Genomic DNA, 71,686 nt, shown 5'->3' with positions numbered 1-71,686 from the left:
AGTTCCCGTCTCTTCTTTCTCCTGGTTAATTTTAGGTCAGTTTTGTTTAGAATGTTGAATCTTTGATTGATCTCAAGCGATGCTTAAAGACCAGCCCAAGAAGGATTTGAATTGGGTCTAGTTGGGTCATTTGGACCCGGGTTCTGCTAGGCTGGGAGGGTAAATAATCAGGGCTCGAGGGGTAGTTTAGGAAATGGGGAAGGGGGAATCTTTGGTAACTGTTTTAGAAGCTTCTAGTAGGGGTCTTCCGGGGAATTTTCAGATTTAACTTTGTAAGCAAGTCATAAAATTAGGGACCTAAGGGGTAAAATAAAATCTGAAAGGTTGCCCTATTTTCTTGCCTATAAAGACACCCTTTTCTTGCCTGAGAAGGCAGACCTAATTGATAGAGAATTCCAGAAAAACAAACGGCTGAGACATTTTTGAAAAAAGGAAACATACACTGTTCTATTGCTTTGGATCTTAAAGTTTGCATTCCCTGAATCAATTTCTGCTTTGCTTTGGGTGTAAAATGAATTGAGTTCGAATTTTTTAAATCTGGTTTGGACTTCTGCTGGGGTTAGAGTGTGTTTTTGAGTGCTGATTCTTCGATTTGAGTCTGCTGCTGTTGTTTTCTTTAAATTCCCTCTCAGCTCTGTTTTCTTTTGTTGATCATTCAGGTACACTATCAAAACTTGCCATGGAACTGAGTATTGACTAGCATGTATGAAGATTTGGAAATTCAAGTTGAAATTTGAATAAGACATCTTAAATTCCTGATGTAGTTACTGTTAGTTATCACCATTATGTATGATTAGGTGCTTCATTTCGTTAAGTTTGATTTCTGGTTTGTGCTAAGTGCTGGTTCATAACTTAGTGTGATTTAGTTGCTAGATTTAATGTATAATCTTAGAATATTAGGTATTGTAATATTGTTTGAACTCTAGTTGCACGAATGGACGGGTAAACATGCTATAAGGATAGACCGCTAGGGTATATTAATTGGCTTTTCTGTAACTTGAAATTAGTGAATGACTGGTTGAATCAGAATTACGTAGGTGTGTGACTGCATAAAGATTAGAATTTCCTCTTGCTACATCAATTTCAATACTTCTAGCTTGGTACCAGTTGATGGGTAATTTGAGTGGGCATAGTGATTTGGATCTAGATTGGGCTCACAAGGACTCGATCCTGAGCCAGTGTTTCATTTGCCATGCTTTCCAAAATAGGTCTCTTTTGGTGTTTCTTCTAAGCCACTTTTAAAATCGGTAGCTCAGCATTTGCAACAACGTGATGGGCTTTCCTTAAGGGCCCAACATCTGAAACAAAACAGACGCCCATTTATTGATTCCGTGATTAAGTGTAAACTTTGGCATAAAAGGCCTCTGAATTCTTTAAATCTAATAAATTATCCCGACTCTTTTGAGGTGAGCCATATTAGTGACACAAGTAATTTGTGGCCCTCCAAATATAATTATGTAGGAACCCTTTTAAAAATGGAATTGAGGTGTGCCGCGCTAAATAAAATCTCAAATGCGTGGCCCTCACTTAATTGTTTATTTTGATATCCCTAGAATTCGAGGCGTGCCATTTAGCAAATTTCCATGGCACTCGCAAAGTTAAAAACGCGTAGCTGCTTTAAGCGCGTCATTAAATAACATTACCTTCCTAAACTCGGGTGCGCATTTATGTGACCCAAATCCAAATCTCAACGATGTTAAAATATGTCAAAGACCACGGGAGCATTTATGTGACATGGTTTGAGACGTGTTTTAATAGCGTTGCAATTTTCTCTAAAAAATGAATAAAAGCGGTTAAAGTTAAAAATGCACATAGGTTTGAAACTTGTTTTAAAATCAGATAATTAAGCTGGATATAACAGTTGAGCGATCGTGCTAGAACCACGGAACTCGAGAATGCCTAACACCTTCTCTCGGGTTAACAGAATTCCTTACCCGGATTTCTAGTTCGCAGACTGTAATACAGATCAATATTTTCCTCTATTCGAGATTTGAAACCGGTGACTTGGGACCTCAATTAATAAATAAATAATCCTGTTTCGATTGTCACTTTAAGTTGGAAAAAACTCCCTTATACACCCTTCCCGGGGGGTGTAGGTAAAAAGGAGGTGTGACAACTGTTACTCATTTTTGGCGTTCCATGGCCAAAATATTGGAATTTCGCCCAATTCTCAAATTTTCTTGTGCTATAGACCACGCCTCCTTCATGGGACTAGGTGACCGGGCCTGCATCGCATAAAATTTACCGGCCCAACTACCTAAGGAACAATAATCACCTCCTCACTATGACTATTACTCATTTTTTGGCGTTGTAAAGCTATAAAACTAGAATTCTGCGAATTCTTTGGGCGACCGGACCCGTATCGCCTAAAATTTTACGAACCCATCAAAAACAACATAAGGAATAATATGCACCGCCTCGCCATGACCGTTACTCTTTTTTGGCGTTTTAGGGCCATAAAATTAGAAATTCGTCCGATTCCCAGATTTTCGTGTGATATAGCACACGACTTCTGAATGGGCCAGGACGTTCGGACTCTGATAGCCTAAACAATTTAGTCAGCCCAACAAAATGACCTAAGGAACAATAATCACTGTCTCGTCATGACCATTATTCTTTTTTGGCTTTTTAGGGTCAAAACCTGAAATTACGCCCAATTCAATGATTTTCGTATGCTATAGCCCACGCCTCTTGCATAGGCTCGAGCGATCACACCTTAATCGCCTAAAGCCCACACCTTCTGCACAGTCCTGGGCGCCGGACCAGAATCACCTAAAAGTTTGTAGGCCCATCAAAAACGACCTAAGGAACAATAGTCATTGCCTTGCCATGACCGTTACTCGTTTTTTTGGGGCATTTTAGGGCAACAAAACTTGAATTCCGCTCAATTTTCAGATTTTTCTGTGTTATAGCCCACACCTCATGCACGGGACAGGGCGCTCGAACTCGGATTTCCAAATATTTTACGGGCTCATATAAATGACCTAAGGAACAATAGTCACCGCCTTGACGTGATCGTTACTCATTTTTTAGTGTTTTAGGCTATAAAGCTAAAATTTCGCCCAATTCCCAAATTTTCGTGTGTTATGCCCACAACTCCTCAATAGGCCTGGGCGCTCGAATCCAGATAGCCTAAAAAAAATTCAATCCATAAAAATGACCTAAGGAATAATAATCATTGCCTCGCCATGACTTTACTCGTTTTTTGGCGTTTTAGGACCATAAAATTGGAAATCCATCTAATTCCCAAATTTTTGTGTGCTATAACACACGCCTCCTGTATGGACCCGGACGCTGAACCCAGATAGCCTAAAATTTTGTCGGCCCATAATAAATGACCTAAGGAACAATAGTCACCGCCTCGCCATGACTGTTACTCGTTTTTTGGCATTTTAGGACCATAAAATTAGAAATCTGTCTAATTCCTAGATTTTCCATGAGCCCAGACGCCAGACCCGGATAGCCTAAGATATTGTCAGCCCATAAAAAATGACCTAAGGAATAACAGCTACCGCATTGCCATGACCGTTACGCGTATTTTGGCGTTTTAGGGCCATAAAAATTGATTTTCGCCCGATTCCCACATTTCTGTATACTATAGCCCACGCTTCTTATATGGGCCCGAGCGACCAGACCCGAATCGCCTAAAAAAAATTCGATCCATCAAAAATGACCTAAGGAACAATAATCACCGCCTTGCCATGACTTATACTTGTTCTTTGGCATTTTAGGGACATAAGACTAGAATTCCATTCGATTCCCAAATTTTCGTCTGCTGTAGCCCAAGTCTCCTCCGTGGGCCCAGGAGACCGAACCCGAATTGCCTAAAATGCAGACGACGCATCAAAAACAACCTAAGGAACAATAGTCATCGTCTCACCATGACTGTTACTCGTTCTTTTGGTATTTTAGGGCCAGTAAACTGAAATTTCACCCGATTCCCATATTTTCGTGTGCTATAGCTCACTCCTCCTACACGGGCCCGACGTCCGGATTCGGATCGCCTAAAATTTTGCCCACCCATAAAAAACAACCTAAGGAACAATAGTTACCGTCTTGCCATGACTGTTACTCGTTTTTTGGCGTTTTAGAGCCATCAAACTAGAATTTCTCCCGATTTCCAGATATTTCGTACATTATAGCCCACGCTTCCTGCATGGACCCGGAAAACTAGATCTGGAATGCCTAAAAAAATTTTGGCCGAACAAAGACGACCTAAGAAACAATAGTCATTGTCTTTCCATGACTGTTACTTGTTTTTTGACGTTTTAAGGCCATAAAATTGGAATTTCGCTCAATTCCAAGATTCTCGTGTGCTATAGCCCACGCCTCCTACTTGGGCCCAAGGGACCGAACCTGGGTCTCCTAAAATTTTGCCGACCCATCATACACTTCAAACAATAATAGTCACTGTCTCACCGCGACCTTTACTCATTTTTAGGGGTTTTATGGCCATAAAGCCGGAATACCGCCCAATTTCTTGATTTTCGTGTGCTATAGCCCACGCCTCCTGCATGGGACCAGGTGCTTGGATCCTTATCCCCTAAAATTTTATCGGCCCATAAAAAATGACTTAAGAAATAATAATCACCGCCTCGCCATGATTGTTACTCATTTTTTAGCATTTTAAGGCAATAAAACTGAAATTCCGCATGATTTTCAGATTTTCGTGTGTTATAGCCCACACCTCCTGCATGGGCCGAAGCGGCCATCATCCAGATTGCCTATAAAAAATGTCCTAAGGAATAATAGTCACCGCCTCGCCATGACCGTTAACCTTTTTTGGCGTTTTAGGGCCATAAAACTAGAATTCTGCCTGATTCTCAAATATTCGTGTGTTATAGCCTACGCCTCTTGCATGGACTCGGGCGCCGGACCCGGATCGCCTAAAATCTAGTCGGACTATCAAAAATGTCATAAGGATAATAATCACCACCTTGCCATGACCGTTACTCGTTTTTGGTGTTTTAGGACCATAAAACTGAAAATCTGCCCGATTTCCAAATTTTTATGTGCTATAGCCCATGCCTCTTTCATGGGCCCGAAGCGACCATACCCTGATCGCCTAAAATTTTGTAGGCCCATCAAAAACGACCTAAGGAACAATAGTCACTGTCTCGCCATAACCGTTATTCGTTTTTTGCCATTTTAGGGCCATAAAACTAAAATTTTGCACCATTCCTAGATTTTTGTGTGCTATAGCGCACGCTTCCGGTATGGGCCCGGACGACCGGACCTGGATCGCCTAAACGACCTATCAAAAACTACCTAAGTGACGTTAGTCACTTTCTCGCCATGACCTTATGCATTTTTTTGGTTTTTGGGGGCATAAAAATGGAATTACGGCTGATTTCTAGATTTTTGTGTGTATAGCCCATGCCTCATGCATGGGCCTGGGCGCCTGGATCCGAATCGCCTAAAATTTTGCCGGCCCATCAAAATGACCTAAGGAACAATAGTCACCGCTTCGCCTTGACCGTTACTCGTTTTTTGGCGTTTTAGGGCCATAAAAATTGGAATTCCAACTGATTCCCAAATTTTCTGTGTACTATAGCCCACACCTCCTGCGTGGGCCCGCGTGACCGGACCTGAATCGCCTAAAATTTTGCTGGCCCATCAAAAACGGCCTAAGGAACAATAATCACTGTCTCGTCATGACCGTTACTCGTTTTTTAGTATTTTAGAACCATAAATCTAGAATTCCGCCTAATTTTCAAATTTTCGTGTGCTATATAGGTCACGCCTCCTACATAGACCCGGGCGACCGGATTTGAATCCCCTAAAATTTTGTCAGCCCATCAAAAACAACCTAAGGAACAATAGTTATTGCCTCTCCATGACCATTACTCGTGTTTTGGCATTTTAGGGCCATAAAAACTAGAATTCCGCCCGATTCTCACATTTTCGTATGTTGTAGCCCATGCCTTCCTGCATGGGCCCGGGTGCCTGAACCTGAATTGCCTAAAATTTTGTTGGCCTATCAAAAATGATCTACGGAACAATAGTCACCGCCTCGCCTTGATCGTTACTTTTTTTTGGTGTTTTGGGCTATAAAACAGGAATTCTGCCCGATTCCTGGATTTTCGTGTGTTATAGTCCACGCCTCCTGCATGGGCACCTAGACCCAGATTGCCTAAAATTTTAATGGTCCATCAAAAATGATGTAATGAATAATAATCATTGCTTCACCATGACCGTTCCTCGTTTTTTGGTGTTTTAGAGCCATAAATTAGAAATTTAAGACGATTCCCGAATTTTCGAGTGCTACAGTCTCCCCATATTCATGAATTCGAGCAACCGACCCCGAATCTCCTAAAATTGTTCGGCCCATAAAAAACGATCTAATGATCAATAATCATCGTTTCGCCATGATTGTTCCTTGTTTATTGGCGTTTTAAGACCATAAAACAGGAATTGAAGACGATTCCTAGATTTTCGTGTGCTATAGTCAACGCCATCGCACGAATTCAAGCGACTAACACTGAATCTCCTAAAAATTTTGCGGGTCCATAAAAAACGATCTAATGAACAATAGTCATCGCTTCGCCATGATCGTTCCTTGTTTATTGGCATTTTAGGGCCATAAAAATAAAATTGAGGATGAATCCCAGATTTTCGTGGGTGCTATAGTCAACACCATCTGCATGAATTTGGGCAACCGGCTTCGAATCTCCTAAAAAATTTTGGGCCCATAAAAAATGACCTAATGGACAATAGTCATCGCTCCACCACGATCATTCCTCGTTTTTTGGAGTTTTAGGGCCATAAAATATGAATTGAGTACGATTCCCAGATTTTTGTGTGCTATAATAATAATCCACACTATTTGCATGAATTCAGGCAATCGGCCCCGAAGTTTACCATTTTTCAGGCCAATCTGGAGTCATCAAAATTTTTTTACAAAATCAACATGTACTAACACACACAATAAGTGGATATAATCACAAATCGGAATTGCATAACCTCGAAATGCCATAAAATGAACTAAAATGCAAAAAAGCGACACTAATCATGGCGAAGGGATGAGTATTAGAGCCCGTTTGGATTGGCTTTAAAAAAGTGGCTTTTAAGTATAAATGCTTAAAAGCACTTTTAAGTGCTGGAGCTTGTTTTATAAATAAGCAGTTAAGTGTTTGGATAAAAGTGCTGAAACTTAAAAAAAGTTGTTGAAGTGTTTGGTAAATAAGTGCTGGTAAGCAGTTCTTTCTGTTAAAATGACTGAAATATCCTTAAAGTTGTAACACTATAAGAAAATGATTACGATAATATTTTATTCTAAATTAATACATATGCAAAAAAATTATAATTTAGTTCAATTTCAATTTAAACTGATTGCCTAAATATAAGTTATTTATTTAAATAACATGCAATAATCTATTATTTCACCAAAAAATATTTTTTCGGCTCATAGCTTCAAATTCTTTGTTAACATGTAGACTCATTGAAAATTTTGATTTAGAATAGAGTTTCACCAACTTAAAAAAATGAGGGATTCAACAACAATCTTTTTAAAGAAAATGTTATGGAACCAAAAAGAAACTAAAACAAAACAATGTATATAAAATATTAAATGTATCAAACATTTACAAAGCTACAGTTGGCTTTACGTTTACAACTTCAAACAAAGAAAAAAACATTATTTTTCACTCTCATGAATCCAAAACCAAAAGAGTTCGGCAATGATGGAATTTGAAAGGCACAAGTTGGAAATGGCAAAGGAAAGAAGAAAAAGAAAAGATTATGGAATTTGGAAGGCAAAGATTGAAAATGGCGGAGGAAAGGAGAAAAAGAAAAGATTGGGGTATTTTGGAAATTATACATAAATATCAGGGATAACAATGTAAAATATCTGGTCAAAGAAGAATGGCTTTTAAGCTAGAAAAAAAAGGTTGGGATTACCCAACTTATCACTTTTGGCTTAATTTGCACCTTTTGGCTTAAAAGCATTTGACCTTTAAGCAAATTTTAAGTTTGTCAAACACCTCAATAAGCTAAAAAATGACTTAAAAGCTGGTCTGGTTTGACCAGCTTTTAAACTCATCCAAACATGCTCTTAGTCACTAGGCCGTTTCCTATAGACCTACGAAATTTCAGACCAATCAGACAAAATCAACACTTCTCTTTACTGGACGGACTGGGGACTAATTTTTGTTGTTTAGTTCTGTTGTCTGATATTTCTTTCTGAAAAGAGACCAAAAAGAAAAAAAATGAATTTTTTTTTTATATTAAATTACTCTAAAATTTACAAGAAACTTACATTATTGATACAACCAGTCACTGAAGGCAACTAGTCAAATGACAACAATACATTTGATATTTCTAAAATAGACAGGAAATGTATTAACTAACAATAAATAGCTTAATGGAAATCACTGTAACATAAATCCAACCTGAACTTAGGTTACCACCATACCAAAAGCAAGTAAAAAGATCAAAACAATATTCCATTAAAATGTTAATTGCATAAAACTTTATTAGCCAATGGAGTCTATGCTCCAAAACATCAGTTTCTCAGTCAAACAACTATATGTACACTAAGAATAAAAGAATCTTAAAAAGATAAAAAGGGCAGCCCGATGCACTAAGCTCCCATTATGCGTGGGGTCCGAGAAAGGCCCGACCATAAGGGTCTATTGTATGTAGCCTTAAAATATAATGGTTGAAAAATGGGGGAGACGAAAATGAAGAAGATGCTCGTCATGGATCAAATTGGATTAATAGCTTTGTGCTGATCTATGAACGAGCCTGGTTAATGATCTCTCGCATATTAATAAAAAATATTATTACTTATAATATTAACTATTGATTAACTTAAAATGCTTTCTTTTGTTTTCTTGTTTCCATTAAACTGGACTTTCTCCCAACTTGTCTCTGTTCTCTAATTTTTCCTTGCCAAGAATCATCAGCTTTTATAGTAATGTCCTCTGTCATCAAGTTTTGTTGATAGTATCTAATTCCCACATATAACATGAACACTGCACAAATAAATTATAAATCTATCAGTATATGTAATAAGGTTTCTAATCCAAAAGGTAACCCGGTGCACTAAGCTCCCGTTATGCGCGGGGTCCGGGAAAGGGCCGGACCACAAGGGTCTATTGTATGCAGCTTTACCCTGCATTTCTGCAAGAGGCTGTTTCCTCGGCTCGAACCCGTAACCTCCTGGTCACATGGCAGCAACTTTACCAGTTACCCCAAGGCTCCCCTTCGTAATAAGGTTTTTCATTTTTACCAAAACATCATTCACTTAAACATATTTTAATTTGATTTTTTTTTCTTTCATGTGTAAAAATTGAATGTATATTTGTTACCTGCCCATGTTCTGGCAATGATTGAAGAGAAATTCCAAACTATTGTGAAGATTGCAAATCCAACAGCTTTTTTGTGAGTACAAGATTCCCAAGCATCTCTAATGTATCTTATCAAAAATGTACCTTCATATAAAATTTTGCATCGCCAATGAGATTCCAAATGCAGGATTTAAGTTATATGCACTGACAATATAAGAAGTATCAGTACAGTTTATTAACTATACTCGTTGTGACATGTCTCTAACCATTTTTATATCTAATATTTCTTAATCTTCAAAATAAGTGGAATGTTTAAGAAGTTAAAACAAATGAAGGAAAAGAAAATAAAAATAAAAATAAAAGAAAGAGAGATTAACTCGATTTTACCATAAGAGGTTAACTGTGTGGAATAAGAAGAGCAAGTTTTTGGTATGACCATAACTCCAAAAAAGCCTGCAAAACAGGAAATAAACAATAGTGAGCAAGCTATGGTTAGAGTAAATTGGAAAAAAAGAAAAATAAAAGTGTGGTAGTTTCAATTCCAGAAAAGAATCCTTCTTTTTTTCAATTTTGGCATTTTGTTGGAAGATTGATAAGGGACTATAGTAGGGTGTGCGCCAGACCGCCGATGAATAATAGGTACCCACACCCCGGCAGAGTTAGTGAGCCGTGTAATAGGCGATCATTTCTCGATGTTCAGAGGGCACTTGAGTCAGCCGCCTGCGCCTGACAGCGTCTTGACCCCCATCAAATTTTTGGGCCAATTCCCACTTCGTACTACCAAAAAATGAGATTCTTGCCTATTCTAGGAAGAATTACTAAAAGGAAGCTAAAACTTCAAAGTTCCATTTCCTTTCTGGTAACTTTCTTCTCTACTGAAAAAAGAAGTAAAAAGGATCAAACTTGCCTTTGTGCAGTTCAAAATTGAGCAAACTTTTGGTTTAATATTAATCTCGTCATTAGAAAAAAGTTTCATTTTTTGTCTTGAACCCTTAATAGAGCTCCAACATGAGGATAATTTCAAAAGTTGAGAGATATTGTTTGATTTTCTTTTTTTTTGCGAAGAATGTGGACACGTAGAGTCCATCAATTTCGTGTTATAATTTTGTTAATAGCAAGGATAAATATAACACGATTTGCTAACATAAGAGTCCCGGACCAAAAGTGTAAAGGATGGCAAAATTGGGCAATTCCGGATAGTACAATGACAAACTCGAACCTTTTCCCAAGAAAAAAATCAAAACAAGTAATACTTTTTTGACTGAGCATAAACATTCAAAAGAAGTCATTTTTAAGTAATGCAGATGGAACACTTATAGAAAAACTTACCCAATTTGGACAGTTTCCAAATGGTTATGGAGCTGCCATACCGAGCCAAAAGAAACAGCAGAACTGCCATCTACCAGAGGCAAAAATTTGTCAAATTTCCACAACTTTCACAAGATTGGTAAATATATGAATTCAGATCTAAAAAACTATAAGAAGATAATGAAATCCAATGGAAATGTTTGAACTCTTTACCTTCATTGTAGTTGCAGGATCACCGGAAAAAAGGGCTCTGATTTTCAAAAGAAACTCATTTATGAAAGGAAGTATCAACTTCAGTGCCCACACTGCTTCTTCTTCCCCTACTATATACTCGCTTGATTCACCAATATCATTCGCTCTCCTATTTACCCAAAAAAAAAAGATAAATAAAATCAAATAAAATGTTAGTCAAAGCTTTATCGGATAATCTCAAGATATGATACGATGAGCTTAAGTTATGTGCATTGACAGTGTAACTCTTTATACCATCAGGTTGAGCTGATATATAACCGAATTAAATTACACGGATAGTATAAAAATTCTTTATACTGACAGTATATATTAAATTCGTTTTACATTATATTACCTGTGAATGAGCGATCTAAAGAGAAAGATTGCAGCAAGATAGACCAGACCTAAGTAGGAAAGCACAGCAATGAAGCTGTAAAAAAAAGCCATAATTAAGAATACTTTACTTAACTTTTGCCGATTAAAATGATTCAAGAATAAACGAATAAAGATCTGATTTTTTTTTGAAGGAACTAATTACCTGATATTAAGATCTTGAGTATATGAAGATGAAATAATAACAAAGGTTCCAATTCCAAAGACTAATGTAGATTTTGATACATTTCTCCACATCACTAAATCAACTGCAGAAAATTTTAAGAGAAAATCAGAGCCAATAGTCGCAGGGTAAATATATGGGTAAAAATTAACCATGCACCCGGTATTTACACCAATAAATGCATGACATGTGTTTTGTATTAAACTGTTAAAGTGAGACACATATTACTCACCAAATTAACCATCCTTAAGTTGATACTTACCCGTACGAACTCGATATTTTAAGTTTTTAACCAAACTAAACAATTTATCCTAAGCAAGTAAGACACACATCACTTCATAAATGGGTATTATTTGGTTTATAAATGGCGGGTCGCGGGTTATGGGTTGGTGGGTTTCATGGAGCGGGTCGTCTCTTATGTGCCCAGATTTAAAACAGGCATGGATGGATGCCACGTGGCACCTCCGTCTAACTAAGGGCAGATTTGTTAGGATAGTTGGACGGCACGGACTTTTATGGCCCAATAGTATAACGGGGGACAATTTTAAACAATTTACCATAGTAGAGGGACAGATCAGACCCTTTTCCGTTCTTTAATGCATTCAGATATTTGATATAAACACTGCGTGCAGATAAACTTTTACCATAAATATCACATTGAGTTTCTAAAAAAGATATTAAGAGGCTGAACTTACCAAAGCTTTGTAATTTGCCATTTTGTCTAGGATTTACATCTGAAACTGGAACTGAAAATCCAACAACATTGAAAAATGAATTCAGTATCAAACTTTGAAAATAAAGAGTAAATGAAACAAAACATAAAAGAAAATGCAGTTTACCTGATTTGGTTCTTGTTGGACTTGGATGAATTTTGGCATGAATTGAAGTAGGAGGGAGCTGTTTCCTATTAATTGAAGAAATTGGTATTTGTCTTTTATTATTATACTGAAGTTTCTTCTCTTCAATCACAATCTTTTTAGGTTTCTGTTCTTGTACTCTAATTTCTTTAACATCAACACTTTTCTTTTCAATTTCCTCATCAATTTCTTCCTCTAATACCTCATCCCATTCTTCTTCTTCCTCTTCATTTTCAAGATTCTTATCTACTTTAGTTGCAAATTTGGCCTCAGAAGTTATCTCCCTCGACCTTAACTTCCGAACCTGCCTGTCCAAAATAGCCGACGAAACCTCCTCGTCATAAGTCAAATTCACCACATTGCTTGTGATGAATTTTTCTTCACAATTTTCCTCAGATTTTGTCTTCTTTATCCCAATTAATGGTTTCTTCTCATTTTCCTTAATTGATCCTTCAATATTCTTACTTGACTCCTCAAGATTGGATTTTTTCAAGATTTTTGAATCAAGATTCTTGCTTTCCTCATCAAATTCCTTACTTGATACTAATTTTGCTTTCCCATTAACAGACTCAGACTTTTTCTTGCTCCGAATTGGGATTTTACTCAAATCTTGACACTTTTCATCCAATTTTTTACTCAAATCTTGACACTTTTCATCCAATTTTTTGCTCAAATCAGTTCTTTTACTAGCAATCTGAATTGGGTTTCCTTCAAAATTTTCAGCTTTCCAAGTTTTTCTCTTCCCACTCATAACCCCAACAACACCAAGATTTGATTTTTTTGGCCCCATTTCTAACTTTTTATCCACTTGATTGTTGTTTCCATTAGTAAAGGTGCAATCTTTATCATCATTTTCATCTGGGGTTTCTTCAATATTGTTACTAATGAGTACTTTGATTCCACCTTTTACTTCATCAAGTTTCATTCTATTTTCCCAAACAGAACCTGAGGCCACAACACTACCATTATTTCTTGATGATGTGCTCTTTCTTCTATTGCCAACTTCCATATTTTCTCCTTTTTTTTCAACTTTTTTTTTGGTTCAGTCTAATGATTCAAGATTGTAATCATGAGTATTTTTGGTTGTGGGGCTTACTGTTTATTGAAGGAGTAATAATGGGATTAAAGGCTTTTAGCTGAAGAAATTGTGTTTGGTGGAAAAGGAAAGTTGTGACAACAATGGAATCCTAACATAGAGAGAGGGAGAAGGGACTTTATTTTGCTCCTCTTTTCCTGATGATGTTCTTTAATTACTATTATTTTTTGGTTTATTTTAGAAAGAATTACAAGAAAATACACATAACTTCACACGATAATAAAAAATGATTCATATTTTAAGTTTTAACCCACCTAACCCACATTGTACATATTTTAAAAGCACTAGCAAATTCAAAATCTGTGTTCTTACAACCATTGATTCTAAAAGTTATGGAGTTAAATATGTGTTCTCACACTCATTGCTTTCACCCTCTCTTCTCCTCGCATCTTCTACATATGCTTCAATGGACTGTGTATTTTCTGTTTCTCCTCTTGTGTCACCTGCTTGCATTGTAAGAAAATTGAAGAGTAGACGTCCACCATTGAAGACCATTCAAAACTTTGCTTTTGAAAATGGGTTTTTTTTGAATTTGTTAGTTGTTTGGATTAGGTGTTGTTCCAACTGATTTTAAATATCAAAAAGAGTTCAAATTTTAAATTTGAAGTGATTTGGAGTAGATTTGAGCAAGATTTGAGTTAAATTTGAAAAGACGCAAGGAAGAAGAGTTAGTTTTTTGTATAATTATATATAATCTTGTATAATAGTGTATATGAGCATAGAAACACACCTTATACACTATTATACACTTTATATACATTTATACAAGCCCCTGTATACGAACTTCTTTCACGATTTTCAGTTGCAATTCTTGTTCAAAACCAGTCCAAATCTTCATTAAATGACTTTAAATTTTATATACAACCTCTTTATATTATTTCTAACAAGTCTAAATAACACTCACTCCAAAATTCTCACAAAATCAAATTCGAAATTTAAACCCACATATTTAAGCTTGTTAAAAATCTAATTTTCACCGCCCAAATGAATTTGATTTGTTGAATTAATATTTGAGTCACAATTACTTATTCGAAAATTAATTTAAAAGCTTAATGAATCTTTTTTAAAAATTAAATAGTAATTTTTAGAACCTATTGGAGTTAGATGTTGAATCTTAGCGTATTATTTTTGAGTTAGTTGATTGTAAATTGAAATATGAGCTATAAAATTGAAAAGTAGGGAGCCTAGTTGTTCTAATGTGAAATTTTTCCTTTATTTTATGTATGTATGTATGTATCTTCTTTTATTTTTTTGGTTATTTCTTACCCTGTGTCCAGTATCCGCATTGGAGTCCGATTATATTCGTATTCGGGCTATGTAGGGTTCCATTCAGGGAAAGCGTTCTTACCAAGGATTTCTGAGACATCTGGTTAAGGAAAAAGCAGTCTCATCCGCTGCACCATATCCTTTGATGGTTCTTTACTTTCTTCTGCACAACCTCTCAAGCGGTGAAGGAGTGAGAAAAGGTGAAAATGGTTAAATTGAGGTAATAAATATATCTCGAAATTTCACAAATTGATCAAACATCAAATATTATCTTTTTCAAGTAGAAATAATTCATAGGTATTTTTCCTTTTCATAAAGATCAAATACATTTCAAGAAAATTTGTATCATCAATTTTACGTTCGAGAAATATGATGTTTCAGACCTCGAAACACGGCAAAAAATTCAGTTAAAGGAACAAACAGAATTGCATTAATAAAAATTCATCAATAAATTTTTTTTCTTAAAGGTGATAAATATTGTGAGAAATGATATTTTGGTTTTCAAAATAACTTTCTAGAAAAATAAATTCGTAAAGAATAGGTACACACATTGGATTATGGTCTAAAATACAAGTATTGAACAAATGCTTATTGGTGTAATGGCGTGCATGATTGAATTATCTTGAATAAATATGAGAGGGAGAACATATTATCCTTTTTTTTTTTTATATTCTTCTTTTCTATTTTCCTTTCTTTTCCACCCCCCCCCCCCCCCAAAAAAAACAAACCCCCAAAAAAAACCAAAAAAAAAAAAAAACAATCTTAAAGTTGGCTGTTTTCATGAAAGAATCACATGGTAGTGCAAAAGGACGAAGTAGCTACAGAATCCTATTTTATTGTCATATATATGCCGACCAATCTGACGATATTGTCTATTTCTCCATTAGAACAAAGTGAATAAGACCTATATATATGGGCCAATATATTTGTAAAAATAACACGGTATAGTCAGTTTTCGGATTGGTCATTCAAAAATAGTCAGCGTTTATCAAGTCAATGAAAAATAGTCACTATTTTGTTGTAATAGAGATTGGTCTAGCATAATATACTGGAGTTCGGTGCACCTGTGTATTAACTCCAGCATATTATGTTGGACCGGTATACTTTGCTGGCTCCAGTTTAGTATACTTGAGACTGGAGCACCGGTGCTCCAAACTCCAGTATATTATGCTGGACAGATATATTTGCTGGAACTCCAGTATATTATGCTGGAGTTCTACTGTACTTATGTTGGAACTCTATCATATTATGCTGGAGTTCTAGCATACTTATCCTGGAACTCCAGTATAATATGTTGGAGATCAAGTATACTTATGCTGGAACTCCAGCATAATATACTGGTGTATTTTCTGGGTTTTGAACAGTGTTTTCGCTCATATTTATCTTTACATGAAAAGTGGCTAAATTTCGATTACTTTTGAAACTGGATTATTTTTGAACGATCAGTTGTAAATCTGGCTATTTTTAAATTTCTCCCAATATATTCTCTTGTTCCAAGAAAAAATAGAAAGGGTGCAATGATAATATTTCGATTTAGGACTCTATTAACTCTATTATAATTGGTGTGCCAAACATTTTGCATTTATACAAGTCCCGAAGAAGAGCGCACCCTAAGAGTTGTGATATAAATAGAGCATTACCGATATTTTCACGGTTCGAATTTGTAACATGTAGGTCACAAAAAAATAACATCATCATTACTTTAAGACTTATTTATTTAACTCATATATATATATATATATATATATATATATATATATATATGTGTGTGTGTGTGTGTGTGTGTAATAATAAATTTAAATAGTTACATATTCAAAAAATTCTGATAGAAAGCGTTTTTTTCGTACAACTTCATATTAATCGAAACTCCAAAATGAACCTCGGATATAAAGAGTCGTTCCTAATTGGTAGAATTTATTTTAATCTTTTTATTTTTTTATTTTTTATTTTTTATTTTTTATTTTTTATTTTGTTTTTTTAACCGACATGTGAATCCAACTACCTAAATTAGTCACAGGAATGAGGAAGCTGCTCTTAAATTTCGACAAAAGCTGTCTTCTTCCCTTCCACCGACACTTTCTATTTACATTTATAAATCTCTTCCTATAAAATAAAAAAAATTGCAATATAACTTTTTTTGGGCAAAAATAATATTTCTTCCGTCCACTTTTACTTGTCAACTATTTGATAGTGACTTCTTTCTTTTGGTAGGGCGACGAAAGGCTACTTCAATGACGGAAATAGTCGAAACTCGAAAGGGTTGACTTTAGAGAAGCGTTTGCCGGTAACCAAAGCCTCACTCTGATTATGTCGTGAGGTTGACTGAATCCAATCCATAAACTATGAACTTTGCATTCCCCTTAAAAAATAATAAATGAAATTCATAATTAACCATGATACTCATATTAATTGATGCATATTTTTAATTGAATCGAAAAAATGATTGAAATGAGTAATTAATATTGTGGGTATAACATAGAAAAAAGAATTATCTTCTTTTGATGTGCTAAAAGTGACAAATAAAAATAAAAATCTATTTTTAAAAAATTGTACAAGTAAAAGTGAACGGAGAAATTATACTATTTTATATTAATGTTGTAATTCTAGTCGTTTGGACGTCAAAGTGCGTGCTTGCGTAATACCAAACCCAACCCCTTCACCTATTTTTAATAGTTCTCTACTTCATAACTTTTTTGGTGAAAATGACACTAGGTAGCTATTTTTAAAATTTAAAATTTATTTATTATTTACAATATATTTAGAATTAGCCAATTTGTTTAAAGTTTAAACCTTCAGAATATCGTGTTCTAAAGTTCAAAAATTGTGTCTAGAAATTCGAAATTTATGTTCTGAATTTTAAATTAGCAGTTTAGAAATTCAAGACACTTAGTACTGAACTCCAAATTAGCAACTCAAAATTTCGAACGATAAATCTTGAATTTCAAATTAGCAGCTCAAAAATTAGGATATTAATAAGTCTTGAATTTCAAATTAACATCTCAAAAATTTAGGATACAAAAATTCAAGATACTTAATCCTGAAATTCAGGTGAATTAAATAATTTTTAAATACATTATAAATTATGAATATATTTTAAATAACAAGCTTAAAAGTGGTTACCGGCGCCCTTTGCCCTTTTTCCCCAACCCCCACGCACCAATCTTCTCTTTACTTTCTGTCCATAATATATGTTTTATAAGATTTTAAAATCGAATCTTTTCTTTTTTTAAAACCAACATTAACTTTTACCTTTGAACTCACTAGTATTGGAAACAAATAAAATACATTCTTTATCTTAATAATCGTGCACAAACGTCTTGATGACTTCAAAATTGTGAGACAACAGTCCTCCCTCCGGTCCACAATAAATGATTTTTGTCTGTTTTCATACAGATTAATAAATTCATCTTTTAATATTAATTAGCAATAAAATTTATCATATTACTCCCTCTGGTTCACAATAAGTAACCAGTTTACTTTTTCATTTTGGTTCAAAATAAATGTCTAGTTAGGTAAAAAAAAAAATTCAATTTGTTTTTACTATTTTACCCTTATGTGCATATCCCTAAAAAGTTTTCTCACTCCTCACTATAACTATGTAATAAGGGTAGTTTAGTCATACTAGAATTTTTTGTATAGGATAGCATTTTCTTAATGGGCGTGCTAAAAGGAAACTGGTCACTTAATGTGAACCGGAGGGAGTAATCTTTACTATTTCTTCACATAAACACTCCTAACACATACTTCAAGGGCAATGTAGGAACAACAACAACAACCCAGTATAATCTCACTTAGTGGGGTCTGGGGAGGGTAGTGTGTACGCAGACCTTACCCCTACCCTGGGGTAGAGAGGCTGTTTCCAAATAGACCCCCGACATCCTTCCCTCCAAGAACTTCCCACCTTGCTCTTGGGGAGACTCGAACTCACAACCTCTTGGTTGGAAGTGGAGGTTGCTTACCATCAGAGCAACCCCTCTTGTCCAAACAATTGATTTCAACATTATTACTTCATTCTTGAAATCTGGAAAAATCATTTATTTTGGACTACAAAAAAAAGATCAAAAAATTATTTATTCTGGACCGGAAAGAATACTGATAAAATATAAAATATAATTTAGGGTACATTAACCAGTAAACCGACCTGTTTTACTATAACCTCGTGCTTTGCAATAGCTTAAACTCTCGTGAAACGAACGCTAATTTCCCTAAGAATTATATACATTTACCATGCCCATTAAAAGCTTCAAGCTATCTTCTCGAAAATGACACAAAAATAAATAAATAAATAAATATATAAATATATAAATAATAAATATAAGAGAGGTACATAAACTTTCCCTAACCAGTAATATAATCTACTACATGACTTTTGAATTGAGAGGTACTAAGAAGTATTGGGGAGAGGTGATCAGACAGGACATGGCGTGACTTAGGATTACTAAGGACATGGCCCTTGACAGGGAATTATGGAGGTCGAGCATTAAGGTTGTAGGTTAGGGGAAAGTTGTGAATATTTCTACAGCACAATAGAGTGAGACTAGCCAGTTAGGAGTTAGACTAAGAATGTCATTGGTCGTCTATTGATGCAGGGCTTTACCTGCTAGTTTTACTATACCAGCCATCTATTTCGTATTTCGTATTCTGTATTTCATATCTCTTATATTGCTGTTATTTTATTATGCATTTTTATGGTACTAATATATCGGCTCCTGTTGCTTTTTTTGAGCCGAGGGTCTCCTGGAAACAGCCTCTCTACCCTTCGGGGTAGGGGTAAGGTCTGCGTACATATTACCCTCCCAAGATCCCACTTGTGGGATTATACTGGGTCGTTATTGTTGTTGCTGTTGTAATCCGTCAATTTTCAAGTAAATAAAGAAGTTAAATAAATATAATAAGTAAAATAGTAGTTTTTGCGTCGAAAATATTTAGTTTATTCACGTTTTGATTCCCATGATATTCAACTGCATGTATATGCATATTTGATCTATTGCTATAAAAGGAACATGACCTGAACTCCAAATTGTATTTACAAAAAGCCATGGTGGCAAAAAAAAAATTAAATAAATATATTGAATCGAGAATGTGAAACACAAAATACAAAAAGTACAAAACTAATAACCAACAACAACTACGTCTCAGTACCAAACAAGTTGGAGTCGGCTATATGAGCATATCCTCCAAAAACTTTCTATACATCTTCCCCAGTGAATATTTACATATGACACATCTTGGAAGTAATCTCACCTGCTAGATATTCTGCAGAAACATTGGAAACAATTGAAAAGGGTAGTACAGTACACAAAACATCCCGCATTTACACAAGGTCTGAGGAAGGGCCGCACCCCAAGAGTATAATGTAGACAACCCACCCTAATGCAAGCATTAGTGGCTGGTTCACCGGAAACAATTATTCCAACAACCTAGGTGTTAAAAAAGGTCATTCAAAACAATAAAAAAAGACTATGAAGTTTGAAAAATTACCTGTTAGAGAACTGTACAGTACCATTGCCAACTTTTCCACAGAAAAGTTGTCCACTTTCACCATGTAGAACTGGCTTCTCACTCCCTCAGGATCTTCAATCTAGGGGAAGCTATGCTATTAATATAGAACAACTTCAACTATAGTGCTAAACCGCGTGAAAAAGCTCGGAGAGCTTGCTTTAATACAACTACATGCGTGTTGCCAATATTTCCACTTTGACACTTTTAAGAAACTGAACCTTGGGCCGAACTTGACCTCAAAAGTTATCCCATAAGGTGAGGATTGTCCAACACCATAGAAGGAGACGACAGTCCATTTCCTCAACCAATATGGGACAATCTAACAGAAATGTCCATCATCGATCTACCTATTCTCCATCAAGAACTGATTTCTCATTTCCCAGGATCTTCAATCTTCGGAAAGCTTTGCTATGATATGCAACTATTTGGAAGTTCCACTATAGCGCTGAAACAAGAGAAAAGGCTCAGGGAGCTTGCTTCAGTCCATTGAAAGCTTTGTGATGTCCGCAGACAAATCCACAATGTATGTTTGCAGGAGCATATGGTGATTGATGTATGACTACATTTATTCTTTTTGATAACTGCGAAATCTGCTGTCTCCATTTTCGAAACTTGGTGGATAACAGGCCCGCTCTTATATCCTTCTCAGCTTAAATACCAGACTCAGATCCCCAGGACTCGAACTCGAGATATACGCCTACCACATATCTCCCCGTTGGTGCTCATATATGACTATTATCAATTCGCACTATACACTGAATGCTCAAAGTTTCAAGTTTTCTTATTTGAAGCACGTGTCTTCTGCTTCTCCCTAGCTTCCTTCTCTGCTTTCTTTCTCTCAAATTCCAGCTGCTTGAGATTTTCCTCTAGGGCAAGATTGAACATTCTTTGAAAGCTCATAAACGTTGCGACAACTATGGGGAAAAAGATATAATAGAGGTAAGCTGAAGATCATCTCATTCAAAAGAAGACTTGTTTTACTAATCACCACTTAAAGGATATCAATATGCCCAGATACAGCCATATGAAATTCCTAGCAGAAGTAGATAATTGCTTGAATTCAACATTTATTACCTTGTTCAAATGGATAGCGAGCTGGATCTTCACCAAAGTAAACAATCATCGAATCCACATTTCTGCCCTGTCACATGCAATAATCACATGAGGAATATTTCAACATGGTCGAATTACAATAAGACCACGAAAACCTGTGTCATAAAAGGCCAGACATACCACATCAGAAAAAAGTTGAGCTAAGGACTCGACTTCGTCTTCAGCAGAGCTTAGAAACTCCTTCAGAGCCTGGCAAGTGGAAGTTACACCAATTAATTAAAAAACCAATGTTCTGTAATTTCTTTTTTTCATTAATTTTCCCACCATAACAAGTGTAACTAACCAGAAAAGATGAAATAAACTGGTAGGTTACCTTACAGAAATTCTCAGACACAGCTCCATCACTTTCTGACATGGACAGTTCGTCTTTAACTTTCTCCATTCCTTTGCTAATAGCTTGCATTTCCTCTGCTAAATATTTCAATTGTATCTGAATAAAACATGTATTAATTCATTAAGTTCCATCCATATCTCTAATGATTAACAATGTCATCGGCCGGTTCAAGTAAAGATACCTTCAATGCAGGTTCCAAGCTGGAAAGATCTTTTGAAAAATCAAGTAGCTCAGGCGATTTGTCAGCAAGTATCTGGTAGACAAAAATTCCGTAAAGTGTTTTGGAGAAGATGATTGTCACCAGCAAAGGAAAAGTTAATTCAAATGCATTTTTCCAAGATAAACCTAAAGTATTTTTCCTTTTTTTGTCTTGTGATAGGTAGATGAGACCTTAAATTATCACATTGCAAGCAACCTTTGAGAAAACCTTAGTCGTCAAGATGGTTCGTGCTTGCTAAAATCAAGTGTTAGAGGCAAAATGACATCAATATGATGAAAATTCTGAAAGTATAACACACACCATGTATTTTAGGGGACATTATATTGATTGATTTGGATGCAAAATACTTTGCAATAGAAGGTACATGAAGTCTAACCAATAAAGTATCCCAAAAAGAAAAAGTAATCAAGTGAAGGCAGATCCGTGACCGTTTTCACAAATAAACGGTATCTAACCACTTGAATGGATATTTTAATATCACCAAAAGCCATGAGTATCGAAAGGTTAATAACTGATATATGCTCTCTTATAACTAGTAATGGTTCATTTCAGCACACTACAGCATTTTCACTTTAAAGTTTCTCCACAAATCTGAGAGAAAAATTAACAAAGTAGAGAGCATTAATGGCAGAGAAGATTCATTGGATCGGCCAACAAATTGGGAGAAACTAATTAAACTGATTCTTTTCTTGAGCATGGGCAGTACATCTGCACACTACAGAAAAACCAGGTACAAAGTTTGTAGACTGCATTATTCTGCTCTCATGAAGCTATATACAAAGTGCAGATCTTTACCTTGCAAAGATAATGCATGAGAGTCATCTTAGCATTCGACGAACGTGTGTCAGTTAGCTTAAGGAGGCTATCCAACTTGAAACCAGCAGCAGACCCTATACCAGTTGCATCAAGACAAGCATGATATTAAAAGAGGAATAATAATTGCTCCAAGAATACACCAAATGGTTAATAACAGCATAAACCATGTCCGCGAAGCAAATGATAATATGAAGAATTTTAAGACCAGAAATGCACATTGCAATGAGAATAGCTGAGACATCAATAGTCGTTGGGCTTTTTTCAGTGGTGATGTTAACCAACCTCTTGCAGTTCCCTGGTTGAGAGCATTTCCCAAATACAGAATTGTCTGCAGAATCCCTTTCAATTTCGATGAACCTCTGATCTGATTAGGACATTAAAATGACACGGAGTGAACATGGAATATCAAGAAAGCATTCGATAGTAATAAAAGATCAATCAAGAAGGAAGAATAAAACAGAAAAAAGGATATTTGCCTGATCAGCTGCTGAATTCACAATACTGAGATTGTTCCTTAGGTCCGAAATCTGAAAATATTGAAAACAAAATATGCGCCTTTAGCAAGACAAAACCTCACATTTCTAAAGTCAGGCAGCAGACACACTATCCTCTCACCTGCGATTGAAACTGAATCTTAAATGAGAAAATCCGTAGCTTGGACTCTACACGAGGGACTTGTATCAATTCCAACATAAACTGCTACAGAGAATAGTCATAGCAATTTTATGTCAAATATACAAGAAAGTCCCTGAGAGAAACTGATATAGTAAACCAAGATAAGGTTAGTTCATAATAGGCTGACCTGTTCACATCTACCCAACATCTCCTTATCTCCTTTATAACCCTGTAACAGAAACATTGGAAAGTTTGTCTACAATATTGTAATATGCATTGAGTAATATTTTATTAAATTTATTTTGTGGATACATTTATTACCTTGAGCACCTCCATTTCTTCCTTTGTTGGGCAAAACTTAATCAGGTTCTCAACCTGATCAATATCTAATGCTGAATCTTCCAACGCTAGCACAGAACTCTGCCGAAAGTATCAAACTGGAATCAGCCAATGTATTGGAGACATCATTCAATTTCCAATAGGTCACATAGTTATGAATACTTTCATGGACAGTACAATTTTTGCTACTGGTACAGCTATACATTGGAAAAGAAATCAATGCTTTAGATCAATGCTTTAGATAGGTAAACAGAATAAGTTATCAAATCAATACACGTTCAAGCCGTATGTTATCCTTTAAATATGAAGACTGTAAATAAAAGCTCATATGGAAAATCCACTGTGTGGCCATGAACTCTCCAATAAAGTCAACTATCTGTTTAGTATTCCAGTTGCGAAGGTTAGTTCAGCATATCAAGAACAAAGCACAAAGGATGGGAAGTTATCAAGGTTAACAGTCTAGGAACTATGAGAGAAGAAGATATCATTACTAACAAGGAGCACCAAAAGTGAAACTTCCAGCTATAAAAGCAATGAAAAGGCAGGCTGCAAGTTGCTTGAGGCCTTAAAATGGTAAAAGAATTATGGCGATAACATCACCAACCTTATTGCATGCATGGAAAGGAAATAACGGTTACGCAAGCAAACATGGCACATACGAACATGAACATATGATTCATCCAGCTCTATTCAGAGAATAAATACATCGACTAAGTTATGCCAAAATGTAAGTCCAGTATATGCAAATGAATTTTGCTTACCAGCATGTCGTGCAGCGGTATCTTCACCTTGGAAAGCATGATTTCACAATTATAAGCCCGTCTATGATCAATCTGCCATAAAAGTATTTAGATAAATAATCTCTCTTAAAACTTGGAAGTAGAACAGCCAGTAGATTCCGGCAGTATTATGCAAGTATCAGGTAAGAGGTATTTATGAAATGTTACAAATTTAGATAACAGATTCAGATAACAGAAAAGTCACCAGCTGCACTTTCTGAGGCTTCTGCCCAATTTTGGACCTCAAATTCCCATTCCTTCCTGAACCTGCTTGGTCTAAACTTTGAACTGAGAAGAAATATTCAAGTTCTGACATATTAATCACCGATGACCTATAAAACAGAAACACATCAAAGTAAATGAGACATTATATTCTGAAAAAGGAGTTGACCACATGACTGCATTAACAATATATCCTGAACATACTTGGAGGCATAGCTACATTTTTCAATTTCGGCCCAAAAGCTTCCTTGGACTGTTTTACTTATTTTTAACCAATGCAAAGGCTTCAGCTTCTTTGAATTGCTTCTTGAAGTCATAGTACTAGACAACAGCCGTCGGTAAGTTTTATTAGGTGGAGGAGCAACAGGAGGGGCTGGAGATGGAGAAGCAGGCAGATTATTCCCTGCATTACCACTTGATGCTGACCGTGTGTGACCAGAACTTGCTTCTACATTCACCTTAGGAAAAGGAACCGGAGGAGGAGGAACAGGAGCAGTCGGTGGAAGATTGTTATTATCCTTGAGTGATGAATCCAGGGAAGGAGGAGGTGGCGGCGGCGGCAATTGCACTGCATATGAATTTGTAGGACTAGAATCATGTGCAGTAGGCAAAGGAGGTGGTGGAGGTGGAAAGGGCCCTCCAGTTAAAGAAGAATTCTCCTTCACAGGCTGCCCAGGAAGCGGTGGGGGTTGAGGAGGTAGCATTCCACCTTTGGACACTAATCTTTCCTTCTGGGGCGGGGTAGGTGGAGGTGGAGGTTGAGGTGGTCCACTTATTGAGGAGGAGCAGGCGGTGGCGGTGGTTGTATGTAAAGGAGGAGGAGGAGGAGCAGGCGGTGGCGGTGATGGTGATGGCTCTCCAATGGAAGTTGATTTTTTTTCCAAAGGTGGTGTAAGAGGTGCTGGACTTTGAGGAGATCCACTAACAGAAGCAGAATTCTCCTCCAATACAGAGGTTGAATGTGGTAGAGGTGGTGGCAACGGCAACGGCCCACACTCTCTACCCAACTTTTCTTCTAGAGGTTTGACATTGGGTATGGAGGCTGATGGAGAAGAAAAACTTGGGATAAGCGGTTGGGGATAAGGAGAACTTTCGGACGGGCAAGTACGCAGAGAAGGTTCCATTTTGGAAATTTTGTCATCCTCACATGGACTTGAAAGCATCTCAAGAGGAAGTCGAGATGTGTCAGGTTGAGATACTGTAGTTCTATCATCTTTCAAATATACAGTATTAGGACTTTGGTTTCTGGGCGTAGAAGGCTGTGAGGGAGAAGGTACAGTTCCAATGACTACTTTATCCTTGGGAGGAGTGAGTAGTGTTGGTGGCATTGGAGCAGGAGAGAGAGGCTTTCCAGAGACAATATCTTGATCCTTTGCCGGTAAAGGTGGAGGGGGCGAAGTGAGAACATCCGTCATGAGTGGTCGGTTCTTGTTTTCAGGTAGAGAAGAAACTCTTTTCAGCTTACCACATTCTTGTCCATGAAATGAAGGATGTTCCACTGTTGTGACATCATGAGGTGACACTGATGATGATGTAGCAGAAGCATTAGAGTCTACACTAATACCAATAGAGGAAAGCATTGGAAAAGATTTTGATGGCTGCAACTTTGATATTTTCATCTCAGTTTTTTAATTGAGCATTAGTTTCTATGCTAGAGTCAATACGAGAAGATTCTGAAAAAGCAGTTAATGGTTGCAAGTCTGACATTTTCATCTCACCTTTGGTTTCAATAAGCTGAAGCTCAGCTTTTTGTTTGTTGCCATGGTATTCTTCGGACGACGGATCGGAGAATGACCCAACCTGCTGCTCCAAAGTTGACTGTCTCAAGCCCTTAGAAATATTTTCTAATGCTGTAGCTCTTTGCCTCTCTTGAGGCTTCTCTAAAGCAGCTTGATCAACGAGCAGGCTAGTGTCCGCATTCTCGGACGAAGATTCCAATCTTTCCGGGATCAAATTTGACGCAGCTATTTGTTGGAGCGTATTGCCAACAACATCACCCTTTTGATTCAGCCAATCTGCACTATCCTCCATAGGATCTATGGAAGCAACATCATCCATCTCTGAAAAAAGAACCTTCATCCCGTGCATAGTCGTTAATTATAATATGCTTCTTGATAGAGCAAACATAAAATAACAGAAGTGCATCTAAGGAGAACAATGATACCTCTGTTTTAAAGTCTTTTGGAAATTGATCCTTAGCATCCCACAATGTGTCAAATTCATCACGGTTAAGTATCAGAACGTTTGACTGAATAAAAGATGTGTTAAACATTGTCCGAAACATCATCTTTTCCCGGTCATCGTTCAAGCTAATACATTCCAAGACTACATCACCTTGTATATGGCAATTGATATCAATCTTCACCAATTCACATTCTACCTGCAACAACATGATGAATGCCTTATCTGATCCAAAAAAGTTAACAAAGCTACCATCTTTCTATGATAGCAAAAGCCCTGAAATAGCAAAGAATACTTGAGATTTCCGAAGGAGAAAAATATCTTACCTGTTTGTAGTGATGGACAACATTATTTTTCTTTGGTGTTGAGAACAAAATTTTCCGAGATTGATCAGCAACTATTAATGGATCCTGTCCATAAATACGAATTATGGGCCGGCAACCACCCTCGCCATCAAAGTTAGGTATTTTCCTAATAATGATGCAATCCAAAGTGAGTGCTCTATCCAATGGAGGCCATTGCGTGTTCATGTTCCTCCTTGCTACATACTGTAAATATCTTAGCTGAGAAGGAATTGGATTCAGTGGTTGCGACAAGTACAAAAGCTCGCGAGGAGCCTGCTTATAAATCATGTCTAAGGTCTTCTGTTCCCCCGTGAAATGTCGTCTATATATTAGTAATGCAGCCAACATAAATGCCAAAACTGGCCAACCACCCCATTCACAGTGCATTAGGAGCACATTTTGTTGCCCAAGGGAGAGCCAACTTTCACTTGATCTAAGAAAATGGTTTATCATCTCCATAGTGAGCAAAGGACATCCTTCATAGTGTCGAGGGTAGTCCATTATGGTCACATCATGTGCCGATAGATCTTTTGCAATCAGGCTTTGTGACTCGCCCTCCCGAAAATTGAAAGCCAAAATTGACACATCAGGGTAATGATCCTGAAGTTGGCTAATTACACCGCTACATAGCCTTTGTAATTTTTTTCTTCCCAAACATCAGTAGTGAAACACCTATCAAATACTGCAAATAACGACAGATGCAATTATTAGCTAAACTATTATGCAGCAGGCAAACGCTATAAATTCATCAACTATGTCATTTCCTGAAAGAGAGATGGCATGACTTCGTAGTCAACAGCTCTAACCTTTCCAACTTCAGACAAACTAACAAATGTCTCAACAACTCTTTGTATACAGTAAAACATCTTCTTGCGTCACAGTTGTATTTGCATTGTCCACTTCAAGGAAGCATGCCGATGTGTGTTCTTGGATTTTCTTAACATTACATTCGTAGTTATAGACATATTAGCTTCGGAATCTCCTACTTTTTGGGTCAAGGAGAAGTAAGAGTATATGGATATCAACAGGCACTCTGTGGGATATGAGAGGAGATTACGGATTGCGTGCGACAAGTGTATTACACCTAGAATGTATATAGATATCTATAAAGGTGTAATACAAGTACAATACAAGGGTGGTAAAAGACTTACAAGTTAGTAAAACCTCTAAAGGTAACATGTGCATGTTACATTCTAGGGAAAAGGTCCAAATTTGCTCCCTATACTATGAGAAATGGTCTAGATTTGCTTTCCATTAATAATTTTGCGTCAGATATGTGCTTGCCGCTACAAAAATGGGCTAGATTTACCTTAGTTTCAGATGGCAGTGTTTAGAACCAGGTTTTGCCATGCGCCCAATAAGTGGCTGAACTTTAACCACCCTGACATCAAACCACCCTTCCACCACCTTCGGACCACAACCTTTGATACCTACACACTTCAAGCCAAAAATAACAGTACTACACCAAGACCAGCAACCGTGGGAAAATTCCAAGCCACGCAGGGGCGGACCTAGCCCTTCGAGCTTCGACTGCCGATTTGGCTGAACCAATAGTTTTATTCCACACTATGTATTTGTCTTAAAATCTGTTGAATATATATAATTATTAATTTAGAAACTGATAACTTAAAAGGACTAGAATCCTGAATCCATAAGCTTCAAATCGTGGCTCATCTGCTGCCTCTAGTTTTGAGGGAAGCCCAATAAGTAGACATCCAGCTGATACGGCTACCAGGGCCCAGGTATGTGCTTGCTGTTTCAAAAATGGGCTAGATTTACCTTAATTTCAAATGGCAGAAGCTTAGAGACTAATAAGTCTAACAACAATGTCTAGCACCAGGTTTTGCCACGTGCCCAATACATGGCTGAACTTAAACCACCCTCCACCACCTTCGGGCCACCGCCTCTGAAACCTACACACTTCAAACCATAACCAACGGTAATACACCAAGACCAGCTATGGCAGGAAAATCCCACGGCCATGCAAGGCGGATGTAGAGCAAACGGTACGGGTTCCCGTGAACTCAGTAACTTTTGCATAGACCCTGTATTTATATTAAAAAATTCATTAAAAATATATTAATATTTAGCTTGGAACCCAGTTCATTTGTCCAGTTATCATGTAGATTAACTTGAGATTATTATAGGAATCTATAAGCTTAAAAGTCTGGATCCGCCTCGGGGCGGAGCTAGCTTTTCGACAATGAATTCGGCCGAACTCAATAGCTTTAGTCCACTATGTATTTGTCTTCAAATCTACTGAATATACAACAACAACAACAACAACAACAACAACAACAACAACAACAACAACGACCCAGTATAATCCCACAAGTGGGGTCTGGGGATGGTAATATGTACGCAGACCTTACCCCTACCCCGAAGGGTAGAGAGGCTGTTTCCAGGAGACCCTCGGCTCAAAAAAGCAACAGGAGCCGATATATTAGTACCATAAAAATGCATAATAAAATACCAGCAATATAAGAGATATGAAATATAGAATACGAAATAGATGGTTGGTATAGTACAACTAGCAGGTAAAGTCTTGCATCAATAGACGACCAATGACATTCTTAGTCTAACTCCTAACTGGTTAGTCTCACTCTATTGTGCCGTAGAAATATTCACAAGTTTCCCCTAACCTACAACCTTAATGCTCGACCTCCATAATTCCCTGTCAAATCTCAATCCCATAAGCTTCAAATCCTGACTCCGCCTCTGCTGCCACGAATTTGGGGAAAGCCCAATAAGTAGACATCCAGCTGATTCAATAGCTACCAGGCAAAAGGTGAACTTGAACCAAATGAATTTCCCTCATATCCTACCATTTGAGCGCACAAAGAAAGAACCTAGCAGATGATCACTTCTACAGTTTCCATTTATACACAAAAACATGAACAGATAAAGCAAACTTAACAATTATTGATCTCCCCATAACAAATCAAAATATGAACCAATAAATCAAATTTAGCAATTGGAGTAGTATTTATCAACTTTGACTGAGTTTGCTACAGAGTTCATCGATCAATAAGTCAACTTTGAGAGAAAAAAAAAATTTGAAAACAGAGTAAAAAATACGAACCATAAACTCTTTCGCAGATCTCTAACAGTCCATCAGGTGGCTTCCGATAAAACAATTTCCGAAACAGTGCCATGTATTAATTCCTTTCAATTAACAGAATTTTATATTATACAGTTTAATTTAGATGGTTACTTATATAATTTCTGTAAGTTTCTGTGTGCATGTGAACAGAAAATTTGGTTAGTTGACGAGGAAGAAAATGTATTTTTTATTTTATTTTATATTTATAGTATGTTTTTCTTTGTACACAAGAAAAGCAGTAGTTTACAATACAAGCTGAGGGTCACCTACTGTTAACCACTTTAACTGTATATAGAGAAAGGAGTCAAATTTGTTTTTGTTTTTTTTTTAATAAAAAGGACAGCCCGGTGCACTAGGACCACACACAAGTAGGGCTGGGCATATATCGGGTATAACCGATAGCCCGAACCGAAAAAAGCTTATTGGGGTATCGATATTGGGTTATTGGGTTAACAGTTCGATAACGGTTTAAAATTTTTTCACTATTGGGTTATCGGTACGGGCCTACATTTGCCCAATTTCTTATCGGGTTAACCGATAACCCAATAAGAAGTAAAAATTGTACGGGGCGCCCTATTTGGTCGTCCTCATTTAACGTATACCCATTTCTTTAAAACTTTTAACTTGTACCCACTTTTTAAACAACTTCAGCCCCATTTCTTCTCATCCTTCTCCCAGTGATCTCCATATCTCTCCGGAACTTAACATTGATGTAACAATATCTCTCCTTCTGTGGCTTCACTCAATTCCTCAGAAGCCATCTTACTATATATTCTAGTAGCGTTATTGTACTAATATTTACTAAACTATCAGCATATGAAGAAAATTAAACATTATATTTGTCATCCCACAACGATATAAAAGCAGGAGATGATGATGAAGCCAAATTTACTCTTATACAACAACTCCTCTTCTGAGTTCGATCTCGTCTTCAAATGTTTTCTTCAATATGTTTAATTTGTTTGGTGTTTGTGATGACTGATGGCGCTTTAGATGTTTGGAAAAGAACGTACAGATCAGAACATTATTGATAGCTAAATCTATATCCTCTTTTGAACCTGCTTGTTTTATCAAGTCTGAGCTTTTGGTTCAAAAATGAATATTGTCGAACTGAAAATATTTCTCATACCTTTTTTCAAAAAAAAAAAACAATTGTAGTAAGTGTTGACTAAATATTTCTTCTGATACAAATACAAATGCATTAATATAAAGAATAGCTTCATTCCAGATCAGAAATTGTATAAACCAAGAGATTCGACAGTTACACATAAAAACTTCAGGTATAGAGCTGAAGTTCGACAGTTACAAAACAAAAACTTCAGCTCTAGAGCTGAAGCTTACAAACAAAAACTTCAGCTCTAGAGCTGAAGCTTACAAACAAAAACTTCAGCTCTAGAGTTGAAGCTTACAAACAAAAACTTCAACTCTAGAGCGGAAGTTTGCCAGTTACAAACAAAAACTTCAGATTTAGAGCTGAAGTTCGACAGTTACAAAACAAAAACTTCAGCTCTAGAGCTGAACTTCAAGCCCGACTAATAGAAAGCTCAAGTTTTGCGTGATTCTCTTTGCTACTTCAGCCTCGTATGCTGAAGTTATGCGAAAAAGCGGGTACGCTTACAATTTTTTTTTGCAAAGCGGGCACAAGTTAAAACGTGACACAAAAAGTGGGTATAGATGCAAATGCCCCCAATAAGAATTAGTACTATTTCAGTTGTGTTTGGACACTGTTGAATTACTAGTACTCTTGTTGCTCTTGCTACAATTAGACTCTGAAAAAAGACATTGATCTCTTGATTATAGTTTGGCAGGAAACCAAAAAATTGTTACTTATGTTCCTGTTAACTGCTATTTCCAGCGAATTGGAGACGAAATGTTTGTGGAGTTGTAGTATCAATATTTGAGATTGCACATGTCTTGAATTTGTCAAAATGAAGCATGCTTCAAATATTAGTTGTGGTCATAACGCAGAAATGGGTAGTATGTTATATGCGAATTCTTCTCTTTTTTGCTTAACTCTAGTGAATTGTCTTTTTTTTTTCCTTAACTCTATATTGAGTTATCTTATCGGGTAAACCGATAACCGAACCGATAATGGTCAATAACCAATTAACCGATAACTAATAACCGATATCTTATCAATTCGGTTATCGGTTTATCATATTTGTAAATCGATAACCGATATGCTACCGATAATATTCACAGCCGAATCGAACCGACCGATGCCCACCCCTACACACAAGGGTCTATTGTACGCAGCCTTACCCTGCATTTTTGCAAGAGGTTGTTTCCACGACTTGAACCAGTGACCTCCTGGTCACATGACAACAATTTTAACAGTTACGCCAAGGCCCCCTCCTTTTTTTGTGATTCAAAAATTATTGGTCCGATTAATCTGGTTTCGCGAGTAGATTCCTTATTAAGAAATTTTTCATTTCCAAATGTGAACTATTAACCTTATTAAATAATTATTTTGCCATCAACATATAGAGTTTAAGCTTTTTTATAATTTCTATATTCCAATACAGAATGTAACTTAATTTCTTTAAAGTCTATTTACTCAATTAGTATATATTAACTCGTTGGTAGATAGCTAATTCAAAATACCGTAGACGATATATGTTGTTCTATCTTAAATGACTTGTAAAGAAAATTTCATTTGTACTAATTGCTTCTAGTTTGATTCGTTGTCCGTGGTGCACTAGCGAGTCTTTTGTAGAGTTGTCGTAGGTGTAGTGGCGGCAGTCTGGGATGATAGATTAAAGGCATGTCCTCAGGTGGGGCAGAGGGAGGGGCAAAGAGTGGGCTCGGGGTCAGGGGGTGGGTCGGGAGGTAGGGGAGGTAGAGTGGGCAAGGGAGCCTATAGGTTGAGAATCGGGTCATGGAACATAGGTTCGCTAACGAGTAAGTCTATAGAGTTGGCGAAGATCCTTCAGAAGAGGAAGATTAATATAGCGTGTGTCCAGGAGACTAGGTGGGTCGGATCGAGGGCGAGAAACGCGGATGGGTATAAGTTGTGGTACTCCGGAGTCGTGAGGGGTAAGAATGGAGTGGGTATCCTAGTAGATAGCCATCTTAGGGAGTCGGTGGTAGAGGTCAGGCGTGTGAATGATAGACTAATGACTATTAAATTGGTGGTGGGTGAGTGTCCTTTAAACGTCGTTAGCGCGTACGCACCGCAAGTAGGTTGTGATGAGGAGATTAAAAGGCGTTTTTGGGAAGGGTTAGATGACATTGTTCGTAGTATTCCGCCTTCCGAGAGGTTATTCATAGGAGGGGATTTCAATGGTCATATTGGGTCGTCGGCAGGTGGTTATACTGAGGTGCATGGCGGCTTTGGTTTCGGGGAACGAAACGGAGGGGGCATATCACTGCTGGATTTTGCCAAGGCATTCGATCTAGTGATTGCAAACTCGAGTTTTCCGAAGCGAGAGGAGCATTTGGTTACTTACCAAAGTTCGGTGGCGAAGACTCAAATTGACTATCTCCTCCTAAGGAGATGCGACAGAAGGTTGTGCGAGGATTGCAAAGTTATCCCAGGTGAGACCCTTGCAACGCAACATAGGCTCTTGGTGATGGACGTTAGTATTATGATAAGAAGGAAACAGAGGTCAGTACGAGGCTGCCCGAGGATTAGGTGGGGCGCCTTGACTAAGGTTAAAGCCCAGGAGTTGGAAGGAAGGTTGTCGGCAATGGGAGCTTGGAGAAGTAGTGGGGACGCAAACACTATGTGGTCGACGACGGCGGACTATATAAGGAAGGCGGCAAGAGAGGTGTTAGGGGTATCTTCAGGCCGCACTTGTGGTCACAAAGGAGACTGGTGGTGGAATGCAGTTGTACAAGGTAAAGCGGAAGCGAAGAAGGTGGCTTACCTGCGGTTAGTGGGGAGCACTGGAGAGGAGGAGAAGAGAGCGAACATTGCAAGATATAAGGTAGCTAGGAAGGAGGCAAAGATGGCAGTGACGGAGGCAAAGACGGCAGCTTTTGCTCGTTTGTATGAGGAACTAGGGAACAAAGGCGGGGAGAAGAAGTTACTCCGACTCGCTAAGGTGAGAGAGAGGACGGCTCGGGATTTGGACCAAGTGAGGTGCATAAAAGATGAGGACGGCAAAGTTTTGTTGGGGGATGACCAGATAAAGAGGAGATGGCAGACCTACTTTCATAAGCTTCTAAATGAGGAAGGGGATCAGGATATTGTACTAGGTGAATTGAGGAACGCCGACAGCCCCCATGAACTAAGTGATTATCGGGACATTGAGGTCGATGAGGTCATGGAGGCAATGCGTAAGATGAGAAGGGGCAGAGCTACCGGACCAGATGAAATTCCGGTTGAGCTTTGGAGGTGTGTGGGTAGAGCAGGCGTGGAATGGCTTATTAAGTTGCTTAATGTGATATCCAAGACTAATAGGATGCCCGAAGAGTGGAGGTGGAGTACTATGGTCCCGTTGTATAAGAACAAAGGCGATATCCAGATCTGTAACAACTATAGGGGTATTAAATTACTAAGTCATACCATGAAAGTCTGGGAGAGAGTGGTAGAAATGAGAGTGCGAAGGACGGTGTCTATTTCAGACAACCAGTTCGGGTTCATGCCGGGGCGATCTACCACAGAAGCTATCCACCTTATTAGGAGGACGATGGAACAATACAGGGATAAGAAGAAGGATCTCCACATGGTGTTTATCGATCTAGAGAAAGCGTACGACAAGGTTCCTAGGGAGGTCTTATGGAGATGCTTAGAGGCTAAAGGGGTCCCGATTGCCTACATTAGGGCGATTAAGGACATGTATGATGGAGCTAAGACTCGGGTTAGGACAGCAGGAGGCGATTCAGATTATTTTCCGATTATTACAGGATTGCATCAAGGGTCTGCGTTCAGCCCTTTCCTATTTGCCCTGGTGATGGATGCTATAACACATCATATTCAGGGGGAGGTGCCATGGTGCATGCTATTTGCTGATGACATAGTTCTAATCGACGAGACACGACGCGGCGTCAGCGAGAGGTTAGAGGTTTGGAGACACACCCTTGAGTCCAAAGGTTTCAGGTTGAGCAGGACGAAGACGGAATACCTTGAGTGCAAATTTGGGGCAGAGCCGACGGAAGCGGGAGTGGAAGTGAGGCTTGATTCTCAAGTCATCCCTAAGAGGGGTAGTTTCAAGTACCTGGGGTCGTTTATTCAGGGGTCCGGGGAGATCGACGAGGATGTCACACACCGTATAGGGGTGGGGTGGATGAAATGGAGGTTAGCGACGGGAGTCCTGTGTGACAAGAAAGTGCCACTGTTACTGAAAGGTAAATTTTATAGGGCAGTGGTTAGGCCTGCTATGTTGTATGGGACCGAGTGTTGGCCGGTGAAGATCTCACACATCCAGAGGATGAAAGTTGCAGAGATGAGGATGTTGAGGGGGATGTGCGGGCATACAAGGAAGGATAAGATTAGAAATGAAGATATTCGAGAGAAGGTGGGTGTGGCCCCCATGGAGGACAAGATGCGGGAAGCAAGACTCAGATGGTTCGGGCACATTCAGAGGAGGAACACTGATGCACCGGTGAGAAGGTGTGAACGACTGGCAGTGGTGGGTACGAGGAGAGGTAGGGGGAGACCTAAGAAGTATTGGGGAGAGGTGATCAGGCAGGATATGACGCGACTTAGGGTTACTGAGGACACGGCCCTAAACAGGGAATTGTGGAGATCGAGCATTAAGGTGGTAGGTTAGGGAAATTGTGATGTCTTTGTTACAGCGCACTAGAGTGAGACTAGCCAGTTAGGAAGTAGTCTTAGGATGCTATTGATCAACTACTGATGATGGGCTTTATCTCCTGTGTATTAATACCTTACATCTTTCTCGTATTTCCTATATCTCTTATATTGTTGTTACTTTGTTTTTATGGTATTTATGTTATGTTATGGATTTTATGGTACTTTATGTTGTTTTATTATGAGTCTATTGATAGTACTAATATAGTGTCTCTTGTTGCCTCTTTGAGCCGAGGGTCTCCTGGAAACAGCCTCTCTGCCCCTCGGGGTAGAGGTAAGGTCTGCGTACATATTACCCTCCCCAGACTCCACTTGTGGGATTACACTGGGTTGTTGTTGTTGTTGTTGTTGTTGTAAGTATGAGTTTATTAATTGTACTAATGTTTAGTCTCTTTTTGTTGTCTTGAGCCGAGGGTTTCCGGGAAACAGCCTCCCTGCCCCTCTGGGTAGGGGTAAGGTCTTCGTACATATTACCCTCCCCAGACTCCACTTGTGAGATTATACTGGGTTGTTGTTGTTGTTATTGTTGTGCTACGTTTAGCCATGGGCAGCTTTAGGGGACGGAAAGAGCTCATTCGAATTCGCTTCGAAAAAGTTATTGTATATAAGATTAAATTTCTTTTATGTATATATTATATGTTGAATTTTCTTAGTTCTTCCCTATTTATTTTTTATTTTGTATTTCCTCGGAGAAAATTCGGTCTTTATTTAGCTACTAAAATGACGTGTACATCACCCTCGCACCCACACAAAAATATAGAACAAAACATAGCACGTGGACGTTCAAATTTCAAACCCTACGATGCTTTTCTAAAATAAGTAGGTTCACATAAATTGGAACGAAGGAGTAGTTGTTGTGAGTACTTTTTTTCTGTTTCATAAATTTGTCAGATTTTTAATCTGTATAGATCTTGAAATGCTGCTCTGATTTTATGAAATAATAACATAATATTATTTATAAATATTTTGGAAATGAATAAAATATATAGACTGGTAAATTAAATCTTATAACATGGGACAATCGAGTAGTTGAGGAGCCATAAGCTCTATTAATACCTTGGTATTAAAGTAGCAATATCACTTTGCTAAAAAGTTCATAATATTCTGATAAAAAATATCAGAATATTATATAATATAATACTATACTTCGCCATTTCACATTCATTCTAAAATTTTGTACACTTTGACAGGTTAATCAGAAAAGCCCAATTCTCAATTTATATTAATCATTTTTATTGACAATGAAAAGTATAGTAGAAGATTCCTACTTTATCCAAGTGACATATATATATATATATATATATATATCAAAATGTGCAGGCAATCCTTGTTGTTATATCCTGTCTTTGGATAAGTATTGTGATTAAGGGTCGTTTGGTAGGGTGTATAAGAATAGTGCGGAATAAGGTATATTAACAATGCATGGGTTAGTAATGCAAGCATTAGTTATGCAAATATTATTTCTTATCTATTGTTTGGTGTGGTGTATTAAAATTATAATGCATCGCATAATTTTTAAGAAAAATAGTTGCTTACAAAAATGTCCTCCATATTCTCTAGCTTTAAGGGACTTTAAGGACAATTTTGTCTTTAATCATGCTAATGCATGCATTAAAGCCTTGGTATTACTAATGCCATGGTTTTCTATACATTACTTATGCATAGGATAATGCCAAGTATAATGTATAACTAATACAAGTAAAAGTTATATACAAGTTGAAAAAAGTACCAAACAAGGTATTAGTAATGCATAGAACTAATGCTTGCACTATTTTTTCTAATACCTCCTACCAAACGACCCCTAAGTCACTTAATAAGACAAGAGTCTGAAAATTGAAATAAAAATCGTCTAGTGATTCTCTAATGCTTCTACTTATATAGATGGAGTCCAGTACGCTACCATACAAAACAACAACAATCCAGTGTAATATCACAAGTGGGGTCTGAGGAGAGTAGTGTGTACGTAAACCTTACCCTTATCCCTTGGGGGTAGAGACAGTTTCCGATAGACACTCGGCTCAACAACAACAACAACCCAATGTAATCCCATAAATAGAGTCTGGGGATGATAGTGTGTACGCAGATCTTACCCCTACTCTGGAGGATAGATAGACTGTTTCCAATAGACACTCGGCTCAAAAAGATGAAAAGAGACAATAGAATCCAATGGGCTATTATACAACAACAACAACGACCCAGTGTAATATCACAAGTGGGATATGGGGAGAGTAGTGTGTACGCAGATCTTACACCCACCCTAGACCTGGAGGGTAGAGAGACGGTAATCTGATAGACTTTCGGCTCAACAATAACAATCCAGTGTAATCCCACAAGTAGGGTCTGGGGAGAATAGTGTGTACGCAGACCTTACCCGTACCTGGAGGATAGAGAAATTGTTTCTGATAGACTCTCGGTTCAAGAAGATGAAAAAGACAATAGAATCAAGTAAATAGCTTAAAATTCTCACGCGGGAGTACCCATCTTATCTGAATATAGATTATGAATGCATGTATTAAAAGAAACTTCCAAGTTACTCTGTTTAAAAGTTCACAAGAAGATTAACAGGTAGAGTAAATAATGAGAGAATTCATCTGCTTGAATTAACGCCAAATTGAAAATGCATGTTAATTAATCAGTTTCTATCAACCTAAAAGGGCAGTACGGTGCATTAAGCTTTCGCTCTTGTGTTTTTACGGCTTGAGCTTGTGATCTCATAGTCATATGGAAGCAACGTTACCTCTTATGCCAATACTCCCTTTCTTCCAACTCTAACAACCTATTGAAGATCACCAATCGAAAAATCACAAATTGGACCACCATGACTCTGTCGAAGTTGTGATGTTAGAGCCCAGTCACGACCACTATAAACCGAAATGGTATCGTTCATTGACGAGAACAATTGCCCCTCATGAAATGCCAGTTTGGGATAGCAAGGCCTATTATCCACAGCAGTAATTGGTGTGCAACTTTCTTTCCATTGTACACTTCTAGTAGCAGCAACAACAACAACAACAACAACAACCCAGTATAATCCCACTTAGTGGGGTCTGGGGAGGGTAGTGTGTACGCAGACCTTACCCCTACCCTAGGGTAGAGAGACTGTTTCCAAATAGACCCCCGACATTCTTCCCTCCAAGAACTTCCCACCTTGCTCTTGGGGAGACTCGAACTCACAACCTCTCGGTTGGAAGTGGGGGTTGCTTACCATCAGAGCAACTTCTAGTAGTAGCAGTATTCCTCAAATCAATGAAACGCAAACATCCTTTATCATCTACTACACAAATGGAGTTACTATTCTTTATAACTATCACATCTACAAATTTCTGTAGTTGGCGACTAACGAGATACTGGTTTCTTTCTTCCCAAGCAGAACCATTCCACGACGAAACCAATGCCTTCTCCCTAATATCGAACAAGACGATGCAACAGTTTTGATTCAATGGATACGTAGTAGCGATCATCAAACAGTTGGTATCATACCATTGCAGCTTGCTAACATCACCAAGCGTTCGCGCATCTATGTTGTTCATTAGCTCCCCCGTGACGTAGTCCCAAACACCAATCCTACACCCATTGCTACTGCTTTTACAATTGGAGGATAACTTGTTATCAGAGCTAAAACATAGTGTACCTGCTGTGTAATCCTTTAATTGATTTGTAAACTGGTGTTTATAGCTCAGCTTCCCTGTAGATACGTTGAATAACCCTATGCCTCCAATATCTGACTTTCTATCAAAACTAGCTACAATATTTTCAGAATCAACCCAACAGACATCATTCACACGACGATAATCAAGATTGATTGTAGGGTGCTCTTGAAGCATCCAGTCGTAGACGCGAACCACGCTACCCTGAGCCACACAGCACCAGCCATTTGAGCTAGCTCGAATGGCCTGAGTAGTGCCCGCACCATCCCCTACTGGCCGGCCTGTTATGGACTGTGCCAACCGAAGCCTATTGCCATCAAACGGATCGCACTCAGCAGACCGAACATGATCCAAGAGACCATAATATAGAGCCTCTCTGTATAGGAATTTCTTATCGATTTTGGGAGGAATATAGAGCTCACCTGTTCTGAGTAAGTTAAGAATGACGGCAAAATAATCAGGGTCTCTATCAATGAAGTATTCATTGGTTGTGGCATTAGAATGCAGGTTCCAATTCTCATCAAACATGGCTCCAAAGAATGAATTCCTACCAGCGGAAGCTAAGGTTGTGGCCGTAGTTTCGAATATTCTGCCACCAACATTAAGTTTCACCCTGTCTTTTTGGTTTTCCATGTCGAAGCCAACTTACGGGTTCAGACCGAACTTAATAGCTTTTGCTCAAACAGTAAATCTAGAACTCAGTAATTAATACTTGAAGTCGTGGTTAAAAAATTCAAAACTCATAAAGTTGAAATTTTGGCTTTATAACGATGAGATGTTTTTATAGGTGTGATTTTGTATGAAATTACAAGTAGGTTTCTGAAAAAGAACTTAAAACCCTTCAATTTTCGCAAAGAATTTATTTTTACCTATTCCAAGTAGTTTTCTAAAATAGAACTTGAATAGGACTAGAAACATTCCTAAAATAGAACAATTTTCTAAATTCCTATCAATAAATCACTTGCCATAAATATTTATTGGCTGTGCCACATTACGATAATTATTTAATTAGTAGTGCCGTTTAAATCTTAGGCTTTCTAGCTACCAAATAGTATATTTGGCATAATCGCTCTATACCAAGGATTTTTTCATATTCAGAGTTCGAACCCGAGACCTCTGGTTAAGGGAGGAGCAGTCTCACTGCACCACATCCTTTGATGGTCACAATGAATTTAAGTTCTATACCAAAGAAAGTGTAAAAAAATATTTATACAATTAAATCATCATTATCAACTTAATTATTTATAAGATAATAACAAATAACTGATAATTTTTTCTTATAATAATGCTAACGTTCAAGCTATTTTGCATGCAACTTGACTAATTTATCTAATACCTATCAATTAGTATCTCGCAATACCACTGGTCAAAAATAACTCTACCACGAAATCAAACTATATAGCAAAATCATCAAAAACATATTCTTCCCTATGAAGAGCAAAAACCAAATAAAACTATATAGAGAATTATATAATTGACTGCGTACAATAAACCTTTGTGATCATCGGGTTGCCCTTTTTATATAATTGATGGACGAGGGGTCTCCCAGACACCAATCGTACACGTGAACCACACTACCATGAGTCACAGAGCACCAGCCACTAGGGGAAGCTCGAATGGCTCGATTGACCTCACCATCCCTTGATGGCCAGCTTGTTACTGACTGCACCAACCGGAGCCTATTGCCATCAAATGGACCGCACTTAGCTGACCAGATATGATCCAAAAGGCCATAATATAGAGCAGGGGTGTTCATAAAAAATCCGAAAAATCGAACCAAACCGAAAACCAAACCAAATCGATCAAAAAAATCAATACTTTTTGATTTGATTTGGTTTTGGTTTTGAAATTTAAAAACCGATCAAATTTGGTTTGGTTTTGGTTTTAATAAAAAAAAAACCGAACCAAACCTAATATAGGAGTAACTATTTTAAATTTAGAATTACACCTATATATATGTATACTTTTATACAAAGTTTCAAAATTTAGTAAATGTTAATCGTTTGCACTTTTAGTACAGTTCTTTACCTTTACATTCTAGTTTGATTGGTAGTTTTCTTTTGTTAAGTGTAAGAATCTATTTCATGTTAAAAATAATATATTTTTAATTGAGTCCTTAAATTATTCATCACTATTTGATTCAATTATCATCAATATATGTTGGTAAATAATAGATTTCTCAAAGGGCAATTAATTTGATAGTGTTACGTTAAAAATGTGGTCGCCGAAATATGTGTTTGGTAGTGTATGTCTTATATTTAAGAAAAAAATCGAAAAGTAACCGAAAAAACCGACATAAACCGAATCGAGAAAAAACCGACTTAATTGGTTTGGTTTGGTTCTAATATTTGGAAAACCGACTTACTTGATTTGGTTTCTTTTTAGAGAAAAACCGATCCAAACCGAACCATGAACACCCCTAATATAGAGCCTCTCTGTATAGGAGGTTTTTATCGATCTTGGGAGGAATATAAAGCTCCCTTGTTCTGAGTAGGCCAAGAAGGACAGCAAAATAATTAGGATTTCTATCAATGAAGTGTTCATTGGTTACGGCATCAGAATGCAGGCTCCAATTCTCATCAAACATGGCTCCAAAGAATGAATTCTTGCCTGCACTCGCTAAGGTTGTGGCCGTAGTTTCAAAGATTCTGCCACCAACATTGAGTTTCACCCTATCTTTCTGGCTTTTCATTGTTCAGAAATGTTGTTTTACTCAGATATTCAAATCAATACTAATGTAAGAGATCTGTTTACATAACAAAGCAGCTCAATAACAATCACAACTAACATCAGCATTATTATTCATGCGACTTATACTAATGTAATTTCTTCATGTTGATAGTAGAAGTATTAAAAAAATTGATGTAACCACTAACCAATGGTACAACTATATGGTCACCTCAAGAATAAATTTGCTATTTATGATCCTTTTGAATTTCTTTTTCGTGTTTGGCTAAAATATCTCCTTTTTTATGTTACCAATATGTTGTACAATATTAGTTGCAGTATGAATAAAAAGGGTTGCTGGTATATAAGGTATTTCGCGTTCACACAGGGTCCGGGGAAGGGTCGCACCCCAAGAGGTGTGATGTAGACAGCCTATTCTAATGCAAGCATTAGTGGCTGCTTCTACGGCTCGAACCCATGACCTGTGTGACCCATAGTTGCGGTATGAATATTGATCCTAAAATCAGTTCTTTAAAGTTCCCTTTTTAATTCTCTTCTCTCACAATTGTTTTTCGGATATTGGAACCCATCTCGAAAATATATATATATATATATATATATATATATATATATATATATTATGGAAACCGGAAATAGTACAAAAATTACATACCGGACTGAGAGCTTTTTACTTTTACGGTGAAAACTTACCCGCTGTAATTATTAACTCTAGATTTTTGTTATCATATTAGGCTTGGTGTGAAGGGTTTAACTCATACACCAACGTGTAAAACTTTTTTACACTAGGTTAACCTCAATATATAAAAAATGTGATATTCGTAATCTTGAAAATAAGACAATATGTATGCTGCAAGATGTAAAGGTAACTTAATTAATAGCATAAAAGTTCTTTACACGGGTGTATAATTAATTTGTTTTAAAAATTGCTCCATTTATTTCAATTTATATGATGTATTTTCTTTTTTAGTTTGTCCTAAGAATTATATTTCTATATTGAGAAATAATTTAACTTTAAGTTTCTTATTTTACCCTTAATAAGATGATTTATTGGTATACAAGTATCTATAACTCGTTTTAGACTACAAGTTTTAAAAATCTTGCTGTCACGGCCCAAAATTCCCACCTTCGGGACCGTGATGGCGCCTAACATTTCACTTGCTAGGCAAGCCAATGTAAAATAATATTAGCCACTTTTAAACCATTTTCATTTAATTAATAACAAAGAAACAATTGCGGAAATAAAATTATTAATCCATAATAATAGCAATGTCTAAAATCATCCCAGAACTGGTGTCACAAGTACACGAGCTACTAGAATAATACAAATAAAGGTCCGAACGAAAATAAAGTTGTCTGAAAGAAAATACACAGCCAAGATAAGTAGAAGGGGACTCAAAGCTGCGAACGTCGTGCAGCTATACCTCAAGTCTCCTGTGGATAGCTGAATCCGAGCAAATCTACTGTGCGCCGCTAGAATCAACTCTGGTATCTGCACAAGAAGTGCAGAGTGTAGTATCAATACAACCGACCCCATGTACTGGTAAGTGTTGAGCCTAACCTCGACGAAGTAGTGACAAGGCTAAGGCGGGTCACTTACATTAACATGTACGCAATATTAATAATAACAATAATAGGAAAACAGGAATAGAAATTAAACGGGTAAATCATTTCAGCAATCGAGTCAACTCGGTAGTCATAACCAATTATTATTTCGATCAATTTCCGTTGCAGCGTGCAACCCGATCCCACAATATATTCATATTCAATTCTGTTGCGGTGTGCAACCTGATCCTCAATATATTCATTTTTAATTCCGTTGCGGCGTGCAACCCGATCCTCAATGTATTCATTTTCACTTAATTTTGTTGCGGTGTGCAACCCGATCCTCAATATATCTTTTCAATCAATTCTGTTGCGACGTGCACCCCGCTCCTCCAATATATTAACTTTTATTTCTGTTGCGGCGTGCAACCCGCTCCTCAAATAATATAATTTACCAATCCTTATTAAAAAAAATTAATCCAATAATTGCAGCAATTAATATGGAATTATATGGCAAATAAGCATACAATAATTACGATTTATTTAGGAAACAAGTAACATGTAGCAATTAATTGTGGAATTAGGGAGGAAATATACAATTTAATACTTAATATGTTAAATGTCAAGTAACAATTAAGTCACATAAATCAATTAAGCATGTATCAATCAAGCATGGATTTAAGGCATAATATTGAGCAAGGAATATGAGAGAGATAATTAATATAACAATTAATTCATGATTTAAACAATTTATGTTTTTCAGAAAATTATGCAAACAATTAATTTGACGACGTATAGGCACTCGTCACCTTGCCTATACGTTGTATACATGGAATTCACATAACAAATAATTCAAGGGTTCTATTCCCTCAAGTCAAGGTTAACCACGACACTTACCTCGCTTTGCAACCAAATTCAAGATTCCAATAAACCTTTGCCTCGTGAATTCGTGTTCGAAGGCTTCAAATCTAGTCCCAAACAATTCAATATACTCAACACAAATCGTAGGAATTAATTCCATATGAATTTACTAACTTTCATATGGGATTATATGGCAAATAAGCATACAATAATTACAATTTATTTAGGAAACAAGTAATGACATGTAGCAATTAATTGTGGAATTAGAGAGGAAATATGCAATTTAATACTTAATATGTTAAATGTCAAGTAACAATTAAGTCACATAAATCAATTAAGCATGTATCAATCAAGCATGGATTTAAGGCATAATATTGAGCAAGGAATATGAGAGAGATAATTAATATAACAATTAATTCATGATTTAAACAATTTATGCGATAATAGCCTGCCAAACCAAAAAAGTTGCGAATCTCTATGGCTGAGGACGGTCTGGGCCAACTCTGAACCGCGACAGATTCCATATGAATTTACTAATTTTCCGGATAAAAATCTGAAATTTACTTTAAAAGTCAAAAGTGGGACCCACATCTCGAATACCGAAAAACTCACGAAATCTGAACACCCGTTCCGATACGAGTTAAACCATACAAATTATTGAATTCTAACATCGAATCGACTTTCAAATCTTCATTTTTTTTTATTTTTGCAAAATTTATAAAAATCTCAATTTCTTACATCTAAATCAGAAATAATTGATAAATGATTTATGAAATATGATCACTTTCGGGTATAGAACACCTACCTCAGTCCAAGTTGTGAAAAATCCCTCTAGAATCGCCCAAATCAGGAGAGGCTTCGTACAACGCAGTCGAGGCAAAAGAGTTATGCTGACAGGAAGGTTCGAGATGCATCCTACATGGTTGGTGAAAAGATTATGTTGAAGGTTTCGCCCATGAAGGGTGTTATGAGATTTGGAAAGAAAGGTAAATTGAGTCCTCGGTTCATTAGACCTTTTGAGGTGCTTCGGAAGATTGGGGAGGTGGCTTATGAGCTTGCTTTGCCACCCAACTTATCGAGTGTGCATCCGGTATTTCATATTTCTATGCTCGGAAAGTATATTGGGGATCCGTCTCATGTTCTGGATTTCAGCACGGTTCAGTTAGATGACAATTTGACTTATGTTGTGGAGCCAATAGCTATTTTGGGTCGTCAGGTTCGAAAGTTGAGGTCAAAGGATATAACTTCAGTGAAAGTGCAGTGGAGAGGCCAGCCCGTGGAGGAGGCTACCTAGGCGACTGAGCGAGCGATGCGGAGCATATATCCTTATCTGTTTGAGGCTTCGGGTATGTTTCCTGACTCGTTCGAGAACAAATGTTTGTTTAAGTTGGGGAGGATGTGACGACCCAGCCAATCATCTCATGAGTTATTGCTCTGCTTCCCCCATTTCTGCTTCTAATTGCTTTGTATAATGGTTCTATATGTGATCGGGTTGATTGCTTAGGGTTTCGGAAAGGATTTGGTAAGGTTTGAGACACTTAGTCTCTTTTAAGGAAGGTTAAGTTGGAAAAGTCAAATGGATGTTGACTTATGTGTTAGAGGGCTCGGATGTTGGATCGGGCTGCACGCTGCAACGATATGACTCTTGGATTGTAGGAGCCCCTCCGGAGTCTGTACACCCCCAGTGAGCGTAGTTGACTATAAATTACGGATCGGGTTGCACGCCGCAGTGGTTACTATGATTTTTTATTACTATGAGATATTAATGAGCCTGAGTGCTGAGAGTGAGTACTGAGTGACGAGAGCTGAGTCACGAGTGACTGAGAGGCTGCCCGAGAGGCCATATTCTGAGTGATACCTTGCCTGAGGGGCCCATTTATGATATTTTTACCGTTTTCACTCTTCTTTTGAAATAAGCCTCTGGTGGAAAAAATTGCTAAGTATATGATTTCAAGTGTTTAAACTAAAATTTGATGATTTTTTGATGAAACTGGTTTTAAACTGTGGAGTTGATCTGTTATTCTGTCGTTTATTAAATTATATGATTTTTAACTGCTCCTCACTGCTTTCAGACCTTATTTACTTTAGTTACTTACTGAGTTGGCGTACTCACGTTACTCCCTGCACCTTGTGTGCAGATCCAGGCGCCCGAGCGGCAGAGTGAGAGTCCTCAACATTGTCAGAGTTTGCCGAAGATTGTAAGGTAGCTGCATGGCGTCCGCAGCCCTGCTTTCTTCCTCTTATCCTTGTTTTCCCGCACTTTAGACTTGTTATGTATTAGACATGAAGATTTGTATATTTAGAGGCTCTAGACTCGTGACACCAGATTATGGGGCGGTGTAGTTTCCTCTTATTTGACTTCCGTATATTTTCTGTTGTTTTAAAACGTTTATAATTTGGTATTTAGAACCTGTGTTAGAAAATGGCTTATTGTTAAAGGAAAAAGGGTTAAGATTCATTGATTGGTTGGCTTTCCTAGTAATGTGATAGGCGCCATCACAACTGGTATTTGGGGTCGTGACACTCGTATTTGTGGAACAGGGCTGCCTGTCTAGTGGCTGCATCTGCACCCAGAATGTCGCACCTACAACATCGCAGAAACGCTCCAATGACCGCAGAAGTGGTCTGCCTCGCAGAAGCGGCTCATCCATCGCAGAAGCATCTGCGCACCTGCGCTAATTTCTCCACAGAAGTGGAGCTCGGCAGGGTTGTCCAATGTTAGAGAAGCGCCCGGAATTCCGGAGGAGCGACCACGCACCTGCGCACAAAAACTCGCAGGTGCACGCACTAGAACCAGCACTGGACAGCAAGTTCCAATTGTTCCGTGGCTCGTCCGAAACTCATTCGAGCCACTCGGGACCTTGTCCAAATATTCCAACTAGTCTCGAAACATAATACGGACTTGCTCGGGGTTTCAAATCACGTTAAACAATGTCGAATTTACAATTCACACCTCGATTCAAACTTTTGATTTTCAAACTTTTCAATTTACAAAACCCGTGTCAAAACATATTAAACGAATCTAGAATGACTTCAAATTTGGCACACAAGTCATAAATGACGTAATGGAGCTATTTTAATTTTTAGAATCTCAATCCGAGTTGATATCAATAAAGTCAAATCTGCGGTCAAACTTTGGAAAGTCTTTAGATTTCTAGTTTCCGTTAAATGGCGATACCTTGAGCTAGGACCTTTGAATTCGATTTCGGGCATATGCCCAAGTCCCAAATCACGATATGGACCTACTGGAACTGTCAAAATACTGATCCGAATCCGTTTGCTCAAAATGTTGACCAAAGTCAACTCAGTTGAGTTTTAAAACTCCATTTCACATTTTAATCCATTTTTCACATAAAAACTTTCTTAAAAAAATTACGAACTATGCACGCAAGTCGAGGAATGATAAATAGTGCTTTTCGAGGTCTTAGATCAAAGAAATGAATGTTTAAATTAAATATGACATTTTGGGTCATCACATTTTCCACCTCTAAAATAAATGTTCGTCCTCGAACGAAATTAGAAAAGTACTTGAGCTGGTGAAAAGATGTGGATATTTACTCCGCATGTACGACTCAGACTCCGAGGTAGCTGCCTCAATCGGCTGACCTATCCATTGCACCCGAACTAAAGGATAACTCTTATATCTCAACTATCAGACCCACCGGTCTAGAATAAGTATCGGCTCCTCTTCGTAAGTCAAATCTTTGTCCAACTGGATTGAGCTGAAATCTAATACATGCGACATATCACTATGATATTTCTGTAGCATGGATACATAGAATACCGGATGAATTGCTGATAAGTTAGGTGGTAGTGCAAGCTTGTAAGCTACGATACCCACCTTTTCAAGAATTTCAAAGGGTCCAATATACCTAGGGCTCAACTTGCCCTTCTTTCTGAATCTCATTACACCTTTTATAGGTGAAACTCGGAGCAATACTCTTTCTTCAGTCATGAATGCAACATCATGAACCTTACGATTAGCCTAGATTGAGCTGTGCGAAGTCGATCCTGGATAGTCTTGACCTTATCTAAGGCATTATGTACCAAATCAGTACCCAAAAATGAGCCTCTCCCGGTTCAAACCAGCCAATTGGCGGACGACATCGCCTCCCATATAATGCTTCATATGGGGCCATCCGAATACTCGACTAGTAGCTGTTATTATAGGCAAACTTCTCAAGTGGAAAGAACTGATCCCAAGAACCTCCAAAGTTTATAACACAAGTGCGAAACATAACTTCCAATATCTAAATAGTGCGCTCGGACTGTCTGTCTGTGGATGAAATATTATACTTAACTCAACCCGGTGCCTAACTCACATTCTACAGCCTCCAAAAGTGTGAGGTGAACGGTATACCTCGATCTGAAATAATAGACACGAGCACACTATGAAGGCGGACAATCTCACGAATGAAAAATTTCAGTTAACCGCTTTGAAGAATAGGTAATTGCCACTGGAATAAAATGTGCTGACTTGGTCAACCTGTCCACAATGACCCATACTGCGTCAAACTTTCTCTGAGTCCGTGAAAGTCCAACAACAAAATTTATAGTGATACGCTCCCACTTCCACTCAGGAATTTCTAACTCCTGAAGTAAACCACCATGTCTCCGATGCTTGTACTTAACTTGCTAGCAATTCAGACACCAAGCTACATATGCAGCTATATTCCGTTTCATTCTCCTCCACCAATGATGTTGCCATAAATCTTGATACATTTTGGTGGTACCAGGATGAATAGAATACCGCGAACTGTGGACCTCTACAAGAATTAATTCATGAAGCCCATCCACATTAGGAACACAAATACGACCCTGCATCCACAGAACTCCATCATCCTCCAAAGCAACCTGCTTGGCACCACCATACTGTAATGTGTCCTTAAGGACAAGCAAATGGGGATCATCATACTGTCTCTCTCTGATGCGTTCATATAAAGAAGACTAAGCAACTGTGCAGGCTAGAACCCGACCAGGCTCTGAAATATCTAACCTTACAAACTGATTAGCCAAAGTCTGAACATCTGCAACTAGCAGCCTCTCACCAACTGGAATATATGCAAGGCTGCCCATACTCACAGCCTTTCTACTCAAAGCATCGGCCACTACATTAGCCTTTCCAAGGTTATACAAAATGGTGATATCATAGTCTTTTAACAGCACTAACCATATTCTCTGCCTCAGATTAAGATCTTTTTGTTTGAATAAATATTGTAGACTACGATGATCTGTGAATACTTCACATGACATGCCATAAAGGTAGTGTCTCCAAATCTTCAACGCATGAAACAATGGCTGCCAATTATAAGTCATGAACAGGATAATTCTTCTCATGGATTTTCAACTGCCATGATGTATATGTAATCACCATGCCATCTTGCATTAATACTGCACCAAGTCAAATACGAGATACATCACAATACACCGTGTACGATCCTGAACCTGTGGGCAACACCAACACTGGGTCGTAGTCAAAGCATTCTTGAGCTTTTGAAAGCTCAACTCACACTCGTCTGACCATCTGAATGGAACACCTTTCCAAGTCAATTTGGTCAACGGGCTTGCAATAGATGAAAACCATTCCACGAACCAACGATAATAACCTGCCAAACCTAGAAAATCCCGTATCTCTATAACTAAAGTAGGTCTAGGCCAGTTCTGAAATGCCTCAATCTTCTTAGGATCCACCTTCATGCCTTTTGCGGATACAACATGCCCCAAAAAGGCAACTGAGTTTAACCAAAACTCGCATTTTGAAAATTTGGCATATAATTGATTATTCTTTAAAGTCTGAAGCACAATTCGAAGATGTTGTTCATGCTTCTCTCGGCTGCTGAAGAAAATTAAGATGTCATCAATGAATACAACCATAAATGAATCCAGATACGGCTTGAACACCCGATTCATCAAATCCATAAATGCTGCTGGGGCATTGGTAAGCCCAAATGATATCACTAAGAATTCATAATGCCCATACCGGGTTCGAAAAGCTGTCTTAGGGACATCAGATACCCTAATCTTTAACTGATGATAGCCTGACCTCAAGTCAATTGTCACGACCCATTCCCATAACAGATCGTGATGGCGCCCAATACCGTTGTCAGGCAAGCCAACGCGAAAGTATTAGTAATTCTTATTTTACTTACCCCAAACAGTTACAACATTTTCTTAATTTGCAACTAAAAGCAGGTGATAATATGCAACATTCGATAATAATTATACAACCCAAAAGAACCGTCTACCAATGTGTGTGCCAAGACCTGGTGTCACAAGTTGTGGGCAACTAGTAGAATATACAAAAGAATAAATCCATCCTACTGTCCGAAATAGAATAGACAGCAAAAATAAATAAAAAAGAGACTCCATCAAGCTGTTGAACGGCATAGGAAGGGGCAGCTCACCGTGAAAGTCTCAAACTATGAATCAGGTGCGCGCACCAGACTGATAGCCAGATGTACCTGCCTCCGATCCTGTACAATTAAGTACAGAAGCGTAGTATGAGTACATAAACAATATGTACCCCTTAAGTATCCCGTCTAATCTCGAAGAAGTAGAGACGAGAGGTCGTTTTGATACTTACTAAGGTCAAATAATATAATGAAGTGTTATGCTAAGCATGGGAGTCACAAATAATCAATAGTTTGTAGCAAGAGGTAATAAGCCATGTTCTTAACAATTTTACAATTCCCCGTTTACATTCCAAATATTTAGCAGATCAAGTCATGAATAAGATTTCACATAGATATCATGCGCACATTATGCCGAGGTCGACGGCCCGATCCAACAGGAAATAAATTGTGCACTGCCAGAGGGTCGAATGGCGCGAACCATGGATGCATTTATTTCTACCGAGGCAATCGGCCCGATCCACAAATATCAATTAATATCAAGAAAACACATGAATGCGCATTTATTTTCAAACAAATTCATACAAGTGTCCAACAAGTGTATACATTCGCTTATATTCCTTTCCAAGTCTCTAGCATACCCTAAGTGATCACATTAGCAAGAAAATATAGAGACATTCACAAATATAGCATGGTACGGGTCCTAGACTACTCGTACAATTAACATAATAGTAGCTACGTACGCACTCTCGTCACCTAGTGTATACGTAGCCCCCGCATTTAGTAGCAATTATTCAATTATTACACCTATGAGGATAATTCCCTCTTATAAGATTAGAAAAGAGACTCACCTCGCTCCAAAGTGCGCTTCAAATACCAAGAACGAGCCCGAACTCTCAATTTGGAGCCGAACGATCCAAAACTAATTAAATGAGGTAGGAACTAGTCAATATAAGCTCACACACCTCGCTCCAAAGTGCGCTTCAAATACCAAGAACGAGCCCGAACTCTCAATTTGGAGCCGAACGATCCAAAACTAATTAAATGAGATAGGAACTAGTCAATATAAGCTCACAAGATCATATTATATCTATTTAAGCAATTTCCCAACCCTTAACACAAGTTTCCCAAAGGTTGTCTTACATACACACTGGTGGAATTTCATTTTCTTCCGCTTTTTAAAATAGTAAGAGGGGAATTGAGTAAAATATCCTTGTCGACCCCGGGCCCACGTGCCCAGATTCTGAAATTTTTTGAAGGAAGTTGTTCTCCATAACCTAAGAATCAATAATATATGATTTCTAATTAATTTCATAACAAATTTCGTGGTTAAATCTAACTTTTGTCAAAATCCTAGGTTTTGCTCTAACCCCTTGATTTCACCTTAATTCTAGTGTTTAATCTACCTAAGACATATGTATTAAACTAAGAATAGGTGGAATAATCTTACTTCTAGATGCTAGGTGGAAGTCTTCTCTCAAAAGCTTCCAAAATCGCCAAGGAGTGAAAAGTGGCAAAAAGGGACTTAGAACCCGTATTAAATGAAGCTCAATGCTTCAGCGATTTCCGCATCTGTGGTTAGGGGACCGCATATGCGATCCCGCTTCTGCGAGAAAGTGAACGCATCTGCGGAATTGGCCAAATAGGATGTGACCGCTTCTGCGGTCTAGAGGCCGCTTCTGCAGTTTGGGCCTGGCCTGCCCTGGGCCGCATCTGCGATAGGCAGACTGCTTCTGCGGTCTTGCACATGTGGCCGACCAACCGCAGGTGCGGTTATGACAGAAGCAGATGCTTCAACACTTCTCAAAAATTCCAACTTCACTCGAGCCTCGTCCCATTGACGCTCGGGGCTCTCGGGCCCCGCCCGAACATACCGACAAGTCTGTAATCATGAAACAGACCTACTCGAACCTTCGGAACGCCCGAAACAATGCTAAATCTAAGAATCACCCCCTAAAACCAATTGAGTCAAACTTATGAACTTCAAGTTCTTAATTTTCCTCTAACAAGCCGAAACGCCCTTAAACTACTCGGATTGACACCAAATTTTGCGGGCAAGTCTTAAATGCTATTTTGGACCTGTACCGGGCTTCAGAACCAACATACGGGCTCGATACCTATGTGATCAATCATTAGTTAGCTTCTTTAAATCCTTTGAATTTTAGTTTAACAATTTCTAATAAAAAATCGTTACTCAAGTTAGGGACCTCGGAATTCGATTCTGGGCATACGCCCAGGTCCCATATTTTCCTATGGACCCTCCAGGGCCCTCAAATCACGAATCCGGGTCCGTTTGCTCAAAACGTTGACCAAAGTCAAACTTAGCCTTTTTTAGAAAATCCTTAGGAATCAAATGAGCATATTTCACTCCAAACTCTTCCAAATATCGAACCAACCATCCCCGCAAGTCGTAAATTAGTTAAAGCAAGCGCGGGAAGTTTTATTTAAGGGAACAGAGTTCTAAAAGGCAAAACGACCGATCGGGTCATTACATCAATCTTCGAAAATACCTTGACACCCTGAAGTTGATAAAATAAAATCGATTCTTGGCAACGGATATTTATTTTTGATAGTGACCTTGTTCAACTGCCGATAATCTATACACATCTACATAGAGCCATCTTTCTTCTTTACAAATAATACTGGTGCACCCCAGGGAGAGACACTAGGTCAAATTAATCCTTGATCAAGCTCCTTCAATTCTTTCAAATCTGGCGGGGCCATACGGTATGGTGGAATAGAAATGGGCTGAGTGCCTGGAGCCAAATCAATACAGAAGTCAATATCTCTATCGGGTGGCGTCCCTGGCAAATCTGCAGGAAATACTTCTGCAAATTCACGAACAACTAGGACTGAGTCCATAGAAGGAACATCCGCACTGGGATCGCGAATATAAGCCAAGTAAACTAGACACCCCTTCCCGACCATACGCCGAGCCTTCATATAAGAAATAACCATGCTGGTAGAATGGCCAGGAGTTCTCTTCCACTCTAATCGAGGCAAACCCGACATGGCTAAGGTCACCATCTTGGCATGGCAATCTAATATAGCATGATAAGGTGATAGCCAATACATACCCAATATGACGTCAAAATCTACCATGTCGAGAAGTAGAAGATCCACACTAGTCTCAATAGAAGATCCTCAATATATCTTTTCAATCAATTTTGTTGCGGCGTGCAACCCGTTCCTCCAATATATTAACTTTCATTTCTGTTGCGGCGTGCAACCCGATCCTCAAATAATATAATTTACCAATTCTTATAAAAGAAACTAATTCAATAATTGCAACAACTAATATGGAATTATATGGCAAATAAGCATACAATAATTACAATTTATTTAGGAAACAAGTAATGACAAGTAGCAATTAATTGTGGAATTAGGGAGAAAATGTACAATTTAATATTTAATATGCTCACTGTCAAGTAACAATTAAGTCACATGAATCAATTAAGCATGTAGCAATCAAGCATGGATTCAAGGCACAATATTGAGCAAGGAATATGAGAGAGATAATTAATATAACAATTAATTCATGATTTAAAACAATTTATGTTTTTCGAAAAATTATGCAAACAATTAATTTGACGACGTATAGGCACTCGTCACCTTGCTTATATATTGTACACATAGAATTCACATAAAAAATAATTCAAAGGTTCTATTCCCTCAAGTCAAGGTTAACCACGACACTTACATTGCTTTGCAGCCAAATTCAAGATTTCAATAAACCTTTGCCTCGTGAATTCGTGTCCAAAGACTTCAATCTAGTCACAAACAATTCAATATACTCAATACAAATCATAGGAATTAATTCCATATGAATTTACTAACTTTCCAAATAAAAATTCGGAATTCACTTTAAAAATCAACCGTGGAAACCACGTCTCGAATCCCGGAAAAACTCACGAAATCCGAATATCCGTTCCGATATGAGTTCAACCATACAAAATTTATCGAATTCTCACATCGGATCGACTTTCAAATCTTCATTTTTTATTTTTGGAAGATTTTATAAATATTTCAATTTCTTCCATCTAAATCCGAAATAATTGATGAATATAGACAAGGATTTATGAAATATAATCACTTTCGGATATAGAACACTTATCCCAGTCGAAGACGTGAAAAATCCCTTTAAAATCGCCCAAATCCGAGACTCAAAATTCAAAAATGAGTAAAAATGGCGAACACCCGATTTTATGTATTCTCTCCAGCATTTTGGCACCTGCAGACTCGCATTTGCGAGACAAAACTCGCATTTGCGGAACAGGGCTGCTTGTCCAGTGGCCGCATCTGCGCCCTGAAATATCGCACTTGCGACATCGCAAAAGCGCTCCAGTAACCGCAGAAGCGACTCGTCCATCGCGGAAGCGGCTGCGCACCTGCGCTAATTTCTCTGCAAAAGCGGAGCTCGACAGGGCTGTCCAATGTTGCAGAAGCGATTGGAATTCCGCATGAGCGACCATTCACCTGCGCACAAAAACTTGCAGGTGTGACGCACTAGAACCAGCACTAGACAGCAGGTTCCAATTGTTCAGTGGCTCGTCCGAAACTCATCCGAGCCACTCGGTACCTCGTCCACAAATTCCAACAAGTCCCAAAACATAATACGGACTTGCTCGGGGTTTCAAATCCCGTTAAACAACGTCAAATTTACAATTTACACCTCGATTCAAACTTTTGATTTTCAAACTTTTCAATTTACAAAACCCGTGTCAAAACATATTAAACGAATCCGGAATGACTTCAAATTTGGCACACAAGTCATAAATAACATAACGGAGCTATTCCAATTTTCAGAATCTCAATCCGAGTCGATATCAGTAAAGTCAAATACGCGGTCAAACTTTGGAAATCTTTAGCCTTTAGATTTCTAGTTTCTGTTAAATAGCGATAACTTGAGTTAGGGACCTCCGAATTCGATTCCGGGCATACGCCCAAGTCCCAAATCACGATGCGAACCTACTAGAACTGTCAAACACTAATCCACGTCCGTTTGCTCAAAATGTTGATCGAAGTCAACTCAGTTGAGTTCTAAAGCTCTATTTCATATTTTAATCATTTTTTCACATAAACTTTCCGAAAAAATTTATGGACTGCGCATGCTAGTCGATGAGTGATAAATAGTATTTTTCGAGGTTTTAAATTACATAAATAAATATTTAAAATAAAGATGATATTTTGGGTCATCACACTTTCTATCTCAAACTTTGTGCTCAATCAAATATTGCGAACAATGGGTCAAAAGGAGTATAATACATGGAGGGAAGGGAGGAAAATGGACAAGAAAATTAATAGGTGGGGCATCAAACTATACCAATAAGGTTAAACTTCATATAGCCAACCAATTGGACTATTATGCACGAAAATCTAAGTTAAACTTTGTTGTAAGTTAATTTAACCTAATGATGCAAAAATCCAGATATTATCAATGTACAAAAATTAAACCATGTTAGATGATTAATTCTCTTAAGTTTGTTCGTAATATAAAGACGTCACAAAGAGATAGGAAAACTAAGTCAAGAACAAATCACATGATCAGTAAGGCCTTAAGTTAAAGACTAGTACTTCCAATATTCAATAACAATCACACACCATAATTCAAAGAACTCTACTCATGCAATCTTGAAAACTTGAAACATGAGTAAGTATACGTAATTACTATAAACTTTGAAAAAATTGATCACTACACCAAACTTAATAAACTAATTAAACACTATAAAACCCTTGTTAAACAATCACATATATCATCAAGAAAAACCTTAAAAAGTGTTCACTTTTTCATGTTATAAGCAATGTCTGGAGTAAGAAACTTATTTTCTTTCCTTATTTTCTTTCTCATTATTGCCTTAAACTTCACTAATGGCTTAGCCATTGATCATAAATCTGATGCTAATATTGCATTAATCCCACAAAAGAAAGGAATAAAATGGTTGCATTGGCCATTTGTACATGCACCACCACCACCTTCATCTTTTTTTCCTAAGTTTCCATTTCCAAAAATATTTCCCTGGCCGCGATTTTTGCCACCTAAGCCTTTTTTGCCTAGTGAAAAAAGCGTCAGTGACATAAGCATGGACAACGGTCAGAACGTGCTGGAAAAAAAATATTATTGTGCTTTAATTATTGAGGCGTGTATGCTTGAAAGGGATACGTTATGTGTTCGCCATAGGTGTACCTTCTCTTATGATTGTTGTACATCCATTAATACTGAATTTGGTTCTGAGGAATGTAATCAGTATGAATTTGCCATGATAAAAAATGAGTGTGCAAATCAAGCTGCTCCTCCTCCTACAGATTACTAAGTTATTAAGGGAGTATATGTACGTATATGTTCATATAGTCGATCCAACTCGTTTGGGACTAAGGCGTAGTTTACATTATTGTTATTTTATGTATATGTGTGTATATTTCATATAGTCGACCCCAACTTGTTTGGGGCTGAGACGATGTTTGTTGTATGTGTTTGTGTGTATATCTATGAGAATAAATTAATGAAGTGATTTGCTTCCTGACTTATCAAATTATAGTGCTATTTTTCATGTCATGATATATACAAATTCTTGCAAAATTTATCTCGATTGTTTCATAAATTAAAAAATTGTTAATATTAATCATCTTCTACATCTTAACATATATATTTCATGTCAAATGGACCATATAATTAAATAATTATTTTTAATGGATCATATAACTATTGAACCCCGTTCTATTTCTATCTCATTATTAAATTTTAACCATAATTGAATAGATATTCATTAACTAAAAATGGACCATAGAGTGGACAATGGCCAAAGTCAATGTGATATTATCCATATAACAAAAGGACAGACACATACCTAAACCAAGATCCAGCCCTTTGGTATCGGGTTCAACTGAACCCAGTACTTTCAGTACGGAATATAAATTTATGTGTAAAAAATTATTAAAATTATGATATGTAGTAGATATCAGCCCATAACTTTAAAAATATAATTAATTTAAACCCATAAAATTTTAATTATGTATCCGCCTATGCATTTAACTATTTTCTTACTTGTTACTTCTTCTCTCCTAATTTATGTGGCATTCGAAAAAGAATAATTGACATATTTTAATAAATCAATGGAGAAGAAGGTGGATGTCTATCAACAAGGATATGGAACAAGAATTAGGAATTATTCCTTGAATTGGATTATTCCTGTCACTTTTTCTTGGAGTATTTTTTTTTTTGTTTTTCCTCCGGTGTTTAGTGTCTTACGTTTGTTTTGGAGCTCGAATAATTCGAATTTTTAATGCAAAATCTCATTTTAAGAGGTGAAATGCTTTTTATTAAAGACGATTTCATACATAGAACTCAAACCTAAGACCTTTAATTTTATTAATGATGAAGAATTATTTACCTCTCACGTAACCTCTAGGGCTTTATTGAGGCATCTCATTCCTTCTACAATAGTGTTAAAATATAAAATAATTTTTAATCAGTCAAGATTCTTGCTGAAATTCTAAAAATAGATGGCCCTTCTTTTCTAACATTTATAAAGGGTGAAAGAAATAGGAAAAGATTCCTCTGGTTATATTTTATTTAAAGTTCTTTTATTTATGATCCTTTTTAAGCTTTAATATTAGTTTCCACATAGTAAATAATTATGCAATTTCTCTAACGAATAATTAAAGATATTAAACGCATCATTAAAGGCCACTTTAAGCTAATTATCTGCTAATAAAAATTTACTTATTAAGTATTCCCATAAGTTTTTGATCGGTTGAGCGAGAGCCCTTTCACATGGGACTCCCGGAGTACTATGATTGACTTTAATCTCTGGTCGATCAACCGGTCTCGCAGTCAGGCAGGCTTATACCATTATGCACACGAGCGGAATCTTAGCTTGAGCCTATCTTCGCGCACCTTTATTACTCTTAGGGTTCGTTTGATTAGAAAACAAGTTATCCCAGAATTAATGATCCGCGGATTGTTATCTCACCCTCTTATATGAATAAAAAAAATACTATAATCCTGAATAACTAATCTGGGTTAGTTATACAACGATTTTATCCTAATCAAACGTGTGATAAACTCATCTCAAATTTAATCCTGAAATAATTATCCTTTATCCCTCATACCAAACGAGCTCTTAATCATTGTATTATAATCCCAATATAATTTGTTTATAGTTGGAGTTTTATTTAAACAAGAAAGAAAAAGCAAAAAACAATTATTTTCCTATTAGGAGTGAAATTTGTTGGCCCAATAACATGTATAAACGTGTGGGTATATTTCTTTTAAAATATTTGTTTATTTGCCCTTCCCTATCACCAAATATTATTTGTATACACTCCTTTTTTATTCTCTACCCTAATAATCCTTAGAAGTCCAAAACCGAGGGAGAGAAAAAAAGGAAAAATAAGGCAAAAATCATGTCTGATGAAGAACACCATTTTGAGTCAAAAGCAGATGCTGGTGCCTCTAAAACTTATCCTCAACAAGCTGGTACCATTCGTAAAAATGGTTATATAGTTATTAAAGGCAGACCCTGCAAGGTTAAAATCTTACCCTTTTTCTTTTTTTATTTATTTATTATTAAATCTACTTTTGTCAAGTTCAGGTTTTGTGTATGATTCTTGTTTTTGTTTTATGGGGTTTGTAATTTTGAGGTTATATAGTTTCTTTGTTTTATTATTAAATCTACTTGGGCCAAGTTCAGATTTTGTGTATGATTCATGTTTTGTTCATGGGGTTTGTTAATTTTACACTATTTTGAATGAGTTTTTTTAAACCCTATTATTGTTTTATTATTAATGGGATTTATTACTTTATTATTAGATTCACTTTGGAAGGTTTAGATATTAAATCTGAACCTTGTTTTTTTTCATGGGGTTTGGTTTTTTTGGCTCTTTTTGAATGAATTTTTGGATATAAATCAGATCTTGATGGATTCTTGCTACTTGTTTTTATGGATCTTTATTTAAGTGGTATGTAGTTGTAGTTGAAGATAGAAGTAAAGGGTGTGTTTGAGCTATGTTTTTTTTTTTCCTTTCCTAAGCCGAGGGTCTACCGGAAATAACCTCTATGCCTTCTTGAAAGTAGGGGTAAGGTCTGCACACTACCCTCCCCATATCCCGCATGTGGTATTGCACTGGGTTTGTTGTTGTTGTTGTTGCATGTCACACCAAGTTGGTTTTAAAAAAAAAGTGTAGTTAGCTTAAGCCTTAACCACAATTATCTACTAAACTGCCATAGTGATATTACACATGGATATTTTATGTTGACATCAAAATAAGGAAAGGGTGTTTTTGAGTTGTTACTTTTAAGTTCTGATTTATTTGATTTTTGTGTATGCATATGTAGCTTAGATAATAGTAAGTTTCTTTGTTTTCTTTTCCAACAAAACTTAGGTAGATTGGGAAGAATCACCTAGCCTTTTTTGTCTCTACCTTATTTGAACCCTAGTCTCCACGGTTTTCTTAAAAAAGAAAATTTAAAATATACTAATGAAGGTACCTGTATCGTAATGCTATTGCCCGCTATCACTGTTCTTGTATTTTTCTCGCTTTAGCTATAGTTGGTACGAATAAAAAGGTTGAACCTTTACAAAGCCATTTGAGCTATTTTGCTTAGCCTCTCTGAAAATGTCTGCCGGGTGTGTGTCGGATCCTCCAAAATAGTGCATTTTTGGAGGATCCGACATGGCTGGAATATCATTTTGGAGAGTCCGTGCAACATAGCTTTTGAGGAAAAAGGATACAATATCATTGTTGTATCAGCTGAAATAATGCATCACTCAGTAATCTTTGATCTTTTCATCACAAATGGGTATGTTCATTTATTTGATCTTTGACGATTGTCCCTTTATACGATGCTAATCTTGAACAGGTTGTTGAGGTCTCCACTTCAAAAACTGGCAAGCACGGACATGCAAAATGTCACTTTGTAGCAATTGATATTTTCAATGGAAAGAAGCTTGAAGATATCGTTCCTTCCTCCCACAACTGTGATGTAATACAGTGTTTCTTCCTCTCTCTTTTTTTTTTTATTTCTAATGGTGTATGGTCAGTTTGCGAACATTAGAAATTTGATTTTGTCTGATCATTTTCATGTTTTCCACAGGTGCCCCATGTTAATCGTACCGACTATCAGCTGATTGACATCTCTGAAGATGGTTTTGTAAGATTTCTACTACCTATGATACGAACGTGTATCAGTCATCCTATAATTGGGGCAAAAAATTTTAAATGATAATGCAACATAATTTTGATTGATGACCTTTTGCATCATTTTGTATATCTGTAGTAGCTTAGTCGTAGCTTCTTAATGAAGTTGAGACTCATTTTTCTTTTCTACCTCAGGCGGAAGAGTCTTCCGGGAAGACAAACCTTTTCTTCTCCAAAATTTAATACTAAAACCAAAGACTTGAAATTAAGATGTTGTCTCATTCAAACTGTCTTGAACTCGAGTTTCTTTGGCTAATTCTTTCTTCAACTCTGTTTCTAGTGTTGTAATTTGTTCGTTTCTTTGCCAGGTGTCTCTTCTTACTGAAAATGGAAACACCAAAGACGACCTCAGGCTTCCCACCGATGAAGCCCTGCTGAGCCAGGTACACATTTTGGATAAATATAACATGAAGAACCTTTATTTTCTCGTTTTTCCATGCACAATATCTGAGTAAAGTTGTCAACTTCGTTATAGGTTAAAGGTGGATTTGAGGAAGGAAAGGATCTTGTGTTGTCTGTGATGTCTGCAATGGGTGAAGAGCAGATTGCCGCTGTTAAGGACATTGGTACCAAGAACTAGTCGCGCATTCTGCAGCATAAATAATTTGCTTTAGCCAAGACATTTTATATCTTAATCGTGGTACTTTGATATCCGTTGATTATGAACTCGACTTATATCCTATTGGCATGGCTTGAATAGTTGAACTTTATGGTTTGTCTGGTAAGACAGAACTGGATTTGATAGCAGAAGTGATTTATATGAATGTCACTTTTTACTGGTTTCATTCATTATGGGGCTATATTGTGCTTAACATGTTCATCCATATAGAAGGGTAAATTTCAATCATTTTTCTCGAAATATTTAGGCAAGGGAATTTTGGCGTAATTGGTAAAGTGGTTATCATGTGACCAGGAGGTTACGGGTTCGAGGCGTGGAAATAGCCTCTTGCAGAAATGCAGGGTTAGGCTGCGCACAATAGACCCTTATGGTCCAGTCCATCTTCGGATCCCGTACATAGCGGGATCTTAGTACACCGAGCTGCCCTTTTTCTCGAAATATTTAGATATGGATTGCACCTGTTTCACTATGGAGTTCTAGTAATGGCAAGAACAAGTACGAGACAATTCACTAACGGTAAGGATATGTATGGATCTAAGGTATAGTGGAGAGTAAAATTGTCTTAAAACTTTTAAAGTTGTGAACTAATTTTTTCCTCAGCCGTAAAAGTTATATTGTCAACTTAAAAAATTAGCACATTTGCACCACTTTATGGTAGTTTTGATACCAAAATGCTCCAATTAATTGAGGCATTATTACTTATACATTACTTTGGAAAACATTAAAATCTCGAGTATTACTCGTGTTCAAACAATTTCATGCATTTAACTTGTAAAGGGTAAATAACTACTACATTTAACAAGTTTATTTTGGTCACTAGAGTACTTTGAACATGTTGGTTATGTCATGTATATATCTATATTAACTCGTCTAAGAATAGTAGCCAAACCACTTATTTGATACACATAATTGACAATAGTAAGTGTTCCACCAAATATCTGGCTTAACTATAGTTGCTCGATCGATGATCTACATCTTTTCCCATAGTCTCGGAATTGTGTCTTGATCTTCTATATGCGAAATATAAGGGACTAGTTTCTATAGTTATTTTCCTTTGTCTAATTTCACGCCTTATTATGACGAAATGGGAGTTGGCTTGGCATAAAAGGAGATATGGAAATAGAAAGAAAAATATTTTTCTTTACTTTTATATATTTGACGAATTACAATCAAGATCCGTTGTAGTCTAGTTGGTCAGGATACTCGGCTCTCACCCGAGAGACCCGGGTTCAAGTCCCGGCAACGGAATTCCCTTTTTTTTTTTTTAATTTTTTAATTTTTATGTTATGTGTCGTGAAAACATTTCATCTTTTTTTTAAAGGAATTAAACAGTAAATTGCATAAAACCTTTTTAATGAAAAATGACATATATAACTTATCAATTTGGACAAGTTACTAATAACATTTTTTCACCGTAAAATTTTTAAATTTAAATTCCTCTTTTTCTTCTCTAAAGTCCCTAATCCATTGATAAATGCTTTCAATATAGTTTAAAACATTTTATGGTGACCATTATAAGTTACTATTAATACGGATTCTATTAGATACATTATAATATCTAATTATTGTTAAAAATTCTGAATTATTCTATATAATTTTATGTAATGAATCTAAACATATTCTTGACGTGTTCAAACGTTGTAAATTTCTCAAAATTTGAGAGTTTATACAATCAAGAGACCTGAAGGTACTTAATATTTGAGTAATCCTCTCTTGTCACGTATCTTCGTAACTAAACACCTCCTAATTAGGCATATTTTATATTAGTGAATTGATTAGGTGGATAATAGTCCTAGACAAAGAACATGCAGTAACTAGAAACAAACCATTTGAATTAAAAACTTGATCAAAACTGGACAAATGTTAGGGCCAGAGGCGGATGTAGTGTAATGACTACGGGTTTAACTGAACCCATAATTTTCGACGCGGAGTAAAAATTTGTATGTAAAAAATTCATTAAAATTACAAAAATAATAGATATGAACCCATAAATTTAAAAATATAACAGGTTCAATGTTAAAATCAATAAAATTGAACACATAAGATTTAAATCCTGGATTCGCTCCTGGTTAGGGCTTGTTCTCTTTGTCATTTAATGCAAATTTCCTTGATAATAAATGCTTAAAATATTAGGTGCAGGGACTTGCAAATTGTAGCTAAGAGACAAAAGTAACTCATTTTCTGGGAATGGAAGCAAATTATATTGGTCATAGCATAAAAGGAAACTATGAAATAATTGCATAGTATAATTTGTTCCGATGATTAGATCTAGTGGTAAGAGCATAACGCATGATGTGTCAGTGAGACACATGTTACAGATTCAAACTCTGCCGCTAATAAAAGCTTAGTATTTACGTGAAGAATATTAAAGACGCAGACTCATTATCCAATAAGTTTTGAGACGTATACAACTGACTATCAGGATTTCTTGATTATTACAACAATAAAAAATGTACCTCCTTCGATCCACGATAATTGTTTTTTTTTTTGTCTTTTCTTGTGGTCCACAATATTTGATTTTTTCAAATATCAAGAAGGAAATTATATAGAGCCTTGGAGTATATGTTATATTTTCAATGAACAAATTAAGGTTAATATGGATATTTTTATTGTTAATTAATGCTAAAAGGTGAATTTCTTAATATCTCACATACTGCGCATTTAACGCTTTCGTATTTTTGAAATTGGATTTATGCATTATCGACTTATTTCATATCATGGTTCAAGCGTTAAAAATCGGTGAGGTTTACTTTTCCTTTTCGATGCCCGTGGAACTACTGTCAATGGTTTACCCTTGCGAAAACAGCCAAAAAATCAATTAAAATGAACCAAGGCGAGTAATAAATAAAAATAAATGCTTAAAATGGTAGGTGCAAGGACTTGCAAATTGTAGCTAGAAACAAAAGTAACTCATTTGCTGGTAAGGGAAGCAATTATATTGTTGACAGCATAAAAGGAAACTGTGAAACCATTTCCTTAGAATAATTTGTTCCCCATCTACCATTTCAAGAATTGAGGACCTACAAACAGTTGGTGAAGAAGAAAAACTCAATAAATGAGATTTAAATGATTGAATAACATTGAGACAAAAGTAGGACATGTTGAAAAAATATGGGCCTCAACAGTTGGTAAACTTGCCTTAAACATTGGAAACAAACTTAAAAATGCATCCCCATTGCTATGAAGATAGTTCTCAGTTGTCAAATCTATTTTTAGCTGGCCACCACAGTTTTTGAGACATTAACAGATAGCATTAGGTCCCTACATGTTAAATGTATGTGTAACAGCCCAATCCGTTAATGATATTGTCTGCTCTGGACCTAGACCCTCATGGGTTAAAACGCGTCACTAGGGGCTAAGGCTTGTTAACTTATATATCCATCATCCCTCTTGTGTGTTGCCGATATGAGACTCTGTCTAAAGTCTAGGATGTTACATACACCCCCTCTTATGGACTCAGTATCCTCGCTGAGGTTTGCCCCACTGCATGGGATTTGTCTAGACTTAGCACTGAGGTTTGCCCTGTCTAACCTGGATTTGCCTAAACTCAGTTGAACTCTGACCCGTCTAAGTCTGGGGTGTTACATACACCCTCTCTTATGGACTCAGTGTCCTCGCTGAGGTTTGTCCCACCACATGGGATTCGCCTAGACTCAGCACTGAGGTTTGCCCGCCTAACCGAGATTTGCCTAAACTCAGTTGAACTCTGACCCACCACCAGCAAGACTAACATAAGAGTGGCTCTGATACCATTTGTAACAGCCCGGCCTGCTAGTGATATTGTCCGCTCTGGGCCTAGGCTCTCACGGATTTAAAACGCGTCACTGGGGTCTAAGGCTTATTAACTTGTATACCAAGCATCACTCTTGTGTTCTACTGATGTGGGACTCTGTCTAAAGTCTGGGGTGTTACAGTGTGATCTAATTCCAGGTACAACAATAACAGATATCTTACTTAGGCGCACGTCACGAGTTCGAACTTTGCCGTAGACAAAAGCTTGATATTTAAGTGGAGAAGGGTAAAGAGGCAAACCAATTATTCCCCGAATTTTAAACTATGTGCCGGTTGGCCTGGTGTTTAAGTAGGATGGAGGGTCTAATTATCCATTGAGTTTCAAACCGTATGTCATCTGGCCCTCGAGAGTATCGGAAACAGCCTCTTTACCTTTATAAGGTAGGGGTAAGATCTGCATACACACTACCCTCCCCAGACCCCACTTATGAGATTGCATTACACTGCATGTTTTGTTGTTGTTGTATCTCGGTTATAAAAAAACACCAATCATACTTTTGTTAGCTGCTCCAGCAAACAGGTTATGATGGTTGCAATGTAAGAAGAAGCAACACTTTTATCTTGCTAAAACTCATGCATTTATAGACATGAAAAGAAGTTACTTACCACTAGTTAATCTTGATCTGGTAATCTAGAAATCTCAATAATCTATTATGCATAGATATTTAACTCATTTCTGTACAAAACCAGTTTTGCTGCTAATCTATGTGAACTTAACCCGTTGTTACAAGTCTTGTATCGCTAAATATGTGTTCAGCGATGCAGAGAATGCTTACACGAAGATGAAAATCACTCCGAGGAGAAACTCAAGTCGTCGATAGACCTACATATCTCTGCTTCAATGGCTTCATCGACTTTTGTTGCTTCAGTTTCATCTTTGTTTGAATCCTTCTCTTTAGCTTCAGCAGATTCGACACAGTCATGAAATCTAAAGCAACTAATAAGATGGTCATTTGTAATACCAGAAACCTGCATGAAAGAGTAGACCACAGTAGGTCCCACGCCCCGAAAACCTCTCCTTATTAGATCTTTGCTAATCAAATCCGCTTTGGCCGTCTTCACTGGCACCTGACGAGGATATCTAAATCCGCTTACTATAGGCTTGTTGTTCACAAAGCTCCAGATATACTTGTCAAATGATCCAAATTCATCTATAACCTGACACAAGCAACACCTATATAAAATTAATTTTAACGCCAATTTGAAAAAAAGTTGCTATTTTAGCTTATGTTTCACAAAACAGCCTTACTAAACAGCACATTGGCACTAAGGAGAGGAACTACTAGGTAGCTATGTTGCTCGGACTCTCCAGGATCCTCCAAAAATGCACTAAATTTGGAGGATCCGACATGCATCCAACAATACTTTTGAAGAGTCCGAGTAACATAGCTAGGTAGCACCAGCTGGGACTTTTTTATAGTTTAAAATATCAAGGTAAGACTTACTCCAGTGAACTTGCCAGTTGTGGATACAGATCAAAACAAACTGACTTATCAACAGGACCACTATAAATTATTTCTCTACCTAATCCAATTGATCAATAAATGATTGAATATCCCTAGAAGTAACAAGATTATAGAGAGTGGTCCATGAAAGCGAAAGGCTCCCGATAAAATCATAATTTTGATCACAAGCTAGCTAAAAACTACATTCACACTGTGATTCTTTTTTAGATTTGGTCGGTACATATAAATTGAAACTCATATAGGTGTTTATGCTAAATTCTTGATATTAGCCATAGTACGCTAAATATATTAGTAAATGACAGACAAATGGAATCGAAGAAGACTGGAAGAGGTGTTCACTTTTGCTAACTGAATAGCGAGTAAATATACCTTCGACATTTGACGGGCATTTTCAATTATGGCTCGAAGTTTAAGTTCTGATAATAGTGAGCACGCTGTACTTCCAGGAGCTAAAATCTTCTTTTCATTTAACTTCGCCACTACTATGGGATCAAAATCTGCAAATACTTCTCTGCACCATTTTATTAAAGGTTATGGAAAACTCGGTATAGTGAGGAAAGGCAATGCAAAAAGGAACGTGCAAGACAAAATATAGCATACCACTCTAGCCCAGAAGAGAAAACTAAGGCAAATCTTATGCTTTTCGGGGTGAAGAATAAGACTTTCCTCTATCAAAATAAAGAACTTATTCCAAAGAGAATACCTGAATATGTGCCTTTTGCAAAGAATGGAAGGCCATGAGAGTTCAGCCAATGCTCCGCAAAGAACAAGGAGCTCAAATAGTTTCCTGCAATATTCAAAAAGAATTAGTAACTATATTCTGTGTAAGAATGCTCTGGACAAGAATCTGGCAACTTACTTGTCGTCATGGACGGGAACTCCCCACTCTTCATCGTGGAAATCAGCATAAGACGGATCTGGTTAAAGGAGAGACAATCTAAGAAACTACAAGCTCAAAGTGATAAGAGTGGCTAGTATATATATAGCTTAACATGGAACTCAATTCTCAGTTATATACTCCCAAACATATTTAAAGTTCTCTGAAGCTTTTCAAATTGACATTTTTTTATAGTGATACTTATAACCGCATATCCATTTTTTACGATGGAAGGGGAGCCTTGGAGTAACGGTAAAGTTGTCTCCGTGTGACCTATAGGTTAGGGGTTCTAGCCGTGGAATCACTGATGCAGCAGGATAGGCTGCCTAAGTCTGACCCCCTAGGGGTGCGGCCCTTCCCTGGACCCTGATTAAACGTGGGATGCTTCGTGCACTGGGCTGTCTTTTATCCATTTGTACGATGAAGCTAAAAAAGACACAAATATTGGGACAAGTGAAACTAAAACAAACTACACAAAATTGAGTAACAGTAGCGTTATAGGAACAGCATATAACGCTTTATGTCTCCTAAATTGAGTGGTAAGCAGCAAAAAGAACTCTTACCAATTTATGTACTGACAGCTTATTCTGCAGTTTGCATAATATGCATATAAAAGTCTTAAAAATGCATAAAAGGCAGAACTCGATGATCAGAATAATGATCTAGAGCTTCAAGATAGAAGTAACTGGAGTAATTCAACAGAGTAGAAAGATAGCCTAGAGCACCTCATAATAATGAAGCTGCATACTCGAAAGATAAAATTGCCTCCACACCAATAGCACTGAAGGTAGAAGATAGTATGGTCTTGCTATAGCCAATTCGTATATCATTCAGCAACAGGATTTTATCTTAAACTCAAAGAATAGCTCCTTATAATAGTCCCGACATCCTATCATATCTACCTAGGTTCCACATCATTAAAAGATTTCAATCTTTTCTTTATTTCATAGTCGGACATTAAAACATAAAACTGTTCCAAGTTCTACAAATTTTCTTCTTCAAACATCTCTCACTGATTCAGCCCATTCTTGGACTCCTCCAAAGTGATGGTAAAAAAGAGTAGAAAAATCAAGCTATCAAGCTACAATTAACCTTAAAAGCATTACTTGATTAACCTTCCAATTATAATTGCTTACAGTGCCCAACAGCATAATATCAGAAAAAACCGTATGTTCTAAATTCTTAAAAAAGAACAACAAAGGACACACCTGTATTAGGTGTCACCCAGGAACATCTTTTCTTGGATTGCAAACCGTCAATTGAAGAGTCTGATATATCATCTGAAACAATCCTTTTGGACTTTGATGCCAACTGCTTCCTTCTACTTGAGGTACTACTCATTCTATATATCCTACCGGTTGAAGCACTACTATGAAATGAATCCGTCGAGGCATCAGAAGAACATGAAGCACTGAGCGACAGATTGGAATATAATGACTCCTGTCGCCGAAGTATTGAAGGAACATCAAAAGAATGCAATGAAGGCGATGGTTGGTCACCATTCTTATCCTCCTCTTTCGACTTCACTGCCTTTCTTGTAGGTTTTGAAACAGACTTTCTTGAACCAGGTGACCTCAGTGCCTTATTCCCAGCAAGTCCAAGAACTGGCCTTGCTTCTGAATCAGCTGCATTCATTGACCTTACCCTTGAAGCCCCTGACATTGAAACGAAAACTCCCGTCTGCTTCTGCCACTTAAGTTAAACTTCAGGCTTCGAAATCCTCAAAATTCCCTATGTTTACCACCTCCCTACAGCACCCAAGTTTCAAAATTGCTAATTATAAGAACCACTCAAGATCTTACAAATTCACACATTGCTAAAAACCCTGCAAAAATCCAACAAATAACACCTCATAATGCTTCTGAATCCTATCCAAATCACAATATCTCTCTTATAACCCTTCAATCCCAAGAAGCACAAAACTTGGATTAGATAATCATCTTTAACAAATCCAACAAAAAAGCAAAAACTCTCATGTCAATATTGACTCTCAAATTGCAAAAATTTCAATAAAGGTTCAACCTTTTTCATAAACCACTCAAAACCCACAATTATTTCCCCTCAAAATTCAACCTTTAAGGCCCATTCAAGTTAAACACTCAAAAAAACATCCACATTCTACAGATGAAATGTCAACTATCTTCCCACAAATGCAAAATTCAGCATAAAGATCAATCTTTAACTTAAACTACTAAAAACCCACAATTTATTTCCCCTCAAAATTCAATCTTCAAAACCCATTTAAGCTAAAAGTTCCAAAAACATCCACATACTTGAAATGACATGCCAAGCTTGACTCTCACAAAAATCTCAATAAAGGTTCAACCTTTTTCATAAATCCACAAACTATTTCCCTTCAAAATTCAATCTTTAAGACTCATTTCAGTTAAAACTTCCAAAAACAACCACATATTTGAAATAAAAGGTTAACTAATTGACTCTTAAATTGCAAAAATCTCAATAAAGGTTCAACCTTTTTCATAAACCACTCAAAACCCACAATTTATTTCCCCTAAAAATTCAATCTTTAAGACCCCATCACAAAGTTAAATCTCTCAAAAACAGCAACATATCCAAGAATTCAAATGCATAAAAAAAATATATTATCTGCCTTTGACTAAACAAAATCTTCCAATACACACATTTTCAATTAAAAAAATATTTACTGCATAAAAATATGTAAAGACAGCTAAGCCAAGTAAAAGTATTATTGAAATAAGAATGAACCTTGAAAAAAAGTAGATAATCCATTGAGCATTTTCTTTATTTCTTTTAGGAGGGATGAACTGAGACTTTGTCTTTTCAGAACTTCATTATTCTGTGAAGGAACAAAAGCTGTTGTTCAGTGATACTAATGATGCTTTTTTTTTTCTCTCTCTCTCTCTTTCTTTATTTCTTTTGTTTTTCTTTAAAAAGATTATATTTTAGGGGAATGTAGAGAGAGAGAAAAAAGGAAATGTAGGAAATGTGATGGGGTTTTTGATCTGTAAATAGAAAGGGAGTTGTTTTTGCTGTGAGTTAAGATAGAGAGAGAGAAGTACAGTGTGTGTGTTGATTTGGGGGGTGATGAAGATCTGAGAACCGGTTTGAACTTTGAACTGACAAAACAGTTGGGTTGGTGACCAGCTTGGCCGGTTTAGGTGGTTTGAAGCAAAAGAAACAACAACTAGTAATAATCATTGAATTATTTTTTTTTAGAACAAGGATTTTATTATGCATATCACATAATAGCAGAGTTAACAATATTCAAAGTGCCCGATAGGACATACCCTACTTGGCTATTACAAGACATTAACATGTCTCGAAGAATATTTTTGTTTCCAAAAGATACTAGTCTAGAACAAACATTTTTGTTAACATACTTAATTAAATAAGTCAAACCTTGATAGTCTGAAGTTAAGATAGCAGTTACAAAATGAGGGGCGTAGTAGATAATATTAAGATCCCTGCCATTGTTGCCACTAGGTGCTTCCTTAGTCATCATGTGTGTCGGCTTGTTGGTCTCCCTGAAGATGTGCTGGATTGCCTGAACCTTCACTTGTCTCATTAATAACCTGCACTCATGAACAATCTCATTTAGTATTGCAATTCCATTATTCAAACAAGTTATAACATCAGTCGAGTCAGTTTCCACTTCTAAGTTGGTAAAACCTTGTTTCTCGGCAATATAGAGGCCAGTTTTTAAAGCCATAAATTCTGCCTGAAGTGGTGATATTC

At 37.1% G+C, this 71,686-nt stretch overlaps 6 protein-coding genes and 1 non-coding gene across 9 annotated transcripts; 3 read left to right on the top strand and 4 right to left on the bottom strand.

Annotated features, from left to right (window-relative positions):
- Positions 1-8,447: 8,447 nt before the first annotated feature.
- Positions 8,448-13,436, bottom strand: LOC107801524 (uncharacterized). The gene is made up of 9 exons (XM_016624870.2): positions 12,225-13,436; positions 12,081-12,131; positions 11,368-11,470; positions 11,185-11,259; positions 10,812-10,959; positions 10,620-10,689; positions 9,678-9,743; positions 9,312-9,434; positions 8,448-8,975 (listed from the first exon to the last, which is right to left on the bottom strand). The coding sequence occupies exons 1-9, from the start codon at positions 13,249-13,251 to the stop codon at positions 8,812-8,814; spliced, it is 1,827 nt and encodes a 608-aa protein (XP_016480356.1). The 5' UTR covers positions 13,252-13,436; the 3' UTR covers positions 8,448-8,811.
- A 6,207-nt stretch (positions 13,437-19,643) lies between these two features.
- LOC107801531 (formin-like protein 18) lies at positions 19,644-30,337 on the bottom strand. The gene is given in 19 exon segments (XM_016624883.2): positions 19,644-21,020; positions 21,181-21,247; positions 21,340-21,408; positions 21,533-21,649; positions 21,735-21,806; positions 22,569-22,663; positions 22,872-22,953; positions 23,066-23,116; positions 23,205-23,288; positions 23,392-23,433; positions 23,526-23,624; positions 24,305-24,376; positions 24,528-24,654; positions 24,749-26,066; positions 26,263-26,617; positions 26,709-26,924; positions 27,052-27,695; positions 27,698-27,751; positions 30,152-30,337. Coding segments are annotated over 19 exon segments (3,780 nt in total). The 5' UTR covers positions 30,225-30,337; the 3' UTR covers positions 19,644-20,877.
- An 8,369-nt stretch (positions 30,338-38,706) lies between these two features.
- Positions 38,707-40,210, bottom strand: LOC107801502 (BTB/POZ domain-containing protein At4g30940-like). Its single transcript, XM_016624836.1, has 2 exons — positions 39,136-40,210; positions 38,707-38,900 (listed from the first exon to the last, which is right to left on the bottom strand). Exons 1-2 carry the CDS (start codon positions 40,208-40,210, stop codon positions 38,707-38,709), a joined length of 1,269 nt encoding a protein of 422 aa, XP_016480322.1.
- A 16,574-nt stretch (positions 40,211-56,784) lies between these two features.
- On the top strand, positions 56,785-57,548 carry LOC107801516 (uncharacterized). The gene has a single exon (XM_016624858.1). It carries the CDS (start codon positions 56,820-56,822, stop codon positions 57,327-57,329), a length of 510 nt encoding a protein of 169 aa, XP_016480344.1. The 5' UTR covers positions 56,785-56,819; the 3' UTR covers positions 57,330-57,548.
- A 1,754-nt stretch (positions 57,549-59,302) lies between these two features.
- Positions 59,303-62,004, top strand: LOC107801550 (eukaryotic translation initiation factor 5A-1/2). The gene is made up of 5 exons (XM_016624898.2): positions 59,303-59,544; positions 60,878-61,000; positions 61,112-61,168; positions 61,524-61,598; positions 61,691-62,004. Exons 1-5 carry the CDS (start codon positions 59,422-59,424, stop codon positions 61,793-61,795), a joined length of 483 nt encoding a protein of 160 aa, XP_016480384.1. The 5' UTR covers positions 59,303-59,421; the 3' UTR covers positions 61,796-62,004.
- Positions 62,005-63,009: 1,005 nt separating this feature from the next.
- TRNAE-CUC (transfer RNA glutamic acid (anticodon CUC)) lies at positions 63,010-63,082 on the top strand. Its single transcript has one exon. It is a non-coding gene; the product is annotated as a tRNA-Glu (tRNA).
- Positions 63,083-66,258: 3,176 nt separating this feature from the next.
- On the bottom strand, positions 66,259-71,094 carry LOC107801558 (uncharacterized). 3 transcript variants are annotated; one of them, XM_016624912.2, is made up of 6 exons: positions 70,697-71,094; positions 69,178-69,868; positions 67,952-68,009; positions 67,796-67,879; positions 67,462-67,603; positions 66,259-66,784 (listed from the first exon to the last, which is right to left on the bottom strand). In XM_016624912.2, exons 2-6 carry the CDS (start codon positions 69,629-69,631, stop codon positions 66,416-66,418), a joined length of 1,107 nt encoding a protein of 368 aa, XP_016480398.1. In that variant the 5' UTR covers positions 69,632-69,868; positions 70,697-71,094; the 3' UTR covers positions 66,259-66,415. The 3 variants fall into 3 exon arrangements, with proteins under 3 accessions (XP_016480398.1, XP_016480392.1, XP_016480405.1); XM_016624906.2 differs by having other exon boundaries at positions 69,178-69,794; XM_016624919.2 differs by having other exon boundaries at positions 69,178-69,717.
- Between the last annotated feature and the right edge of the window lie 592 nt (positions 71,095-71,686).

This window comes from Nicotiana tabacum, chromosome 8 (genome assembly GCF_000715075.1).
Source record: "Nicotiana tabacum cultivar K326 chromosome 8, ASM71507v2, whole genome shotgun sequence".
NCBI lineage: Eukaryota > Viridiplantae > Streptophyta > Magnoliopsida > Solanales > Solanaceae > Nicotiana > Nicotiana tabacum.
The sequence above is the reverse complement of the archived record's forward strand: the minus strand, read 5'-3'. Positions and strand labels throughout refer to the sequence as shown.

Coding starts and splice junctions, on each gene's coding strand:
- LOC107801558 (XM_016624912.2), bottom strand. CDS start 69,631: ATGTCAGGGGCTTCAAGGGTAAGGTCAATGAATGCAGCTGATTCAGAA. Junction 68,010..69,177: donor CTGGGTGACACCTAATACAG/GTGTGTCCTTTG, acceptor TCCTTTAACCAG/ATCCGTCTTATGCTGATTTC. Junction 66,785..67,461: donor ATGCCCGTCAAATGTCGAAG/GTATATTTACTC, acceptor TGCTTGTGTCAG/GTTATAGATGAATTTGGATC.
- LOC107801550 (XM_016624898.2), top strand. CDS start 59,422: ATGTCTGATGAAGAACACCATTTTGAGTCAAAAGCAGATGCTGGTGCC. Junction 59,545..60,877: donor TTAAAGGCAGACCCTGCAAG/GTTAAAATCTTA, acceptor AATCTTGAACAG/GTTGTTGAGGTCTCCACTTC. Junction 61,599..61,690: donor ATGAAGCCCTGCTGAGCCAG/GTACACATTTTG, acceptor ACTTCGTTATAG/GTTAAAGGTGGATTTGAGGA.
- LOC107801502 (XM_016624836.1), bottom strand. CDS start 40,210: ATGGAAAACCAAAAAGACAGGGTGAAACTTAATGTTGGTGGCAGAATA. Junction 38,901..39,135: donor TACTAGAAGTTGCTCTGATG/GTAAGCAACCCC, acceptor TACAATGGAAAG/AAAGTTGCACACCAATTACT.
- LOC107801524 (XM_016624870.2), bottom strand. CDS start 13,251: ATGGAAGTTGGCAATAGAAGAAAGAGCACATCATCAAGAAATAATGGT. Junction 11,260..11,367: donor ACTCAAGATCTTAATATCAG/GTAATTAGTTCC, acceptor TTTTTTTTACAG/CTTCATTGCTGTGCTTTCCT. Junction 10,690..10,811: donor ATCCTGCAACTACAATGAAG/GTAAAGAGTTCA, acceptor TGCCTCTGGTAG/ATGGCAGTTCTGCTGTTTCT.
- LOC107801516 (XM_016624858.1), top strand. CDS start 56,820: ATGTCTGGAGTAAGAAACTTATTTTCTTTCCTTATTTTCTTTCTCATT.